Source organism: Malania oleifera, chromosome 11 (assembly GCF_029873635.1).
Source record: "Malania oleifera isolate guangnan ecotype guangnan chromosome 11, ASM2987363v1, whole genome shotgun sequence".
Classification (NCBI taxonomy): domain Eukaryota; kingdom Viridiplantae; phylum Streptophyta; class Magnoliopsida; order Santalales; family Ximeniaceae; genus Malania; species Malania oleifera.
In genome coordinates this window covers 71,785,575-71,857,663 of record NC_080427.1, presented here as the reverse complement: position 1 = coordinate 71,857,663, position 72,089 = coordinate 71,785,575, and the positions used below count along the sequence as shown (strand labels likewise).

At 37.3% G+C, this 72,089-nt stretch overlaps 1 protein-coding gene across 2 annotated transcripts; it reads right to left on the bottom strand.

Moving 5' to 3' along the window:
- Positions 1-12,277: 12,277 nt before the first annotated feature.
- LOC131168526 (protein N-terminal and lysine N-methyltransferase EFM7) lies at positions 12,278-63,535 on the bottom strand. 2 transcript variants are annotated; one of them, XR_009140321.1, is made up of 9 exons: positions 63,068-63,510; positions 62,910-62,971; positions 50,375-50,508; positions 15,655-15,800; positions 15,126-15,197; positions 13,840-13,935; positions 13,520-13,741; positions 12,857-12,951; positions 12,278-12,653 (listed from the first exon to the last, which is right to left on the bottom strand). XR_009140321.1 is itself a non-coding variant. In XM_058128027.1 (8 exons), exons 1-7 carry the CDS (start codon positions 63,126-63,128, stop codon positions 13,539-13,541), a joined length of 774 nt encoding a protein of 257 aa, XP_057984010.1. In that variant the 5' UTR covers positions 63,129-63,535; the 3' UTR covers positions 12,278-12,653; positions 13,520-13,538. The 2 variants fall into 2 exon arrangements, 1 of the variants encoding a protein (XP_057984010.1); XM_058128027.1 differs by lacking the exon at positions 12,857-12,951 and having other exon boundaries at positions 63,068-63,535.
- Between the last annotated feature and the right edge of the window lie 8,554 nt (positions 63,536-72,089).

Sequence of the window (72,089 nt, the reverse complement as noted above, 5' to 3'; positions counted from 1 at the left end):
CGTGTATTGTGATATATATATATATATATATATATATATATATATATATATATGGCTCATATATTATGTAGAACACCTGTACAAAGAAAATATGATGAGAAAAAACAAAGAAATTGGTTTGCAGAGGAAATCGTCGACAATTTTGCAGAGTTGCTTCGACGAAGTTAGGTTCAGAAAGAAATCGTCGACGGTTTTACAAAAAACATCGATGGTTACATCGATCGTTTGGTATCCAGAATAAACCGTCGATGGTATGTCTAAAACCGTCGAGGATTTTGTTCGGTTACTCAATGTTATATTTGAATTTTAAATTGGGAAGTTGTGCAGGTTGAGATTTCGGGGGGGAAACCTTAGGGGATTGAAGAGGGTTAGCATATATAGAATGTTATATGTTGTAACTCTAGTTTTTGACACGAGTGAAAATTACAATTGTTTGCGCCCATGGACGTAAGCATTGTCGATCCACGTAAATCCTGTGTCATTGTTTTATTACTTTCATATAACCTATGTGATTGTGTTTTCTTATTATTCATCGTTGGTTGCTACATCGTAAGATCCAAACAGTTTGTTTGTTTCCATTGCACATTGATTTGCACAACAAATTGGTTTCAGAGCAATTGGTTACAATGGCTGGGATTTCTTCTGCAAAGTTCGACATTGTCAAGTTCGATGGATCGGGAAATTTCATACTATGGTAGAGGGTTAAGGATCTATTAGGGCAACAGGGTATGGTGAAGGCATTATACGGAAGTCAATCCGAAGGCATGGATGAAACAAGTTGGAAGGAATTGAAAGCAAAGGTTGTGGCAACTATCAAGCTTTCTCTGACTGATGACGTGTTGTATCACGTCATGGATGAGGAATCTCTTATGGATGTTTGGCATAAATTGGAAAGCTAGTATATGTCCAGGACTTTGACGAACAAGTTGTATCTTAAGCAGAAATTGTATTGGCTTAAGATGGCAGAGGGTTCGGATTTGAATCAGCTCATCAACGTATTCAATCAGATCATCAGTGATTTAATGCGAGTTGATGTGAACTTCAAGGAAGAAGACAAGGCGTTGATGTTATTGAATTTCCTACCTGCGTCTCGTACGTATGAAAACTTGGTTACAATTCTGACGTGGGAAAAAGAAACCCTGAATTTGGAGGAGGTCACAAACGCTCTATTAGGTTTTTGATGTAGGCCGGTTCTAAGTAACCATAGTCCTACGATTGACCCTATTTGTAGCACACACACAATATCACAATCTATGGGGTCAATCATGAACATCACAAACATATTCTAATGATCACAAGTTGTTGAGATTTTGAAAATGTATATGATTTGTTTTGAAAACCCTTAGTTGATCATTTCATTCAAGTAATTAAGTCTACTTTAAAAGATGTTATATTAGAAGTCTTAGATTACAAGTCCTAGTGTACAAATCAAATATACCTAAGCATCGCACTAGATAGCATGTTCATGTTGAAAATCTAGGAAGATTCAAAGAGAATAAACAAGGTTTTTCAATCAAAGATTAGGGTAGAGTTTCAAGGCTCACAAGATACCTTTAGGGACTGTTTTTGATTGTCACAAACAAGGAATTAAAATGAGCTTACCAAAAGGTTTGGAGCGACAAACACCAAAACACACGAGTACTCGATCGCACCACAAACAAGCTTGTTGATCCTTAGAAATCTTAAGACAAAAATGAAGCTTGAGGTGGTTGTGGTTGTGAGTTATGAAAGAGGAGTGGATGTGTAGTGTTGATGATGACGTTGATGTTGTCGTGGTCACTCACAACCCAATCTCTAGGATTACGCAACGCAGCCTCACACTACTCACTCACAAGGAGAGGAACAAGATTCACAAGTTCAAAAAAAAGCTTTTTTTTTTTTTTTTTCTTTTAATTGATGTCTTTTACAATACAAGTGATGGCGTATTTATAGCCTTAGATGAGCATGCACATGACTTGCACATGGCTTCTTAATACATTAAAGAAAATACAAAAGTAAAATAAAAATTTAAAACATAGGTAATGAGGTTCCTAGGAAATAGTTTGTCATATGAAATAGGTGCCTAAGAACTAGAATAATTATTATAGTGGAGTCTAGGAACTTAAAATGAAATAAATGTTTCATGAAAAAAAAAAATAAGACCTTTTGACTTGTAAGTTATCATGCTTCTTGAAAAATCAAGACTCTTTGACGTGCAAGTTGTCATCCTCATTCCAAGCTAGCTTCCAAAAGAAGCTTCAATTGCTATAAATAATGTTCACATTCAATGGTGGATTTTAGGTGGTCCTCCACATCTCACAATATCCGCGAAAGGTACTCGAGGTGCATGTATCCCCATCAACTTTCATTAGAGAAAGAAAGTCAATGATGAGATTTGTCAAGGTGAAGGGCTTGTGGTAAAGGATAACCAGGAACGTGGGAGAAGCAAGTTCCAGAGTGGATCGAGTAATAATAAATCTCAATCTCAGTCCAGGAAGAAGAAGGACATATGATACTTTAAGTGTGAGTAAAAGGGGCACACAAAATCAGATTGTCTAGAAAGGAAGAAAGTGAATGCAAAAAATCAAAAGGGTTCATCAAAATCTACGAATGTAGCGAAAGAAGAAGACTCAGAGGGCAGTGATGGTGATATAGTTTTTGTTTCATCGAGTTCAGGTTGCCTTACAGATTCTTGGATCCTAGATTCGGCGTGATCTTATCACAAGACACCAAATAATGATTAGTTCAGCACCTACCGATTAATAAATTCTGGTTTTGTTCTTATGGGAAATGATGTTTTATGCGAAATTGTTGGAATAGGGAATATCATAATTAAAAATTTTTATGGTATTGTGAGAACATTATGTGATGTTAGGCATATACTGGATCTATGGAAGAATTTGATTTCATTTGACACTTTAGATTGTAAAGGGTTTAGTTACAAGTCTGAAAGTGGATTAATGAAAGTATGTAAAGGCATCTTAACGGTGATGAAAGGACAGAAATTAGTAAGAAATATTTTATGCATGCACTGTTGGGTACAACAGTTGTAGGTGGAACTGCAGCTGCAGAGTCTGAGTCAGACAATACTATCTTATGGCATATGCGGTTAGGGCATATAAGTGAGCGTGGGATGATGGAGCTTCATAAGATAAATCTTTTGAAGGGTGTCAAAATACGCAGGTTGAAATTCTGCAAGCATTGTCTTCTTAGGAAATAGAATAGGGTAGAGTTTAAAATAGTCACACACAAGACGGAAGGGATTCTCGACTATATTCATTTAGATGTTTGGGGGGGCGATAAGGGTAGCATCACGGGATAGACATATGTACTTCATGAGTTTTATTGATTACTCACGAAAAGTGTAATGACTCGGAAAATTATAATGATTAAAATAATTAGAAAAAATAAATAAATAATAATTATTAATCAAATAATTAATTAAGCATTATTAAATTAAAGTAATTAAATAAATGGTATGATAGATATATAAGTATACATATATATATATATATATATATATATATATATATATATATGATATTAGTATAATATTATTATATAGGTTAGTGGGCTTGGATGCTTCCTTTGTAAGCAATTCAAAAGAAGCAAATTGGAATTGGAATTGCAAATAGAAGTCTAAATTGAAATTGGAATTTGCTAACAGAAGCCTCATGCCTCCTATTACCACTTTCTCTCTCCTTAACTTCACTCTCTTAAAAAATTTTCGGCAAATATTCGGTCAATCATAAAATCGAAGATATCGCTGGGTTCCTATCTCCGCCACCGACATTTCTATCAGACCGCATTTGTCGTGAGAGCGGCGTAGGCACCACTCCTTAGAAAGGTAAACCTTCTCTTTTTACTCAATTTCTCCTTAGATCTTCAACTAAATCGACTATCGGGCACCACCACAGGGTTCTATTATCGATTGTCGTCATTTTGGCCGGAATAAATTTTCAATTTGGGTATCCTAGGCACCACTCCAAAGCGAGAGTTGGATTTGAAAAATTAAGCAAATTAGTTATATTTGAGAGTTTAATTGTTTATTTGGAATTTATAAACTTAGGAAATGTTAAAATAGTATTTTATTTAAGGTTAATTTAATGGAACTAGGATTTTTGATTCAAGGTTCGGGTGAATGCCGCAGGTATCTTTTCGAGGTCCCTGTAGGCGTAATTCAAGAACACATGTAAAGAGGAATATATATTAAACTAGGTTTTATGAATTAAACGGATAAATGGATTATGTTTTATATATATATATATATATATATAAATGTTTTCATATGGGTTTAAAATATCAACCGTTTAAATTATTATTTCTGAGCCTAAGACTGTTTTATTGGTTATGTATATATGAAAATGGACTGATGAAAGTGAAATATTTTTCAGGATAATTATGTAAGAAATTAAAGGTATATTTTCAATATATGAATGTTAAATGTAGGTTGGTTTATTTTATAGGGAATGTATGAATTTTACTACTAAATTGTGTGCCATGAGTAAAATGGAAATTCTGTGTAAATTATATTATATGTATAAGATACAGGTTATACAGGAAATGCATTGAGAATGAAAATATTATATGAATTATGTTGCATGTGATTATTAATGTAATTATGGAAACAATGAATAGCTGAAAGAAGTTGTAGACTAACTGATGACAGCTGAAAGGAGTTGTAGTAGCAGGCTAGTGCGTGTCTATGTAGACTAACTGATGTACAGCTGAAAGGAGTTGTAGTACGAATGCAGGAAATGAAATGGAAATGATAATGAAATGAAATATGTATGAAATGGGAATGAAATGTGCAATGTGAATAATGTAAAATGGGAAAGAGTCATGTAAAGTGAAATGTTATGAAATGTCAAAGTTGAAAATATGAACAAATGAGAAATACAGAATAAATGACAGATAGAGTAATGTATTATTGTACTATCAATATCCATGCTAGTATGATATGTATTTATATGGGCGGGGCAAACTCTTTGCTCGAGAGCTTGTTGAGAAAGGCGAGTGCCCTAATAGGTATCAGATGTAGCACTAGGCTGCATAACGTATTAGAGCAGAGGAAAATTACTTATATGGGCCAATAAATTTCCTTATTATAGGGAGTCTTTGATGGTAAACCTTTGTATGAACTGTGTGAGTATGAGATTACTTTTTCACCTGAGAATTTTCTGAGTAAGGTAAGTGTCCTGATGTGCTTCAACTGTGACCATTGGTTACCTAAGGTATCAGAGCAGAGGGATGCTATTTGTACGGACGGGTAATCATCCCAATCCTTAGGTATTCTCGTGGGTAAAATACCTTACATGTGTTTGATCAGACTCAGGAAAAGATTTTAGAAATTATGATAATGATTTGCAAATGATGAATACATATACATATGTTATTTACAAACCTCATGTTGGTCACACGCTGATTTAATATATTATTTCTTCCTTTACTGAGATGTGTCTTACTCGAATACAAATTTATCTTTTTCAGGACCTCCACGTGATTGAGTTTAGAGAGCTCGGAGGTTATTATAGCATTTTTGGATATAGAAAGAAAAATGGTATAAACTTTGATGATACTTTTGGGATTTATAAGTTTAATGTTTTATGTTTTATGTTTTAAGTCTTCTGACTTCTGAATACTAGAAGTTATAGATTATGTTTTTGGAGATATGTATATATATATATATATATGGATACAGGTGGATGAATGGTTTATTTTGGAATGTAGATAGATGTAGAAAATTCTGGTATTATATTGTTGGGGGATTATATTTATGTTTTCAGCTGCGTAAATGATAATAGAATGTTAGGTATCAGGTAAATGAATGGATGACATGGCACCCAGGTCCCGCCAGGCGGGTTCGGGGCGCCATGAAGCACAGTTTATTCAGGTATAACGCACTGGACCGGATTTTTGGGTTTGGGGTGTACTTCATGCAGCACAAGTTAGAGACGCTTTCCAGGTTCAAATTGTGGAAAATTGAGGTGGAAAACCAGACTAGGAGGAAGATTAAATGTCTCAAGTCAGACAATGGAACTAAGTACGCTGATTTGAGGTTCATGGAGTTGTGCGAGCAACATGACATAAGGAAACATTTCACAGTACGCAAGACACCACAATAGAATGGTGTGGCGGAAAGAATGAATCGAACTATAGCTGAAAGAGCTCGGTGTCTTAAGTTGAATGCAGGGTTTGCAAAGAACTTATGAACAAAGGCAGTGAGTATGACGTGTTTCTTGATTATCAGATCACCAAGGGTATTACTAAATTCGAAAGTTGCAGAGGAGGTGTGGAATGCAATGCGGTAGACTAGAAATATCCAGGTACTAGCAATGAAATTGGTGAAGTCCCATAGTTAGGGGTATATACTAGAAATGTCTGAGCTAGCATAAAGTCGAGGCGGGTGCATAGCCAATGCATCCCTTTGCTTCGAATAGTGGGATTCACAACATGTCTCCACGTCGAAGTAGCATAGATCAAATAGGCATCTACTTTGCCAACCATCTTACAGTATTCCCCTCTAAACTCTCCAAAACTACAGCTAAGTCCAACTTCTGATGACCAATTGTGTGATCGAGCAGTGGGTTTCTATCTCCCACAAAAGCACTTCGAAAGAGGTGGGGAGCTACATGACCAAGGAAAGCTCCTTTACCTTTCTCCCAATAGAAGTTGAGTGATGCAAGTGCCTCGGCAATGATGGTGTGAACCGAAGCTTGCCTTTTGTGCTCTATCTCTACAAAGACCATGGGAGCTCCATGATCAATAATATGAGCAACCAAGGGTAATAAAACTAACCCATATATTGATAAATCTCGCAGCTGAAGTCTAAACTTTGCATCTGGCCCATCTAAATAAGCCCTGAAAATCTTCTCACTATCATTCCAATGTCATCCTTAATGGTTTCACCCTTTTTTCATGTCTTCCCTGATAATTCTTTAGCTTTACCTCTCATAGATCGGATCAAGGCACAAAGTAGGTTAGTGTTGGAGTCAAAAAATAAAAACCTTACTATGAGCATTATTGAGAATTTGAAGCAATTCTTCGTATCCTTCAACAAGGGGAACTATATGAGTCGATCTGAATCTGAAGCGCCTAAAAATAGGGTCCTAATGTTAAATCAAAAGGTCTAAAAGTTTCCAATCTACATCCACTTTGAGGACATCCATAACATGACCATAAGAAAAATTAAAACTCCTTTAGTCTTCCTCTGATGGGCAATCCCAACAACCTGGGATTCTGTCCATATCTCGCTTCTTCACCACAAACTTATCTTATTCCATAAGGTACTTTGAAAGTCTTGTGGAATGGTATTTTTTCAATTGAAAACTCTTTTGTAGAATGGTATGCCTCTTCTATCACGATGATCAATCTCACCGACATGTTGTATACCTATGCAATTAAATTATATGATGAAAAATAAATCATTCAAGTGGTACGACATGTTAACATGTGTTTTAGGGGTTATGTCTATGACTCTATGTGTCCCAACATTTAAGCTCAGCACCATACACCAAGTAAAGTTTCAATCCTATGGTAGGGATAAAAGTAATCTAGTGCATAAGAATGAATATTATACAACCCTAACGGCTCCTAGATTTTCTTTGAATAGAACAAATCAAGTGATGGAATTTTCATAAGGCCTATATACGAGACAAAGCCACACAAAGTTTTGTACTACTTTCTTCTCCTATATCCTACAAGGTAGGGGGAGTTTGGGTATATGACTCGTGCAAGGTAGTGAGGCGTATGAATAGGGAATTATTATATTCAAATGCATGGACATGGCAAGGACATAACACATCTAGCATATAAACAATCAACACAACACCACATAAATAGTACACATAACATGGCATGGAAAGAGACAAACACATGCAAGAACACATACATAGAAACAACACACAAGAGGCGGCCAACTCTCTAATATCCCTAGCGGAGTCATCAAACTTGTTGACATTAGGTTTTGAGAACCTATTTGGGTTCACAGTGTTTAGTGACCGTTTAGAAACAAGTGTAGCCATTAGTCCTCTAATTTGTCCTTTTTTACTTTAGAACAATAGAGTCACCATTTTATTTTAATTTTTTGAAAAATAAAAATAATGAAAAACTTTTTAAAGATATTAGATTTGCGAGTACAATTGAGAATAGGGAAGGTAACACCTTAGATTTCATTTTTAAGAAAATTCAAAGGGTTAGCACCTTAAAACACCCATTCTATTGAATGGGTGTTGTGCTTACTTTTTGTATATACATTCCATCTTGAAATGATTTCTAAAAATAAACTTAAATTTTGGAAAAGGAACATGAAATGGATTTTTGAAAACCAAGCGGTCAACCGCTAGTAGAGACCAGTTAACTACCCTCTACAATTTCTCATCTTTTTGGTTTTATTTATTTAAAAAATATCTCACCCATAAACCTTTTTGAGAACATTTTTATAGGCTTATTCAGAGGACTTAACCTCATGAAAGTCTTACTAACTTTAATGCTTAATCAAAATCGACATACAAAGTACGCAAAAATACATACAAGCATGCAAACAAAGAGAAAATGAAAGAGAAATTTAAGTTTTATGTTTGGTATGACTAAATTTAAAAATATAGACTGCCTACATATCCTCAAAAGAGGAATTGAGCCATTTGTAGTTCAGAGGGTCAGCCAACCATGTGTAGCCCAATAGCTATGTTGACCTTATGGGTCATATCCTATTTTGATCATGACAAATACATTGGTATTTAATGTTTGTTGAGTTTGTATGCAGGATCAATTAGCAAAATCATATGGTGGCACATGATGACTCAAAGAAAAAATGAAGACTCAAAGTGTTTTAATTGTTACAATTTATATTCAATTCATTGGATCTGTAATAACTATTTTAAGGTCTGTAATAATTGATACATATCATGCATGTAGGGACTATAAGCTTAAAACCATAAATGGACCTTAGGAATCGATCGACCGACGCAAAATTTTTGGGGTTAGCTCAAAAAGTCCTTAAAAAAACCTTAGGACCTTGCACAAGCAGTTAGGTTAATCCCCACTATCACATATGTAATCAGGGGTAAACATAAGATTTAAGTCCTAAATTTGTAAAGGGCGACCGAACCTTGGTGTTGAAAACGCCTCAGTTTATCGAACCGTTGGGAAGTCAAAGTGTTGACTTGACTTCTGGCGATCAAACCAAAAAGACCTTAGCGTCTTCGATCAACTGAACTCATATTTTGACCTTTTCCAACAATTCAGGCGCCCGAACGTTTACGTTCAAAATACCCTCGGGCGACAGAAAGTATAAGTTCGGTAAACCAAACTTGAGACAAGGCGACCAAACCTCAAGTAAGTTGGAAAATTGCCTTGGTCAGCAAACCGAACAATTAATCAGGCACCCGAACATGAAAAGTTATTTTTTCTCATGTGTCTATTCGAGCGACTAAACCTATGGTTCGGTTGACTGAAACTCTCGGGTTGGCCTAATTTTTACCGAGGTTAATTGGGGTTAAACAGGGTTAATTTTTTTAAACTCTTTTAAAATAAATTTAATAATTCCCTATGTATCCCCAACAGTTATAATTTTGGCCAAATCTATAAATACAAGTTCATTTGCTCAATTAAAGAGTAATTAGCACTTTGATTAGCAAAAATATTCTCTATATTTTTTAGAGACCTTTTTCAAAACACAATTCTCATACACTCTCATACTATTATTCCTTTGCTAAATCAATCCTTGTGAGAGTACTTTGAGTGATTATACATTATTCTGATTTGCTAGAAACTCTCATTGTGCTCTTTGTTTGTTTTATTTTTGGATTGGGAGTTGAGTAAATATTTTTCCCCCGATTTTATTTAATAAATCATTGTGTGGGAAAAATCTTATAGTTAGTGAGTCTTTGCTTCATTATTGCAAAACTCATTGAGCTTGTGTTTTTGATTGTGCAAGTATTATTTTTCACAAGCTAATTTTTCGAATATCTCTTTTACTTGAATATTGAGAAAATATTTTTAGAGATATTTTGATTACACTTGGTGAAAATTCTTGAAATCCTAAATTGTGATTAAGATTTACATTTATACATTGATTCAAAGATTAGCTTGTTAATATACTCTTGTGCTTGATTGAATATAGACATTATATTAAGTGTTGATTGCACACATATAGCACTGAGCTTATAATTCTTATATTATTAATGTGCATTGATTGATACAGGTACAAATCTGCTTAGTTGAGAAGCATATACTTTGTATACATCTTGTATTGTGATTTGGTTGTACTCCAGGCATGATCCTGAAAAGAGAGACTTGTCCTATGAAAAGTCTCAGATTGACTTTGACACTGTTAGAAAAGCTAAGTGCGCCATCCTAGTAAGGTATTGCATACGGTGTCGCTCCACTCGTGAAGTGAGCCTTAATGGAATCCTTGTGCTTGTAAGCCAAGGCAAGGACATAGGCAGTATTGGCCAAACCCCGATAACATTTCTTGTACCTACTTTAAATTTCAACACCTAAATGTTTGCGTTTAATTGTTTAAATATTTTATTCAGATTGTATAGAAAGACCCTAGGTTATGAAATATTGCTAACATCTGGTTTAACTTAAGAATAAGTTTAAAATTTTAATTCACCCCCTTATTAGGAATACACCAAAGTCAACAAGCTACTTTTTCAAAAATGTGGAACCTAGTCGATCGCCTACACTATAATTTGGTATTTTCATGCCAATTTTGGCACTCTTCTCGCGCATGATTATACACATCTTAAAGATAAATAAATGCACTACAAAATGACATAAATAGCATCATAGAAACATGGAGACAACAAAGTAGATCATATGCAAATCCAAAAACATGTATCTAGAGTACATGCATGTTATACTTATGAAAATGAATGAAATCACATAGAATGAGGGATTAGGGACTGCCTTTAGAATGTCTTCTCACTCTGTAGGTAAAGTAAGGTCCTCTTTTTTTGCAAATCACTCACCAAATATCCCTTGGCAAACTTGAACGAATGAAGTTTTCCCTCCATCTTCTTTACTAAAACACCCTTCTTTGGCCCCTCTTCTTCACAAAAATCCTCACCTTACTCTCACTTGAACGTACCCTAATCTCTCCTCAAGAGGGTACTCTTATAGACCTCTTGAAAAGTGAAGGGACCCCACTTTGGAATTTGAATTTTCAAAATTCAAATTCCAAAATTAATCACCAACAACGACCAACCATCAACTGTCATTGTTGGCAGTTGACATATGACATCAAAGGGGCACGTGGCATCTACAACTCAAAATTTCAAATTTGGGGCAAACCAATCGACAACCTAGAGGGGTTGGTCAACGGCCTGTAGGATGGTGCCAAAGGCTAATTTTGGAGGCAAGGTCGATCAACCGCCTAGTGGGACCAATCAACCACCTCAAACAAGTGCTCTTCTTCCTCTTCTCATTTGTTTCCATTTTTGATATATTCAAAGAGACCTTTGTTTTGGGAGGTAAAAGACTATCAAGTGCTCTCTCTCTCTCTCTCTACCAAGTGCATAGAGGAGTTGGCACTTGGTAGTAATAGATACTCTATAGTAAATGTAACTTAGATAATTCAAGAGAAGAATAGGTGGTCTCTACTCTCACTCTCTTATCACAGGAAATATAGGTACTAGAAGGTATGTGCTTTCTGTCCTTACTGTCCAGCCTATTCCAAATAGCTAACCACATAATTACATCAAATATGAGAATTTAATCCTTAAACCAGAATACCAAAAGACAACCCTCTAGATCATATTTTCTTCCCCATATTCTTCTTTCTTTAATTTTCCATTTAACAATGCTGTTTTTATGGTAAGTTTGTAAACTTATGCCTAATGTTTCAAAATGATATAAAAAAATTATGTGCCGGAAAGATATAATTATAATGACCAATTTCTTCGCTCTGCATTCTTGTGTACAAAACAAATTATTAGTTTAAACTAAATTACCAAACAAGAGAATTTTGTATTCTCAAAAATCTTGTATCAAGAATAATACAATTTTCAAGAATCACAACACCAAAGGACATCGTAACTCCGTAAACAAATCAGCAAATAGTTGTTTCCATTCGCGCAATTAGTTCAAAGGACTTGTTAAACACAACCCCATGATCCATCAATAGCCTTTCAAAATGCTAAATATTTGCCATATTTTTATAACTTTGTTTTGTACAACCATTTTATGTTTGTTTTTAATGAAGGTTATAATTTGAAAGCTCTTATGGTACTCCACACCCCTCCCCCAAAATCTCCCGCTTTGCTTCCCACCTTTTTATTCGTGACTGAGACCATGAATATAATTGTTTAAATTATATCATAACATAAATTTATAGTTTACATATTTTTCAGATTGATAAATTTGTATTAAAAAGTATTAAGTCAGCTCCACTGAAATTATGAAAATAACAAATTCACTCAACAATGACCTCTCATGCATTCAATTGGGCATTAGCATATCTACCTCAAAAGTTTTAGGATATGTCACGTCATTGTGTGGTAGCAATTGATCCAGCCGAACTGATGGTCACCATGTGTTTGATGCTTGTCCTAAAAGAGCATGGAGGGCCCAGCTTGTGATGTGTGCCGTCAGCTGCGGGATTGCTACTTGCCGCGTTCATGCGATTTCTTTGAAGTTTCTTATTAGGTTGATGCCAGATCAATCATTCTCTGGGGCAATGCAGAAGAAGTTGGATCAATATAGGGATTTGAAAGAACTCGTGTGCAAAATGGTTAGTATGTTATAATAAAAAGTTTATGGGAATAAAAGAATAAAAATTGAAGGACAAACATGTAGCAATTGAATAGTTAGTTTCTTTCTATACCATTCCATACTTACGTACAAAATAAGGGTCGTATTTGCTAGCACGTACCCTGAATAGAGATGGTGAACCTTGTACCCATGCACGTCTTGGGTGTGAGAAAATAAGTGTCAAAACAATCCTAGGCCCTCGCAAACAATTTTATCCTGAGCTAAACAAATCAATAATTAGGCTGACACAAGGTAAGAAAGCCCCATTTGGTTGCATGAAAATTATTTTCCAAAATATTAGATTACATTTTGTTAAAAAAAATTGTTCCCCAAAAAATCCAAATAAGCCTTATGTCAACATTTTTCTACTCGATATTATAAGGATGAGGTGCATTTAAAAAAGATTGTTGTAATATCATCAATTTCTAATCTAAGTATTTAGAATCATAGACACAAACCTGGTCGTCTTCCGATAAACAATTAGAAGCCTAGATTTCATATAGAAATAATGTACTTTAAGCTGTATGGACGAACATGATTTTTGAGAATTACCAATTCTAAGAAAGAATGGTGAAATAATGGACTGCAATTCTTTTTTTCTTTTTCTTTTTCTTTTTCTTTTTTTTTTTTTTTTGCATGCGTATGTTGGAATTGACTTCTTCACAACGGACCTTAAAACACTTTTTTTTCCCTTTCTTGGTCCTATATATGTAATGGAGTCTGAAAATATCATGAGAAAATTGATGAAGTATATCTATAAAGCCACATCTTCTGTGAGAACTACCTCTGGAAGGCAACTGAAGTTAATGGAACGATTTCGCGTGACCGCTTGTTCCCCCTTCAAGAGTTGTTTTCCTAGGCTTGATGCAATACACACGAGATCCCAAATGCTGTACATCAAGACCAGCATTTTCACAGCCAGTGAAGAAAAGGGACTCATCCTCCTTTCCTATTCGACGTCTCCAACTCATTAAAAATGCTGGCCGAGGCAACCCTACAGTTGTTTCTGCAGTAGAATGTATAAAAGAATCAGACAACTGGTCTATTTCCAACTCCATGCAAAAAAAATTACGGAATTAACTTACATGATGCCACCATAATTACCTTCTTCCATCAGAGCCAGTGTGTTTTCATCCTTTGACTTGAAAGATTTTAGGAGAAAGGAGAGAGTTGTTATCAAGTTGGTGTACTGTTTCACATCTACAGCATCCATACAGAAGGAATAGGTCATAAAATTTCCATCTTGGGTTAAATGATTAGCAGGTTTTAACCAGGAAGCAAATGTCCCTGTTGGTAAAGAAATTAGTTTGTTAAACATCAAGCTAGACATGCAAGGCAGTGAGACAACCTTCTTCCAAAGATGGCCCAAGTTATTGGTGGTTTTTTGGTGATTCAATCAAACATTTTCCATTAATGATTAGCAAATGGTTCGCATGTGCTTTAAAAAAAAAAAAATGTCACAAGACAAGACATGAGTCAAAAATTGTCATGGAACTAGCATGTCTGAGGACCATCTGATTTTATCACGGAAGCATTGCCCGTATTGTATTCTTTAATTGAGAAAGAATGGGATCAGCTGGCTTGTTTGTGAACTATCAAAGGGGCAGTACCACAAACCTGGATCCAACCCTCCCCTCAATAAGGATGAAGGTGCCTAGTTCATTATCTTTGGGCCAAAACAAATAGATAAATAAACAAAACATTAAAAGTTGCAAAATACAGTGAGCAGAGAGGAGGAGTTGGATGTCTTCTTGAAAAAAGCAAGGAAATAATAAAGTAAAAATAGAAAGAAGAAAAAAAATATAGGAGCACGAAAAGATGGACCCCTCACCAAGGGGGAATAATCCTCAAAAGGGGTAGCAATCCTCTTGGCCAAGTAATCTGCCTACATCCTAAACATAGGAAACCCAATCAACATTCAAGAAAACCAAAACAAAGAGGAGGGAGGGGGGATGGAACCTTCCCTACAAAATATAAAATCACCAGGAACTCCTCTTCAATTCCCACCTCAGCTAAAGACATAGGAATTGCTACACACTGCAATGTGAATTTAAAAGTCACCTCAAATGGACAATGGACTCAGCATGAGACAACTCAATCATGCTCATCAAGCACGAAGGGAATATGCAATTGATTCCAAAAATTAAAATTGAATTTTGCAATCACTGCCGGCAAACCCTTTTCTCAACTCTTATTAGATAGTCTCAAGTGCCAAATTATCCCTTGTATCAAGGAATCTGGAATTCATTTGTCCTTCCATTTGGTGAATGCTGATCGACTTGATTAACTAAATCATGCAGTTCTTTTAAGAAAAATTACACTCTTTCAATTGAAAAGAACTCTCAAATTTCAAGAATTTTGAACGAGCTAATGTGAAGTGGGATGCTCACACAATAGAATATCACTAGCAATAACCAGGTCCCAGTCTGGCTCTGTTGTTGGAAATGTGTCTCCCCATGAATCTGGAAACATGAGAAGTTTTGTCATTCGTACAAACCTATTTGAAGAAATGAAAATAATAAATAATAATAAAAAAAAACAATTAAAAAGATAAAACATGCAGCTATCATTTGCACAGTAAACAAACAAAAGAGCCAAACTTTGGACAGGAGAAAGCAAAATATTTTCTCCTCCCTAGTGAACAGCCAAAATGGCATGCCTTATAATCCATGTCTAGGTACTAGGGAACCATCATAAGATTGATCCTGTTCACCAGATCATAGGGTCAAGATTATCCTGATCATAACCATCTGGACTCTGCAATTAGATCGAAAAAACTTTTCAACTGCTTATTTGGGGGATGGCAGTGGATAGGAGTCAACAGCATCAAATATTACAACAATCCATACCAAATTGACTCATCCTGTCTGCTTAGTTATAAACAATGAGCCATAGGACTGCACAGGAAAAGCCACTCACGCTTTATGTGAGGAAGGATTGGTGTTATCCCATTCATCGTGCAATTGTGAGCAATATTTTCTTCAATTTCTGGATCATTATAGTCTGAAGTAGTGATATCAAGTTGCAAAAGTTTCCGCAAAAAAATGGCCAAAGCTCCAGTTCCACTGCCATTTAATAGATAAGCAACTGTTAGAAAAGGACATAAAATAAAGCAGTCAAACTATCCTATTACCTTCCATCATCTAACACTGGATCAGATTGTAAACAGCTAAATCAAGGATAGTTTCTACAACATCTAGCTGGAATCTACATGAAGGAAATGATAGAGGAGCAATAAGCTTAAACAAAAAATTCGTAGTCATGGTGACTAGTCAGGTTCACAGTTCTTGAAATTTGAGTTATATGCTAAAGCGTGAAGTGAAGCACACTCACACTTCCAAATCACATCGTTTATACATGCAGTACATTGACTGACAATGGGTTCTCATGACAAATATAAAACAAGAATGTTTTACAATTATTTATTTATTTTAACTCATACTCCATTTACTATATTTAACTGACATAATAAAAATAAATAAAAAATAAAATCTTAAAACTCTGCATCACATTTGGTGTTTATCATAATGAATAACATAACAAAATAATAAAATGGCCAATTAAGTAACATCTCAAAAACATTTAAGGCATAAATTCAAGGCCATATGACTTCTATTGCTTATCTAGATTTGAAGTTTTAAGGGGGAAAAAAAATCCCTCCAATTTGTTTGTGTATTTTTGTCAATAAAAAAGTCAAAGAAACAGTTCGCACCAAAAAAAAAAGCTTCAGAATTGAATTTACCAACTGAGGTGCACTACAATGCATACCCGAGAAAATGACACGTCTCTCAATTTCCCACTACCCTTTTATCACTTGCACAGGGGTTTACAAAACTAAAGAACAAAGATTATTTTTTAAGTACATAAAGGAAATACAAGATTGCCACTTTCCCTATTGCAGCAGAGAGTCAAATAGATCCAATGAAATATCTCATGACCCAAATTCCAGCAGCACAGCCCTTCTCTCAACTCTCTTCTGTGCTTCTCATGCACATCATCCTGGAGAGAAATCTAAAATAAAGGAGTTTTTTAGAACAGATACAATCGAGATAGCATCAGATGTCGATCAGAGAAGCTCATCAAAGGGCGAGGAAGGTCGAGAGAGACCATCAAAGAAGCTGCTGCATGCGATTAACAATCAAGAGTGAAGGTGGGTATGAACAAATTTGAGTCAAAGGCAAAGAGAGATCAGTGAAGCTTAACTGGCAGCTTATCTCTTCACTTTCAGCTGCATAAAAAATCAATGGAGTCCTTTCGAGCCCAAATCCATTCTTTTTCTGATAAGAAAATATATAATAACTGTTGACATTATGTGTACGCCTTCTCTGGCAAGGTGTAAAATGCACACCTTTTTACTCGAGCGTGTGTCTACCAGAAGAAAAGCTTTCGCATTTTGGGACTTGCGCTTTTAGAAAATTACTTCGATGAGTTTAGGTTCCAAAATACCGAGGCATGCCTTGAAAATGCCTTTGCAGCAACAATTGTTAGTTGAGAAGAATGATACTTAGGAACACACTTTATCTAGAGTTATTCATTCTTGTTATCTACCCCACAAATTTTTTTTCATCAGCATTATATTGTATATATTAATATATATTATCCATTCATATTTTGGAAGAGTAATAATTTTTATACCAAAAGACCACCTCTGGCTCCAGATTTCAAAATCATGGCCAATGTTTGGGAAAGCAGCACCAAGTCCACACATACATGCACACGCATGCATAAAAAGACACGAACAATAAAGACAGCATCACAATCTATTTATAACAGTCCAATTGTCAAAGTTGCAAGTGCTACCTAAAGATATTTAGGTTACAATGCAGTGAGAATACTATGCCATACATTTCTTCCTATCATCTTATGGATGTGAATCGTTGATGTAGGATGCAATATGCAGATAAATCGAACATATATCTTGATTCTTGTCCATTTTATTTAATTTTCATAGCCTTACTATAGGGAATTGATTTGATGATTTTTTAAGTATTAAAGTTTTTTGGCTTAAATTTAGGGGATGTCTAGTTAGTGGAATCAAAAATATTCCCATGAAATGCCTTTCCTAGGAATCTCATTTCTGGAAATGGGATGCCTGCCTCATGGGATATTTTTGTTTAGTTCATGCTGTAAGATTCCCAATAATACACATACGATGCCCATGTCAGTGTTCGGTTCAAAACATGAATCCTAAGAAGCATTTTAAGAAGACTATTATACCTATCACCTGTATAAGCAATATTTGAAGAATAATTATATAGTCAACAGAAAAAGAAAAAAAACTATTAAAATTATGTACCTAATTAAGTCCGTCTTAAAAGTTTCAACTGTCAGAAACTAAAAAAATTCAACATTGAATAATCCAATTAATTAAAATAATTGGGGGAATATGATCTCCAAATTTTAACCATTATATTATGTTATTATAACATTATTATAATATTAATTCTATTTTCATTAATAATTTATTATTTTAGAATTAAATTAGAAGTGGGAAACCTCTCATTTTGCTCCCAGCGCACATTAGCAACTATGAGCAAATGTGTGCCTCCGAAACACACCCTCTAATCTCCAGAACCCCTCATCAAGATACCAGTTCCAGAGCCTAGCCACTCAATCATTGAAGACATCTGAAATTCTTGTCCTAAGCCAAGATTCATGCAGGTTTGGAAAACGGCCCTAGTTCATAGAAAATCATCCCCTTTTTCTATCCCAATTGGACCATTCAATTGAAAGCAACAGCATAAAGTTGGAAAAACTCCCCATTTGGGCGAGAAATACTACAACATCCCATAAGTCTACTGCACATCTTTGGGCCTCAGCTATACTGCCAGCTCAATAGGAAAGCACCAATTCCTCGACTGTTGACTAAGCAGATGAGAAACCTCACCTATGCTCGCATTTGCATTCAGATCAACATGGAGGAGGATCTGCCCTACTTTGGGGATCTCAAGCTTCCAATTGGGAACCTACTCACACGGAGCCAGTACAAAGCAAGAAACAAGAAAAGCCAAAAAATGGAAACACATGAAGAACCTGGGCAAGCCACCAAGTAGAGTCAACCCTGGAGGAACCCTGCTCTATAGCTTCTGGTAGCATAATAACCTCCAAAAAAATCACTGATAAGAAGAAAGCGGAAGGAAGGGAAATTGAAAAGCTCCCAAAACAGATTGCTGTGAACTCCCCATAAGCCAAAGGTAAGTCCCAACAAGAAACCAGGGGAAATCCCCTTGGCTGATCCAGCTGATAAACCATCTGGGGAAAGAAATGAAAAAAGAAGGGGGACCCCAAAAGTTCTGGTTAAACATGAGGAAAAACCCCAAACCCCACACCCCAAATGAATGCAATTTCATGCTGGAATATTAGAGGTCTAAATAACCCAATGAAACAAAAAGAAGTATAAGAGAACTTATCAAAACAATATTCAGATATTTGTCTGCTAGAACTGAAAATAAAACCCTTTGGCCTCTCCAGGGTGTCTTAAATCATTCAGAGAACTTGGGCCTTTCTCTAAAACTCTAGCAATTTTGGAATGGCAGGTATGGTTGAACTCAACCCCAATCTGTTCAACATAACAGAGATACAAAAATAAAGAAGGGGGACCCCAAAAGTTCTGGTTAAACATGAGGAAAAACCCCACACCCCAAATGAACGCAATTTCATGCTGGAATATTAGAGGTCTAAATTACCCAATGAAACAAAAAGAAGTATAAGAGAACTTATCAAAACAATATTCAGATATTTGTCTGCTAGAACTGAAAATAAAACCCTTCGGCCTCTCCAGGGTGTCTCAAATCATTCAGAGAACTTGGGCCTTTCTCTAAAAGTCTAGCAATTTTGGAATGGCAGGTATGGTTGAACTCAACCCCAACTGTTCAACATAACAGAGATACAAAAATCAACCCAGATATTTCCTATTTGCACCCCTATCTTATTTATTTTATTTTATTTTTTTAGTAAAAGAAGAATTTCATTAATAGTTTAAGAATATACAACCAGGAGAATAAGACATCTACACAGTGAAGTCTGAAAAACCCCATACAAAGAAACATAAGAAAAAAACGGAAAACTAAAAAAAGCGAGTAAAACCAGCGCAAACTAACAATCCAGCACACAGTGCCAATCAGGCTGAATATCAGAAAAGCTCACCCCTTTAATATTCCCAAACCACACAACAAAGAGAAGCCAAATAATGTATCTTTACCCACCAGCCAATGCAGCAACTTCTTCCCTAAAAAAATATGGGCATCATGCTCCATCCAGAACCCCCAAAATACTGCAAAGAAGGCACATTTCTAGAGTGCTGCCCATTCTTTTTCCAGCCAAAACCAACAAAAGGGAAACTGCCAAAAAGTCCTCCATTGCCTCTGAACTCACCCAACATTCGCTTAAAAAACCAAATAACTTGTTCTATATCCTCCAAGCATAATCACAATGTTAAAAAAGATGCAAAGCAGAGCCATAGACCCCAGTGAGAACACATAGAAAATTAAAATTATCATCCAGATTTTTAAACAAGCACGAGAAAGAGGAATTGATGGAATGATTGATCATCTCCACAACATTGAGATTCCACAAAATGAGGATGCCTCCTGTGTTGCCCACAGCACCAAGGGAGATCCAACCACAATTCTCCCATCCCCAAAGATTTCTGACTATTGATCCATATTTTCCACTTTAGTTTCCTGTAAGCAGACAATGTCACCTCTCCAAACTTTAAGAATTGATTAAACTCCTTTTATCTTTGTCATTCGATTCCCTCACATTCCAGGAAATGAGTTCCCTTAACATGATTTAGTAGTGCAAAACCAACTATTGCTTGCCTCCACCAAATCTGTGCATCCACCCAATTATTATAATTCACTGAACAATCCAGGCATTTCAGCTCCCTGTTTGTGTGCAGTTTCTTGTTACTGCCCATAGGTTTTTTGGAGCTAAGTTGTGCCCCCCCTTCTCTTTTTCGATCTCTTCAAACAATTTCAAAGCCCCGTCTTGAAAGCCATCGAAAGACATGCCAATGGCTTTACTGATCATTTTCATTTTCTGAAACACCAACTCAGAGACCTGCTCCTTAAAATGTGTGATTTCCAGGTCTATTCCATTCAGCAATTCAAAGTTGGTGGTGTCCTGGGTATCGGCTGGACTAGGACTGGTCTGAAGGCCTCTAGGTGGTCTGAAGGAGCTGGAGTTAAGGATAAATCAGCAGCATCAGCCTATGTAATTGGAGGCCCTGAATCTCGTTCCTTCTTGGCGTCACGAGAGGCAAAGACCTGAGAGTGGGGCTCAATCACAGGGTTAACCAGAAGATTGAAGTCTTCTCAGTTGACAAGGGCCTTGTAGAAAATAAAGGGACTGAAAAAAAATTGGTTCGGTTGTTGGGGAAGTTTTAGAAGCAGGGAGGCTAAGGGGAAGAGCCTCCTCAAACAGAGTGCCTTTGTCCACCGTCATTCTGTCCAAACTCAACGGAGGAAAAAAGTTTAGGTTTGCCCAGGCCTAGACTGTTCTTCTCAACAATGCTGAAAAAAGATTGGCCAAAACCAGATGACTTCCCCAACCCATGATTTTTTTGCAGCTGGTCAGCTTTCGAGATCAGTTGAAGGGGTTTTCCATAGCAAAGGCAAGTGAGGTGGGTACATGGCCGAGCTGTTGCTGGCTTCAAGAAGGTACCAGGGGCTAAAACAGAAGCTGAGGTCTTCAAAACCTCCCAGCTCGAGGAGGGGGGCAAGGGTCTGTGTTGCTGCCTGATTTTGGGCTTCCAACAAGAGTGCTGAAGCAGGCGTTGACCCAGTTCAGTTACAGATTTGCACCATCAGAGATTTTGTACCAGCCCTTCAAATCAAAACCCTCGGGAAGACCAAATGCCTCCAGCCTCCACTGTTGGTTTCAAAAAGAGAGATGAACCTCCCACCTTGGTCCAACTTCATGAGAAGCGACAGGGTTTTCTCCTTGTTCTGGATTCTGCAGAACCATGAGGTTGAGTGGGGGCCTCTTCTCGAGCTCCATAAGTCTTCTCAGGCTCAAAGGAACCAAGCAGGCTGCTCCAAATCCAAAAATATGGATGTGTGACAACCATTACGAAGCTCCGTGAGTCTCAGGATGTTTAATTCCTCCCCTTCAATGACCAAGTAGAAAATCTTCCTCTCAGTGCACACCAAAAACTTCACACCTGCCATGGAAGAAGGAAGGTGAGGGTGAGGGTGGGGGGGCCACAACAGTCGCAGGGAAGGAAGGACGAAGCTGCACAAGGGAAAGGGTGATGCAGGGGGTTTTGGGTTTTCAGCAAAGAGAGAAGGTAAAGGCAGGGGAAAGAAAGAGGATGGGAGAAGAGGTAAAGAGGATCTCTGATTTAGGGATATCTCCCATCATCACGAAATGGAAGAATCTATCATCACAAACCAGGGAGGAGGGGTTGGCAAGGGGGAGCAACAGGGAGGAGCATCTTCATGTAATCTTCAATGATGGGGTCCCACGCTGCCTTATCTTTGAACGAGAGGTACCTCAAGGTAGTCAATTGAGAAAGTTCCCATCTTGCATCCCAGAAGAGAAAGCCTATGTCCCTTATTCCGCTTGCAATTTTCTGGTGCATTTGGAAAGAGAGGAATATGAGTGTTTAAAAATTCAACCTCAGCACTCCAGATTAGCAAAGAGCTCTGCTTTATTTCAGTCAATATCTGGCATAGTGAGACTGTTGTTAATGACCATATTTTGATTTTTTTGACACCCTTCAGGGTGCTTAATTTATCATGGGATGGCATCCCCTTGATGCTTTTTCAATAAATTTTCCTATACTCAATAAAAAATAAAAAATAAAAAAGAACAAAGAACATAGATGTTTGGACATAGAGCCTTAAAGTTATTGGTATTAATTTTATCAAGAACAACCAACCAAATAAAAGCCTTGATTTTAGAAGGGCCTTTGGCCTTCCAATTGGAACTATAGAGAAATAAAAATTAAAAAAAAATGAGCAGAAAACACTAACGAATGACTTTTTGTATTATGTTGTGTATAATGTCATCACATACTGCTGCTTTTATAAATAAAGTCAGATGCCTATAATAGAAAGAAATCAACTCACACTCTAAACAATTAATTCTAGAAAATTATAGATAATAAGGCAAGTATATTTTAGGACACTAATTGTGATTCTCGGCACACGCTATATTTAGGTTGTCGAGAATAGTAGCTTTCCATATGCGGTAGATCTTCAACACTACCCCTCAAGCTGGCAAATAGATGTCAATCATCCCAAGCTTGTCTACTAGAGCTTCATAAGTGTATTATCTTTTAGTAAACAGATCTACCACTTGTTGATCTGTAGGGATATATGGCATACACACATCTCCAAACTCAATTTTCTCTCTAATGAAGTGTCTATCAATCTCAATATGTTTAGTTCTTTCATGTAGCACTGGATTGTGAGCTAATGAGATTGCTTACTTCATGTCATAGTAGCTTCATGATTCCATTGATGTTCATTCGCAGGTCCTTCAGGATTAGTTTAATCCACAATATCTCATCTAATCCTTTAGCTAGGGCTCGGAATTTTGCTTCTATACTGGATCTAGCAAGAACATTTTGCATCTTAATCTTCCATGTAACTAAGTTTCCCGCCATATACACACGGTATCCTATAGTGGATCTTCTATCATCCAAACATCCTGCCCAATCTGAGTCGATATAGACTTCTACATTCAATGTATCATGTTTTTTGTATAGAATACCCTTTCCTGAGCATGACGTCAAATACCTTAGGATTCGATTCACAGCTTCCATATGTTCTTTACCAAGACAGTGCATGAATCTGCTCATAGAACTTATAGAAAAAGCAATATCAGGTCTAGTATGTGCTAGGTAAATTAATCTACCAACTAACTACTGATATCTTCCCTTGTCAACTGCTTCACCCCCTTCATTCACTCTTAGCTTGGCATTTGCTTCAATTGGAGTTCCTACTGGTCTACTTCCTTCCATCCCAACCTATTTTAATAGATCAAGAACATATTTCCTTTGAGTGATAAAAATACCCCACCCCATTTAGATCTGGCAACTTATATTCCTAGAAAATACTTTAGATTTTCAAGGTCTTTGATCTCAAACTCTCAGGCCATCCTCAGTTGTAAATCTCCCAAACCATGTTCTATGTCACTACTTTAGTCCATACAAGGATTTCTAAAGGTGACACACTTTCCCCTTTACATCTTCTCCTATTAGCCCCGGTGGAATTTCCATGTAGACTTCTTCCTCAAGTTCTCCATGAAGAAATTCATTCTTAACATCATACTATTTCAGTTCTCAATCCAAATTTGCTACTAGAGACACTAGGATTCTAACTGTATTCATCTTAGCCATTTGGAGAAAATGTTTCAAAGTAATCAACACCTGGAGTTTGAGCATATCCTTTAGCTACTAGGCATGCTTTGAACCTTTCAACACTTCCATCTGGTTTATACTTTACTGCAAATACCCATCTGCAACCAACTGCCCTTTTTCCTTTTGGTAGTGTGCACAACTTCCACATCTGATTCTTTTCTAACACTCCCAACTCTTCTAATACTGCTTTCCACCAATTGTCCTAATGTCCTGTAGAAGTGCCTCTGTGACATTCTTTGGAATGTAAAGATTTGTTAGGCTAGTAGTGAAAGCTTTAAACACTGGTCCAAGTCTATGATAGGATACATAATTTGACAGTGGATGTTTACTGCACGTTCGAACCCCTTTCCTAATAGAAATAGGCATATCAAGTTCAATATAAATCTAAAGCTGAGTTTGTACCTTCAGACATACTTTCTCTATTGCATCCAAGGAATCTTGTGAGGAATAAATGGGTTCATTTGTGCCTGGTTCTTTGTCTGGTATTGTCTCCTTCTTTGGTATGTCAAAAACTCTGCTGTTTTTGGCAATTGAGAAGAGTTAGTCTGCTGCAGGATGTTTGTGGGTTTAGATTCAGGCTGCAAAGTGTCTGGTGATAGGAAGTCTCAAGGTGCAGGTTCACGTTGCAGGAAATCAGGCCGCATGTCAGCGTGTTCTGTGATGGTTTAATATTCCTACACATCAGTAGGCATAGTAATTGACATAGAGACTTGATCTAGACCTTGATTAGGACTCCAGAGCTGCTCGGGATTGACCCTATTCTCCCCATGCCAAGCAGTAGGGAGGTCAAATGGGAGCAACTCGTGGAAGGTGACATCTCTAATAATAAACAGCATACGAGTCTATGGACAATAACACATGTACCCTTTGTGAAACATCAAGTACCCAAGGAAAATACATTTTGTTGCATAAGGTTCTAACTTACTAATATTGCTTGACACATTCTGAACAAAGGCAACACACCCAAAAACACGTAATGGGAGATGAGGATAGAATTTAACTGTGGGATAAATAGCTTTGAGTTTGTCCAGTGGAGATTCAAAGTCTAAAACTCTAGAAGGTATCCTGTTCATAAGAAAGGTAGCAGTTAAGAGCGCATCACCTCAAAAATGCTTAGGAACATTATGATTAAAGAGTAAGCTACGAGTGACATCTAGAAGGTGCTGGTTTTTTCTTTCTGCCAGACCATTCTAGGAGAGGTGTGTGCACATAACATATGGTAAATAATGCCTTTTTCGGTAAAGAATGTTTTGAAGTCATTATTGACATATTCTCTACCTTGGTCACTATGAAGTATTCTGATTTTTGTGTCAAAGATATTGTGGATCATGTTGTAAAAAATAACAAACAGTGAAAAAACCTCAGATTTGTCACGCATCAGACACACCCACATATGTCTAGTGTGCTCATCTATGAATGTTAAAAACCAATGATGACCAAAGACAGAAGATATGCGACAAGATCCCCACACATACAAATGAATAACTGAAAAAGGAGTAGATGCTTTAGTAGTACTTTGAGGAATAAGACACTCTATGATGTTTAGCTAATTCACAAGTAGAACAATGAAACTCGGGTACATCAAAGGGCTTTATTGGGCTTGGAAACATTTTACTAAGAACAAGAAAAGATGAATGACCAAGTCTCATATGCCACAGCCAAGCTTCAAGAGGATCACCAAGTCGTTGTATTTCATGAAAACTTGTGGATTGTATCTGCTGTTGGTGCCCATTGTGCATCTTCACCAAGTACAACCCATTTTCTTCCTCACCCGCACCACTCTTCTGCATTGAGGTCAGATCCTGAAGAAAACAACCAGATTCAGAAAAACACAGTTAACAGTTAAGTTGCCTACATAACTTTTGAACAAAGATTAGGTTTGCTGATAGTCGAGGCACATGCAAAACATTAAATAATGTCAGTTTCCCTCCAAGATGAATTGTTCCTTTTCCTGCAACTACTGATGCTGAACCATCAGCAATTTCAGCTTTATGGTTATCAGGGCTAGGTTTATATGAGATAAAAACAGAGTTATTTCCTGTTATATGGTCTGAAGCACCTGAATCAACAATCCATATGTTACAGTTATTTGAGGTAGTAGAGAGAGCATAGTAAGTTTTACCACCTCCTGTGGAGTTAGCAGTCTCAGCAAGGATTTCTAGCAACTTCATTAGTTCTGCAAGTTGCTTGTTGGTAAAAGTTGACAAAATCTCCTCCTGTTGTTACGCACCTTCGACAATATATGCTTTACTCACCTTTTTACCCTTATTAGCTCCTGGTCTTCCATGTATCTCCCAACAAGTGTCAATAGTATGCCTCCATTTATGGCATCGGCAACACCAAAGATTGTCCTTGTCATCCCTTTCTCTCTCTTCCTCTTATTTGGAGGTCTACGATCTCTGTTGACTGCCATAGCCACAGAATCTCCACTCCGATCCTTAGTCATCGCCTTTCTTCTGCTCTCTTCACTTCATACCATCAAGAAAGCTTCACTGAGGGAAGGAAAAGGAGTTATACTAATCACCACGGAGAACACATTATCGAATTCAGATCATAAACCAGCAAAGAATTTATACGTCCTACCCTTCTCCATAAGGCGAATAACTCTAATTGGCACATGAGCATTCTCAAGTTCTAAATTTTGATAATAATCCAATTCCATCCATAATCCCTTTTAGAGTACTGAAATAGGAGTTAACATTGGAATCACCTTGTTTAGTATCTCGGATCTGATTCTCCAGCTCATACATTGAACCATCATTACCTCCACTTGAGAAAATTCATTTTTAACAGCTGCCCATAGATCGCTTGCCTTCTCCATGAATAGGTAGTTACGCCCAATGTTTGGCTGCATAGTGTTGATCAGCCAAGCCAACACCTGTGAGCTCTCATCTTCCCATCTCTCTGCTGCAAGCCTGCAGCTTCATCTTCTTCTGGCCGCTTTTTAGGGCCATCTAGATATCCCAACTTGCTCTTCCCTCTGATGGTCATCTTGACTGACTGTGCCCAATTGACATAATTGGTGGAATTCAGCTTCTCAAAGACCATCGGGAGGTTGGATTGACATGGTGATTTGTAAGGTTTCTGGTTGCAGGTGGGTAGGGACGTGTGGCAGCTAGGGTTTTGCTTGATAAGGGGGTGGCGGCTGAACTTCTTTCTCAACCTAAGAGGGTGGCAGCTGAACTTGTGGCTGGACTTCTTTCTCAGCCTAATAGGGTGGTAGTTGAACCACTTTCTCGGCCAGAGTCTGTGTGCTCAAGAAGCAAATGGTAACTAGGGTTTTCCCAACAATGGAATGTGCGGCTAGGGTTTTTTCAAGACTGTGAGGCTAGGGTATTAAGAATCTTAGGCTCTGACACCAAGTAGAAAAAACTAACGAATGACTTTTTGTATTATGTTGTGTATAATGTCATCATATACTGCTGCTTTTATACATAAAGTCAAGTGCCTATAAATAGAAAGAAATCAACTCACACTTTATACATATAATTCTAGGAAATTATAGCTAAGAAGGCAAGTCTAATTTAGGACACACTAATTGTGATTCTCGGCACACTCTATATTTAGAGTTTCTGAGAATGGTAGCTTTCCATATGCAGCAGATCTTCAACAAGATGAATTAGATCTAGTCAGAAAATCACAAAGACATCTACAAGAATAAACCCACAAAGGATCCAAAGACCAAGATCGAGCATCGTTCTCCAAAGAAAATCGACAGTTATTGAGCAAGACTAGCAAAAAGGATAGCTTTACCAACACCCTATTATTCAACAACCGACGAAAATGAAAATCCCAAGTCAAATGACCACCTGGATCAACAAGAAAAGATGAAACAAAGAGGGGATAACTCTAAGAGATCGCTTTCCATAGACTCCCTGAAAAACATCTAAATCTCAAATTAGTATCCCGCCCATTCTCGTTTAATCCATACTTTATGCCGAAAGGAAGAATTCTCTAGCAGAAACCGTCAAAGCCATTTAGCTAGAAGAGTTGTGTTTCTAGACACCAAGTTTCCAATACCCAAACCACCCTCCGGTTTAGACCTACCAACCACTTCCCAACAAACCAAATGATCCCTCAAGCCACCTATCCCTGACCACAAGAAGTCCCTCGTTATCTTCTTGATCTTGCTAGCTACCTACACAAAAATCTTAAAATAGAAAGAAAGTGTAAAGGAATGCAAGAAAGACAAGCCTAGATGAGTGTAACTCTACCACCATAGAAAAAAAGCACTTTTCAATCTATCTAATCTCTTGGAAACCCTTTCCACAACCGGATCCCAAACACGGGCATATCTAGCATTACCCCCCAAAGGAACCCCCAGATAGGACAGCGGCCAACTAAAAACACTACCACCCACCTCCACAGACAACTCCCAACACTCTCATCAAGCATTTTGCTAGTTGTGACACCGCACTTCCCTATATTGATTTTTAAGCACAGAAACCTTCTCAAAAACATGGAGGAGACCCAAAAAAAAAAAAGTTATGATCCTCTGAAAAGAAGAAATTATCATCAGCAAGCTAAACGTGCAAAACTCTGACCCCCTCTCTCCCCACCTCCAACCCTTTCACTAAACTAAAATAAATACAATCCTACTTACAACAACAATAACAAAACCAAGTCTTAAGTCTCACTAGGTGGAATCGGCTACAAGAATCCTTTTCCGCCAATTTATGCGATCATGGACAATTTATTTCGACAAATTCAGGACTATTAAATCCTTACTCACTATCTCATTCCAAGTTATTTTAGATCTACTCCTACCCCTTCTACTACTCCTTACAACAACTAACTCACTCTTCCTCACTAGTGCACTATGTAGCCTATGTTGCAAGGGCCAAACCATTTGACTCGTCCCTCCCTTATCTTATCTTCTACAAGAGCTATGCCTAACTTACTAAGAATATGTTTATTTTTTAATTTATCTTTCATTGTTATACCATTCATCCATCTAAGCATTCTCATCTCAACAACTTTCATTTTTTGGTATGTTGTTTCTTAGTTGCCAAACATTTTTATCCATATAGCATAACTAGTCTTATAGTCGTCCTATAAAACTTCCCTTTTAATTTTAAGGGTATTCTACAATCACAAAACACACTTGAAGCACTTCCACATTTTACCCAACCTGTTTTAACTCTATGCATTACATCCTCTACGATTTCTCCTTCAGCGTGCATAATAGATCCAAGGTATCGAAATCTACAAGTGCTATTTATTAACATCATCAAGCAAGTTTAACTTTGTCTCCAATATTCCTCCTACTATTATTGAACTTATATTTCATATATTTTATCTTATTTCTACTTATCCTAAAGCCTCTAGATTATAAAGCTTCTCTCCATAATTCTAACTTAGCCCCTATTCCACCCCTAGTTTCATCAATCAATACAATATCATCTGCAAACAACATACACCATGGACTAGTCAGTTGATCCATTCACCAAAGCAAAAAAATAAAGGCTCAAAGCAAATCCTTGATGTACACATATTGTGATTGGAAATTCTCTAGTCTCTCTACCTATAGTCCTTACACTAGCCATTACACCATCGTACTTATCTTATTTAAAAGATTCTCAGTTCCTAAAATAACAATGAGCAAAGTAAGGTCAAAGCTTTCCAAACAAATAAAATGAACAAAAAATCCTACCAACCTTATTTACAACATTTTAACTTTCCTAAAATCACACTGAACAAAATAAAGTCAAAGCCTTCCAAATAAAATAAAAACATTTCAACTTACCTTCTTCAAAAGATTTCAAATTTACTAAATAAGAAAGAAACAAAAGCAAAATCAAAATTTTATGTACAAAAAGGAAACATTTTCTTCTTAGTTTTTTTTTCCTTTTATTTTCTATGGAAAATAGAAAACCGTCGTCTATAAACACGCACAAGGAAAATCTAGAACATATACATCAACCATAGATTTATTTTTTTATTTTTATTTTTTTTGGAATTTTTCAATTTTTTTATTTTTTCTGATTTTTGATGAAAAATTAAGCCTCTAAAAAAATCATAAAACAATCATCATAATAATAATAATAACAGAAATTAAATTTTTCATTGATTTGTGAATTTTTAAAAATTATTTTTTATGTTTAAAAAGAATTATAAACTAACAGAAAAAGAAAAATAAGTAAAAATTAATTTGTTAATAAAAAATATGTCTGGGTTGGGTTTGTTCCCCTTCACTCTTGCTGTGATTTTCTAATAGTCCTCCAAAACTTTAACATCAACCACATAGTTCCACCAAGACAACTTTAACCTCAACCCAAGCATGTAGAAACTGTAGATTTGAAAGAAAATTTCTACTTTCATATGGACATAGAGCCCCAATTACAATTTTAACAAAAACAATGAGATAAAGATTGTAATTTTTAACACTAGAATAGCATAGATCAATATTTTTAACACACAAAATAACGATTGCAATTTTAACAATCACATGGAAGAAATATTCCAACTTTAGCATCAATTTAAAAAAACATGCATCAACCTTCAAGCATACTTCATGCTCGCACCTTAATCTTCATTTAATCACATCTAACATCATGCTAAGGAACATGAAGGAGAGAATCAAAAGCATTGCCTTGTTTTCCTTTCTTCCAAGAACTAGAATACCAAAAGAAATCTCAAGTTATCAACAAGAACCAAAGAATCATAAACTTTCTTCTTCCCTTGAATATGCACTCTTCCCAAGTTCTCCCCTAAACATGAATGTGTTTCCCTCCCAAGTTCTTGAACGTGGGCCTTTCCTCCCAATATTCAACGTGTGTTTCTCAAGCTTGAGGTGTGTCCCCTCATTTTCAATGTGTGTATTCTCTCCAAGATGCAACATGTGTCCCCAAGCTTAAGCCTCTTCAATTCCACGTGTGCCTCCTTTGGTGAACATATTCTCCAAGCAATTGAGTCTCCTTTTCAACATGTCTACTCATATTCATTGTCTCCCTCCTTTCAAAGGGAGCCCTAGCTTTCCTTTTTATAGAGAAAAGGAAAACAAGGTGTTGCCCTAATCCACTCTTTCCAAAAACACAGGAAATCCTTTCCTTATCCCACAAGATTGCTCGACACAAGCTCACTCTAATCAAAAGAGTAAATCCTTATCCAAGTTAGGGATAGCCCCCTATTAAATGAGAAAAAGTCAATTAAATATAAAATTGGAGGCCACAACCTAACCCGAAATTAAATTGCAATAACAAGGTCTCAGAGAAAGGTGGAGAAATCACAATTAAATGTTTTCTAGCCAATAATTGTCCACTATTCTCCAATTATTTGAGAAATTCCAATGTTTAATAAAATCAACCTTGGAAAAAATTGGGTGTCTACAACAACTATTGCCCATATAGAGCACTGGCCTCATCCATGGACCAACCCTGAGATCTGCAAAGAGGGCAAAGTACTTTGGTCCCCGTTAAAGAAACTTTGTTTTTCTTCAGCTTATACATAATCATGTCAAACAAAGTACCTATCATTTGGTCAACCATTTTTTCTGGTCTAAAAATAGCATCCCAAAACACTCATTTGTCACTTGATCGACAATTCAAAGGAGACTGCCCATCCTTGATAAACGTGTAGCATGGGGGAAAACAACCACAAACCCTTTCAAACTCTATGGTGCATGCCCTAAATCCATAAACCACATATACTTCAGTTGCACCGCTACCCATCTCATGTACATTAGAACTATAGAAGCCTTGAAGATAAGAAAGAGCCTCTTAGCTAGGGTACCGATCATCGCTACCTCAATGGGCTCAAAAACTCCTCAATTGAAGAGAAAAACAAACTGGCATGAACCTCTTCCATCTATAATATATGAAGAGCTAGAAACTCCTTGATTTATGAAACTCCCTAGTGAATAAAATAAAAGTTAAAAAGCCACAATGCAAGTCAGAATACATGTTCCAATATTGCTAGTTTGGATATGTATTGCTGAAACGTAGCTACTATTAATAGCAATCTAGGTAGTTCGCTATGTACTATATTATCCCATTTGGTGTTAAATAAAAGTTTTCTTATTCAATGACCCAAAAAAAAAAATTTATTATTTTAAATATAGTAATTGTGTATAAAAATACTGTATATTATGGGGGCATTGATCCACAGCCAAAAGAGTGAGGGTAATTTGGTCCCAAAAAAAGGATTCGCATGAAACTCACAGGGTATGAATGGGATGGTCATGTTATATCAAAATCCTTGGTAGACACCCATTTTGTCCGAGATGGAAATTTCCCAATCAATTAGAGGATAAAGGATAATATTTGATCATGATGCCATTAATAGTGATTTTCCCACCTTTCTCTAAACCCTTGCTAGTACAATTTAACTTTAGGCTAGGTTACGGCCTCCAATTTTATATTTGATTGACTTTTTTCTCATCCAATAGAGAGCTATCCATAACTTGGATAGGGATTTACCCTTTCGATTGGAATGAGCTTGTGTCCAAGAAATCTTGTAAGACAAGGAAAGATTTTCCTTAATCCTCAAGGGTGTTTTTGGAAAGGGTGGATAAAGGCGCACCTATCATCATTTTCTTTATAAAAAGGAAGCTATGGCTCCCTTTGAAAAGGGGGAGAAACGTTGAAAAGGAAGCTACACACACCAAATTGCTTGGAGAATACGTTCACCAAAGGAAGCACACATCGAATTGAAGAGACTCAACCTTGGGGACACATTGCATCTTGGAGAGAAGACACACATTGAAGATTAAGGGGACACACCTCAAGCTTGAGAAACACACAACGAATATTGGAAGGAGTGCCTCACGTTCAAGAACTTGAGGGGAAAAGACATTCACGTTCAAAGGAGAACTTGGGAAGAGTGTGCACGTTCAGAGGAGGAAGAAAGATTATGATTTTTTGGTTCTTCTTGATATTCTTGGGATTTTTCTTTTGGTATTCTAGTTCTTGGAAGAAAGGAAAACATGGTATGACTCTTGATTCTCTCCTTTATGTTCCTTAGCATGATGTTAGATGTGATTAGATGAAGATTAAGGTACAAGCATGAAGTATGCTTGAAGGTTGATGCATGTTGCCTTCAACTTGAAGCTGAAGTTGGGATCTTCCTTTCATGTGATTGTTAAAATTGCAATTGTTATTCCATGTTTGTGTTAAAAATTTTGATCTGTGATATTGTAGTGTTAAAATTACAATCTTTATCTCATTTTTGTGCAAAAATTGTAATTGGGACTCTATGTTCATATGGAAGAAGAAATTTTTCTTTCAAATCTTACAATCTCTACATGCTTGGGTTGAGGTTAAAGTTGTTCTAGTGGAACTACGTGGTTGATGTTAATGTTTTCTAGAACTATTAAAAAATCACAGCAAGAGTGAAGGGGAACAAACCTAACCAAGATATATTTATTAAAAAAAAAAATTTTGTTTTTATTTGTCTATTAGTTTATAAATCTTTTAAAACATAAACTATTGACTCACTCAAAAAATGAGCAGCTCGGAAGCTATCCCAAGTATAGGAGTTATGTCATGTAATATTAAGCCCAAGGGCTAGATCGTCTCCTCAGGGAATGCGTTTTAATTTCAATTTCACGTTCTTCCAATCAAAATTAAATTGCACTGAACTTGGTTCATATTCGGGATTTCAAGATTGTTTGATTTCATTCTTAACAAATTAAATAACATGCACATTAAACCCTAAAAACTAGCATTCATTACATTAAAAAGCAAAAATGGAAACCCTAGCCGACTTAAGGAAATACCGGAATACACACTAATTAAAGATGGTAACTTTGGACACGAAATTAAAACACGTAGGAATGGAAACTTAATTAGACACAAACATGCACTAGAAATCGAAACTTTAACAAAAATCAATAACTCAAACCAAAATAATAAAAAAAACACAAACAAAAAACCTAAATTTAAATGCTATCGAAACACAATAAAAATGCAAACCTTGATAAATCTGACCCTAATTAAGCTGAGCTTCAAAAAGAACCAAAAATTAACTACTGCTAGCTAAATATACCACTAATTTTTGTCTAGGAAAATAAATGAATACTACCATAATAAAAGCACTTTAATTAACATTCGCAATTCAAAATTTCAAATAACCCAAAAAAAATTAATACTTAATAGTTATCCGACTAACACAGTATTCAAATTCAAAACTTTAAATAATCTTCAAAAGATAACATTTAACACTTATTCAACTAACCAAAAATTATATAAAAAGAAAGAAAAGATGAGAGAGAGAGAGAGAGAGAGAGAGAGAGAAATAGAGGGTGGTGGCTAGCTGGTTGTTGCAGAGGAGGATCTCCGGCTGGGTGTCTACTGGCTACTCTGTGCAGTGGCTCGTGGCTGTCCGGGGGTTGCTGTGGAGACTGGGTTGGAGCAAAGCCGAGGCTGGTGTGCTTCTCTAATGTGAGTTTTCGGAGGAAGGTGGTTGCTATTGTAGCAGGGGGTCTCGGCTGCTGGAGACGTTGAAGAGGACTGCTGGTGGCGAAGGAGTTGGCTCGGCGAGTCTGGAATGTAGAGCTGTAGAGAGTTGCTGTAGGCTGGAGTGGGCGGAGAATGGATGGTGGAGAAGTGGCCGAGAGGCCTGCTTTTGCTAGAGACTGGCCAGAGCTGCCACGGCTGCTGCTCTGGCCGAGAGTGGTCTAGTTGATCTGCTGCTGGTCTGATGGGCTGTCGAGGGTGACCGAAGGAGGGAGCAGAGGGGCTGGAAGAACAGAGGTTGAGAGAGAAGAGTAGGGAGAGGAATAGAGAGAAGACGAGAGCTTAGAGAGAGGGAGAAGAAGAGGAATAGGGGAAGAAGGAAGAAGAGAGGGCTCGGGAAAGAGGAAGAGAGAAATATCAAGGAAGAGAAGAGAATGAGAGAGGGAGCAAAGGGTGATAGAGAAGGAGGGCATAGAGTTAAGGGAAGGGAAGGACAAAGGAGAGAGGGAGAGAATGAGAAGGAGCAAGGGAGAGAGTTTTTTTTTTTTGAGAGCAGTCGTGCGCAGGGAATAAGAAGGGATTTTAAAGGGTAGGGGGCAGTGCCCTAGGACCCAAGACCCGGTAGGAGCTGACCCGGATCCAACCAACCCAGCAACTTGACCCAATTGAAGTTGACCCGAATTGTTATATTTTTTTTTTCATTTTTTTTTTCATTCTCTGTTCATCGCAAATCTGACTCTTCTGGAGCCCAAATCTCACAAAACTCAAAACACGAAAATTGTAGATAATCCTTTCTTTTTTCTCCAGAAATTTAAATCGTCTCGATCAGAGCTTGGACAGAAAAGTTATGCATAAAATACGAACAGGTGTCGGTTTTGGTTCCCGGGAATTTTCCTACGACAAAAATTATCAAGACTTCATAAATAGTGTAATAAAGTTCAAGAATGATGATTTTGGCACTTTATTAAAATATTGGACAATTTTGGACATTTAATTAAAAATATAAACTGTAAAGCCCGGGTTAAGATGCCCAATTACGCAGTTTTGACGCGTAATCAACTATTGTAAAAAAAAAATCAGAAAATTGATTAAAAATTTTTTTTTTCTATATTATTATTATTATTGTTTTTATAGTTTTTTTAGTGGTTTAATTTTTCATCAAAAATTAAAAAAAAAAAAAATCAAAATTTGAAGAAAATTCCTAAAACATTCAATGGTTGACTTATAGGTCCTAGGTTTTCCTTGTGTTTAAGGTTTTCTATTTGGCAAAATAAAATTTAAAATAAAAGGAAAGTTTGCTTTTTGTACATAAAATTTTGATTCTGCTTTATTTTCTTCCTTATTTTGGAAAGTTGAAATCTTTTGAATAATGCAAGTTGGATTGTCTTTATTTTATTCGGAAAGCTTTGGCTTTACTTTGTTCATTGTGATAAATAAGGTAGGTAGGATTTTTTTTCCCCTCTTTTTTTTGAAGTGGGGGGGGGGGGGGGGAGCTTTGACTGTACTTCGCTCATTTTATTATAGGAAAGTGGAATCCTTTAAAATAAGGTAAGTAGGATTGTATTTATTTTTGTTTAGAAAGATTTAATCTTACTTTGCTTGCTCTTATTTTAGAGAAATACGGATTTTACAATTTAGGAAAGCCCTTTTTAAATCTATTTGAAAGCTCTTCCCTAGTGTAGCACATAAGATTCTAAACATCGTTATTATAGGGATTGCTGTAATTGGTTTTCTTAGCCATGACTTTTCTCTTGGTTATTGTGGGTTTGAGTTACCTTTCTTGCGTTGGCCTGATAGAATACATTCTTCTATTGCTCATCTAGGTTCATGGTATGATGTGTTAGGCTATGATATTGATTCTTTGAAATTATGTTTATCTATGCATGGTGAAATCAACCTAAAAATACTAAAATAACTAATCAAGTTATGGATGTCAAAGGCGGATGCAATAGCACCCTCCGTCGTTTTTCTTGAAGTGAGAGAAGTCTTGCACTCCACATCAGAAAACAGCGAGGAATGCAAGGTGGAACAATATTAAATGGAGAGGTAATGCAAATAAAAACAAAGGGCAATGAATGTGGATTGGTGATTATACTCAGCTTAGTAGCAGGGTGTACATAAATTACTGAAAATCATACCAAAACTGAATCATTTGAAATTTTAGTTCAATTTCTCGGTTACAATTTTCGGTTTGGGTTTGTCAAAATTTAAAAATTGGTTCTCAATTTAGGTTTCAATTTTACTAGTAAACCAAAAACGGAAATATAAATGGATTAGTTAAATTTCAAATATTATGTTCTATATTAGAACAATAATACTTAATTATTTTTGTTAGTTCGGAACATTATTCACTAAAATAGTTTATTTTTTGCATTAGTATTATTAATATAATTAACCTTATTGAACAAATTTTAAATTTTGAAAGGAGTATTTAACTATTTATAGATGGGGATGAGGGCCATTTCTTCTAATAAACGATGTGGGACAAGTGGTTCCATACTTCCTATTTCCCTTTCCCATTCTAGTGTGTCTTCAATCTTCATATAGCACAACTCACAAGGCAGAGTAGGCTGTGCATTGCAGCAATCGTCTTTGCCTCACATCAACTGAATATAAAAGTTGAGAGCATGCTTCTTGTTATAAGAGGAAAGCTTGGACTCCTTTCCTTTCATCTGCACAGGTTTGGGCTGGGCTAGCAATATCAGCTGCGCCCTGGACCTACTTTTAAAGGGAATTTTAGAATTCCCCTTCAAGCCCACACTAGTATATATTTTATTTGAGTTCAAAAGAATTTTTTAATTGGATGCAAAACCAAATAAGACTGGTAAACCAGGATAACCATATAAGTGAACCGTGGTTATTGGCATCAGTTTGGAAATTATAGAACAGATAATTTTAGTTTGGTTATTGATTTGGGGTATAACTGAACCGGTGAGAACTGATTACAACCCGACTTATTAGGTATCATTTGTAGAGTAGGCGTGCAGCGGATGCTAGTACCTTCCTCTTACATAAATGTACTCCCGAACTTGACTTGGGAAACAGACTTTTAACTATTGGTCCCTTGGACTCTGTGCAGCTAGTTGACCAATTAATCAATAGTGATTAATTCAATATTATAGCCTAACCTAGGATAAAGTAGGTTAGTGGCGACTCCGTCGGTATACAATTTTAACCCATATCTCAACCCCATTCAAAATTTCTCATTTTCAGTTCACCATCCATGTCAAGATGGTTTGGAGATTCACCCCGGTTGAGGTGACCCTTTGCACGTGTTGACATCCTTCATTCCCATGTTAGGATTCCTATGTCGTCAAATTCATGTGCCAAACAAACGCAGGAATGAGATGTTTTAGCTCCTATTGGTGAGAAGAAGCATGTATTTGCTATACTTTATTGATTATAAGTGAAGTTTTAATTAAGTAATCATAAATATAAAGAAACACAAAATATAGAATGCCACCTTCTAAACTTATTTAGTGTTTAATGGAATTTATGTTATCCAAAAAATAGATATAGAGTGTTCATATGCTAAACAAGAAGCAAAAGAATGCATTTCTTTTTTTCTCCAAATTCAGTGTCAAAAAAACATGGAAAATAAAATAAAATAAATTTGAAAAAACTTAGAATACAAATGTTTGATTACCACTTTACCTAAAAGCTTAGGCTGTTAGGTTGTGGTCTAACAAAGTATGCCAAGCTTTAACGCTGCCCGGCACATGCAGCTTGATTGCACGTGCAGAGATAAACAAACAATAAATAAATAACACCCATACAGGAAATAACTAGTAAGATAACTTTTAACCACCACACAATAATGTAGGCAACAAGACTAGAACCTAAGACCTCCTAGCAACAAGGGCTCTAATACCATGTTAGATTACACTTAGCCTAAAAGCTTTAAGTTGTTAGGTTGTGGTCCAATAATGTATATCAAGCTTTAACAATTAACATATGTAATTTAGTGAGAGAAAAATTGGGTTTATTTAAGTGCCTATTCTATTTTTTAAAAAAAATGCATATAAGATGCCAACAAAAATAACTCAAAAATGATTTTTTTATCAAAAAAATTACTAACTAAAATAAACCAACTTTAAATTGAGTTTCTACAACAACAACAACAACAAGCCTTTAAGTCCACTACATGGGGTTAGCTACATGAATCCTTTTTCGTAAATTCACTTGATCGAGAGCATTTTCCTCCTTTACCAGGTGAATAAAAACTATATGCAAGTCTCTCTTCTTTTCCCTAAACTTTTCCCTTCATCTTCTTAAAAGATAAGTAGGTTTTGTAGTTAATCTCCTAGGCATAAAACCAAATAAATTATTTGAAACTCTCATTTCTAGTCTTATTCTTTGTTCAATTATCCTTTCCCATAGTTTCATCATATGACTCATAATCTAGTTATTACAATTTTGAATATCAACTTTATTTTTGCATAAAGGTATTAATAGGTTTTCCCTCCATTCCTCTAGCATTTTTCTTGGCTTTTATAGTACTGTTGAATAGATTAGTTAACCATCTATTTCCTTTATCCCCTAAAAATTTCCGAACTTCAATTGGTATGTTATTAGGTGCTATAGATTTCCCACTATTCATCTTTTTTTAAAGCCATTTTAATTTCAAGGACTCTATTTTGCAAACAAATCTCCTTTTTTTAGTTTTTTCCTCGTTTGCCACTTCCAAGCTCGAACTTTCAATTTGATTTTCATTAAACAACTTAATAAAGTATCTCCACCACTTCTCTTTTACGTCGTCTTCTTTGATTAAGACATTACCGTTCTCATCCTTTATACATTTTATATTACCTGAATTTTTTATTTTCTTTCTCCAGTTCTAGCTAGTTTATAAATGTATCTTTCTCCTTCTTTTGTAGCTCGTCTAAGTATATAAACTATCATAAGCTCTATGTTTAGCTTCACCAATAGCCCTTTTTGCATTTTTTCTAACCTTTTTATACTTTTCAAGATTTTCTATATTTATACAAATACGTTTTATACCAGTTTCTTTTTGTCTTTACTGTTTTTTGGACATCTTGATCCCACCACCAACTTTCATTACTATTGAGTATCTTCCTCTAGATTCACTAAAAACCTCTTTTTCTATCCTTATGATAGAGTTAGTCATTCTATTCCACATAGTGTTCACATCTACCTTATCCCATATTGTCCAATCGCTCTTTTAATCATTTTATCTTTGAATTTAACTATATATTCTCCCTTTTACATTGATTTATGTTGTTCTTTCTCTTTTTTAGTATATATATATCGAATACTAGAACTCTATGTGGTCTAGTCAAACTTTCACCTAGAATCACTTCACAATCTTTACATGATAAACGATCCCTCTTCCTAGTTAAGAAGAATTCTATTTGACTTCTATCTTGCTCACTCTTGAAAGTTATTAAATGTTCTCTTTTTATAAAGCAGGTATTCAATATAACGAAATCATAGGACATGGCAAAATCTAAAATTGTATCACCGGCCTCATTTTTCATCTTTGATAGATTACCATTTCATCTAAAAGCTTAAGTTATTAGGTTGTGGGCCAAGAATATATATCAAGCTTTAGCACTCCCCTGCATGTGCAGCCCGATATCACATGGAAAGATAAACACACGATAATAGCACCCATAATAAGGAATACAATATTTTTTTTTTAAACACCACCAATAAATGCAAGCGACAAGACTAGAGCCCAGGACATCCCAGTAATCAGTTTTGAATCTTCTGATACCATGTTAGGTTACTACTTTACCCAAAATCTTTAGTTGTTAGGTTGTGGGACAACAATGTATATCAAGCTTTAACAATCTCCATATCCAAGGCCTCCATGTATCCTCTCATAACGTATATTGTCTATCAACGTGTCCATTCAAATAAGCTCCTATAAATGTCTTTTCAAACATTGGTATCCCTTGAATAATACTATCCATATATTTCCAAATTTGTCCTCCAATATTTTCTACTAAGCCTACTCAAGAAGTATATGCACTAACAACATTTACTATCTTTAGGCCTAGAGATATCTTGATTTTAAATTGAGTTTCTAAGCTTCAATAAATGGAAAATAGGAGAAAATGCAAAAAAGGGACTCAATAACCTATTGGTGTCATTCACAGCTAGTATGGTACCATAATGGCCCATAACGGTCTATAACAGCCATTACATTGTGAATTAGAGGACCTCCAAAACATCACCTTGAGTCATAGGATGAACACTTCACACCTTGTGAAGGATTGTGCGGCACTAGCTAAAGCACATTTTTTTAACTAGTTAGCCTAAGATTATACTATAATGGCCCTTAACAGTCTATAATAGCCATTACGTTGTGAATTAGAGGACCTCCAAGACATCACCTTGAGTCATAGGATGAACACTTCACACCTTGTGAAGGATTGGGCGGCACTAGCTAAAGCATGTTTTTTTAACTAGTTAGCCAAAGATTATCGCAGTTTAACACAAAACACATTCACAGCAGTTAAATGAAAAGTAATCGGAAGCAGTAAACAATTCAGAAAGCAAATGGAAAGTAAGTGGTAATTATTGAAGCAATGTGATTCATTAACATCTCCATAAGCAATGTGTGTTTAGCAAGGGATGCAAGTAGGCCAAACACGTTTAAAAATTTCTAGTGAGTTTTACAAGACTAATGAAAACTCACTTTACATGAAGAGCTTTCTATGTTGTTTTAGCTCAGGCAAAATGTCCGAGCAATCATACTCCCACTTTACATTAAAGCCTACACATACTCGAAGCATAAAATCCATACTACTTTTTACATGATGCTGACCCATCCATGCACACAAGGCAAGTAGTCACAAGCAAGCATAATACCTTGAACAAGCTCGGCTCATGACATTCTCCCCCCAACCTATATGGTCGACATCCTCATAGACTTTGACACTAGGTACTCTTCAACTTTGTCACAAACAAAGTCTTCTGCTGAAATCCAGCTAATTTCTTCATCTCCAAGGTCTTTCCACTTCACTAAGAACTCGTGTCACTTCTTCCTTGATGATGTGAACTCTGTCTACAAGGATGACTTCCTTCAATTTCTCTTCTATCAGATTGTGTTGTCTTTAGTGGTGCTCTAGATGACTAACTTTTTCTTGGATCTTCAATATTGGTGTTAAATAGCTCGAGGCAATTGATATGAAACACAGGATACACTTTCATCCAAGCTAGAGGATCAACCTGGTAAGAGACCTCGACTTTAGCCAAGATGGAGATTGGTCCTTCATATTTGCAAAGTAGTCTCCTTTCTCGACCTTTTCATGATGGTGCTTAACAAGCAAAGTCACCCATGTTGAGGTGCAACAGTCTTCTCCCTTGATCTACTCACTTCTTCATCCGCTTGGAAGGAAGCTTGCTCCAAGCAAACTCGGGCAATCCCTGCATTTTGTCTCCAAACTTTGGTAAAAATGTATGCTTTTGGACTCTTTCCTCTATACAACTCGTTCACTGTGTGAGGTAATGATTGCTTCTAGCCTATAACAAGCTTAAAACATTTATTGGTGGTTGAGCTCGTTTGGGCATTAAAACAAAACTAAGCCACATAAAGTAACTACACCTAGTTCTTCTTATGCCCGTTGAATATTTATGTCCATCCATCTATCTACGGATGGTAACTCAAAGATATATCAAGTTATGAACTAAGGATTCTAAAAAGTTATGTCCAAGAGTTGCCCATGACTCTTGAGTCTCAGTCACTAATAATATCTTGGGGCGCACCTCAATACTTCACAATGTATTTGAAAAACAATTAAGTTGTCTCATCTTTCGAATAGTACTTTGGTGGGGATATGAAAGTGTCATACTTCGAAAACCTATCTACCCACAAGTATAGACCTTGTATCTCCCACTTTGGGCAAGTTGGTGATGAAGTTAAGTGGGACACTCTCCCACAGTCTCTTTGGTGCTTGAAGAAGCTTCAACAACTCCGCAATCTTCTTCCGCTCCACCTTGTCTTACTAATAGGTGAAACAAGTTCAATTATACTCGACCACATCATCACACATGTGTAGTCAGTAATACCTCTGCTTCAGCAATGCCAAAGTGCGATGTCATCTTAGATGACCTGCCCACTTAAAGTCATGACACACTCTCAATAGTATGATGCAGGTCAAGAAGCACGACATTGGGAGGATCCTTGCTGGAGAATAATTAAGAAGAGCAGTTTATTATGTGTGTTTAGTATTAATTAGTATAGGATTATGTGTATTTAGGGGTTGTTTGTGATATTTGTGTAAAGTAGAGGTATGTTTCTAATGTAATGTAGTTTTAGGGGTTTATCTGTAATTTATGTAAAGAAGCTTTCTTATAAATAGTGTGTGAAAGCCATGATGTAGGCATTTGTTGATGAATTTGAATTGAATTGCTCATGAGTTTCCCCCCTGGTATCTCCTCTCTCCTCCCTTCCCCTTCCTTCATCTCTTCTAATTTCTCCACGGCTGCAGAACCTTGATGCTGCCCCTGCATCATTTGGTATCAGAGCCCACTCACTATCTCCATTCTTCCATTTCAGTCCACTCATTCTCCCTCACTCTTCTCCTCTTCGCTTTCACTTCTTCTTTCTTCTCTGTTTCTGATCTCCTGTTCTGTCCATAATTCCCTGCTGCCCAGCAGCAGTCTGCCCTCTTCTTCTTGTCTGTTTCTCTTCTCCTTCTCTTCCTCTTTCCTCCTCCTCTGTTCTGTAACCTCTCCCTCCCTCTCTGCTGCTGCTTCTTCTTTCCTTCTCTGTTACTCTAATCTCTTTGTTTCCATTCTGAAATTTCAGTATTAAAAAAATATAAAAAATAAAAAATAGTTCTGCAGTTTCAAAATTTTCATAAAATTCCAGTCGTGTCCCCATTTCTTTAAACACCACCTTCCAGCCAGCATCCTGCAACACCACGCATACCACCAAAAACAGACACCCCCACCCCCCCCCCCCCCCCCCCCCCCCCCCCCCCGCGCGGGAAACCTTTCCTCTCAAAATTCCATCACCAACCGACCAGCTGTGAAGCCCCACTCGCCACCCGAAATTCTCCAGCCGCCGCCCCCTTCAAAATCCACCATTGCCAGAGTTCTTATGATATACAGCGACCACCACTGCATTCCCCACCCCCTGATCTACCCTCACCTAAAAAGTCATCACCCACCATTGCCGGCGGCCCACACACCCCACGCATCAGCAACTGTGAGTGAGAGTGTCTGCTAGCATCTCCCGTTTCCAGTCTCACGAGGAATTGCCCAGGCAAAATATTTTGGATTTTCTCTGCGATATTTTGAGCTGCAAGAAGATATTTTGATTGTAAACATAATATATTGCAAGCATATGCCATAATTTTTGGCATGGAACTCTAGAAACTGTCACTCCAGCACTAAAAGTCAGGTTTTGTTGCTGTAATTTGTGAGTTCTTTGTGAATTTGTTTCATTTTAGCAGGACAATCAATATCAAGGTGAAGTGAAGATAGTTTTTGAGATATTGGGAGTAAGGCTTGTGGAAAATTGTGTTGGAGGGTTGTTGGTGATATCTATGTTGCAGCATATATATCCAAAAATTTAGCCAAAATGGTGACAAATTATAGGAAAAAAGAATGTCATTTATCATACCTTCGTCATAATTTCAAGCTCTTCAACACCTTTCTCAAATGTGGAGAAAAGGTTTGCAAAATCATTATTGATGGAAGATGTCCAATGAATTTGGTTTCCATAAATGGAGTCACTCAAATGCAGCTTCATCCGGAACCTCAACCAGAGCCTTATGAAATATTTTGGGTTGATAACTCTATTGTACATGTTTATGAAAGATGTTTGGTTCCCATCCAAATGGATGAATATTTGGCTAATTTTTGGTGTGATATCCTACCTATGAAGATTGGCCATGTACTCATTGGTTCTCCATGGTTGCATGATTTAGGTGCAACTCAAGGACATGAGAACACATGTCTTTCACTATAATAGAAAGAAAATCATTTTGAAGTCCACTCTACCAGTGAACCAGGGCAAAGAATCTAAGATTATTGATCAAGTCAAAGTTACTCAACCTAAAGACACTACAAGCAAGGCAATGAATGTGTTAGAAAACATCCAAAGTCCTTCAGACACTACAATTGTTCAGTTTGTCGTTCATGATGTGCTTATTGATGCCAACTCTCAATTCAAGTCTATGATGCTGCCAAAAGATCATGGTTTCTTTTATCACTCAAGTGTTGGCTTCCAAAGAATCCAAGTTTGCTTCTCCCTTTTGATCCTCCAACATTTCAAAATTTGAGGCTGAATTTTTTCTAACTAGGGGAGAGTTGATGTAGGACAAAATGCAAGACCTTAAGGAATTGTAAGATTAAGTTAGTAGTTTATTATGTGTGTTTAGTATTAATTAGTATAGGATTATGTGTATTTGGGGGTTGTTTGTGATATTTGTGTAGAGTCATGTTTCTAATGTAATGTAGTTTTAGGAGTTTATGTGTAAGTCATGTAAAGAGGCTTTCTTATAAAATAGTGTGTAAAAGCCATGATGTAGGTAGTTGTTGATGAATTTGAATTGAATTGAACGTGAGTTAACCCCCCCCCCCCCACCCTGGTATCTCCTCTCTCCTCCCTTCCCCTTCCTTCATCTCTTCTAATTTCTCAATGGCTATAGAACCTTGATGGTGCTCCTGCATCACAGTGTCTTCCTCAAATCTCCAAATCAAGGGACAAAGATTCAGTTACCATGTGTCATTAGCAATTTTTTCTTCTAACAAGAACTAGAGCGCATTGCCCTCTTTATGATGTTTACAAAAACTATATCTTTGGAAGGTTCTCCTCCACTCCCGCATTGTCGTGGTACCCTAACTTATTGTCAGGTGAGCTATCATCTGCAAGGCCGCAAGCTCAACCTTCTTGCTCAATGCATCTGTGACTTAATTCATCCACCCACCTTGTGCTCAAATAAAAAATCAAACTCCGCCATGAATTCTTGCCAACAAGCCTGCTCAGGGGATAATTTTGGTTGTGCAGAGAAGTGACTAACAGCCAAGTTATTTGATTTCACCACAAATTTTAACCTATGCCACGCATGCAAAGGCAATGTATCCCCGCTAGCATCCCCTTCTCTTGGGTTGTGTACTTCCGCTTTGTTTCAATAAGCTTATGGTTCTCATACGCAACAGGATGATCATCCTATAACAAGACTCCACCAAAGGCATAGTCTGAAGCATTTGTATATACCTCGAAGGTTTCATGATGTCTAAAAGACTAAGTACCAGATCTCGCATCATGAAAAAAAAAAAAAAGGGCAGCTTGGTGCACAAAGCTCCCGTGTATGCGGGGTCCAGGGAAGGGGCGGACCACAATGGATCTATCGCATCATGACTTCCTTTAATTTATCAAAGGCTCCCTAGCACTTCTCTGTCCAATTCCATTGATTACCTTTCCGTAGTAGTTTTATCAAAGGAGCAGTTCTCTTTGAGTACCCCTCCATGAATTTTCATTAATAGTTGGAAAGTCTAAGAAAGATATGCAGCTCCTTCACTATTGTTGGGATCTTCCAATCTTGAATAGCTCTCACCTTCTATCTATCCAAAAATAACCTTGCTTGATCACATGACCAAGGAATTTGATGCTCCGCTAAGCGAAACATCACTTCTCTCTTCACATAGAGATTGTTCTCCTTCAATGTATCGAACACCTTCTGCAAATGCTCTTTATGTTACTCCAAAGTGAAACTATAGACAACAATATCATTCAAGTATTCCACAACAAACTTGTTAAGGTACTCATGAAATACCCGGTTCATCAAGATGCAGAATGTTGCTAGCACATTCATCACCCCGAAGAGCATTACCAAAAATTTGTATGCCCCATCGTTTCACACAGGTCGTCTTAAGTACATCCTCAACTACTATACTCACATAATAGTAGCGTGGCAGTCAAGCTTGGTGAAGCACTTTGCACGACTTAGCTGATCAAACAAATTAGCAATCAACGGAATGGGACACTTGTTGCACACAGTCACCTTGTTAAGCGTGCGCTAGTCCACACACATCCGCATGCTCCCATCATGTTTCCAATGAAACAACACCAATGCTCTGAATGGTGCTTTGGAAGGGCGTATATAGCCCGTTTCTAATAGTTCATCAAGTTGTCTCCTTAACTCTGTTAACTCTAAAGATGCCATTCAATGTGGCCTTTTAGTAGGTGGCTTCACTTCTATTAACAACTCGATTTCATGCTCCACACTTGTGAAGGCAAGTTGCAAAGTATCTTGTTTGGCATCACAACTTTACACTCATCCAACACAACTTGGATAATAGTAGGCACCTACTCTTGACCTACGTCTTCATTTACCACCAATGTGGCAAGGTATGTCTGGTCACCCCTCCTTAAACCCTTCTTCAGTTGCATGGCAAAGAGAAACTTCTCATCATCCCCTTTCTTCACAATAACTTGCACCATGCAAGGGTGGTCTCCCATAAAACAAAAAGAACCAACAAGCAGCTTTAGTACCGCCCTAGTCTACCTTAAGAATTACATTCCAAGAATCACCTAGAAATCATCCAACACACGACTGTGAATTTCACATGTCCCGCCACTATCCAAGCTTCACAGTGACTTGCTTGGCTACTCCCAACGAAGGTTGAGTTGTAGAGTTAACCGCTTTGATGCGTCCTAATCCTTCTCTATGGTCAACATAAGTCTCAGCACTTCTACCCATGAGACAGAGTTATGGGTAGCCCCAGTATCCACATAGCACGGGTACTCTTCCCATTGATTCGTAAAACCACAAACATTAGCCCTTTAGCTTGGGTAAATTTTTGTCTCTTTTGTCTATATCTCAAACACGCTAAGTAACTGCATTGCACCCATGTTAGGGTTTCCTCTTCATCCTCGTTATCTTCTAGTGTCCTCTCCGTAATGGAAGCTAGTAAGGCATTGGTGATGATTTGTGCGGGCAATTAGCAACTCTATGAGGGCCTAGACATAAGAAACATGTCATCTTACCCTTATCATTAGTGTTTTGAATGATTGAGATGATGAAGCTTCCCTAGAAGTTGATGCCTTGGTGTCGGCTCCCCCACTATTGGATTTTCCATTTTTGAAAGACTTTCCTATGTCTCCACCCACGCCACTCTCTTTGGACATTGTGGAAAACTCTCCAACATCAAATCTTGAACTCTTTGTCAATGAAGTTCTTCCCTTGCCCACAATTTCAACCCCTCAAGAAAACAGAACAACTTGTCTTTCTTTGACATGTCCCAAGTATCCAACATCAAAGCAGAGAATTGTTTTATGTACTACCTCATTGAACCAATGTGCTTAAGATCTCACTGTGTCCATCGAGCATTGTACTTAACATTCTTAGGAAAGAATTTGGCTGTGTGCTTTCTTCAAGCTTGCCCAACAATCAACTCCACAACTTATAAAGTTTCTATCGTCATCGAAGGTCCTCTGACACCTACATCATTGAACCTTGTTAATGCTTTTATGATCCCTCCAATGCATCAACACATTCGGCAAGCTTGGCCACCTCCATGACCACATTGTTGGTTGTATCAGCTTGTGCCTCTAGCACTTCAATTCTCTCAATATTGGTCGGCATGTTCACTCACCAATGCGGCAATGCTTCATCCAATAACACTATGAAGGCAACCGAAGTCACATATGTCACAAGTCGAACACTTCACACCTTGTTAAGGGTTGTGCAACACTAGCTAAAGCTCTCTTGCTTAACTAGTCAGCCAAAGATTACTGCAATTTACAAAACACATACATAACATCTAAAAGAAGAGTAATTGAGAGTAGTAAGCAATTCATGAAAGCAAATGGCAAGCAAGCGATAACATTGAAGCAACCTAATTCATTAGCACCTCCGTACGCAACGTGTGTTTAGCAAGGGAAGCAGGTAAGCTAAACACATTTAAAAAATGCTAGTGATTTTTACAAGATTAATGAACACTCGCCCTCCCTTGAAGAGCTTTCTATACTTTTTAGCTCTAACACTAAGAAACATAAAAATGTCCGAGGAGTTATACTCCCACTCTATACTAAGACCTACACATACTCAAAGTAGAAAACATATATTACTATTTACAATTTACATGATGGTATTCATTCCATGCACACAAGGCAAGCAATTACAAGCAAGCATAATGCCCTAAACAAGCTTGGCTCATGACACCCTATAACAGTATAAACCATTATAGTCGCGACTCAGAGGACCTACAAGATATCACCCTGTAATGGTCTCAATAAAGACCTTAGGAAGCCATTATTACTGTTACATAAGCACAATTATGCATCGATTTTTTTAAAACCATTTGAAAGATGCCGCAAACCAAACAACCCCTTAGGATTTTGACAACTATAAATAGCCTTGTAAATCATTGGTCATTAAAAAGTTCAGTTTTCCTCCTATCCCTGATCATAGGTAACCCTAGAATTGATCCAAGACAAGATTAACTACTCCAAAGTTAAAATCTCAAACACCCTATGCTTCAGTTTTGCATCATTGGAATCAAAGCAACTGAGCAGGCTTAATGATGGATGAAGCAGCAACTCAACTCTTATAAAAGTCAAGCTCATGGAGATTGCGCAGCAAAATGAGCAAACGATGCAAAATCTACAAGCTACAATACAAAGGCTTCCAATCAGTCCTCAGAACACCCACAAAAGCTATGCAGCATGCTCACATGAGTGTTGAGGGACCAATAAGACAAGCCAAGCCCAAACCTCAAGCCTCCATGGTGAAGGGTTGTGGTTAATGATGATTCAAATGAGGATGTGGAGTGAACCTCTAAGAAAGATTCAATTGCACAAGAAGTTGAAGTTCAACATTACCATACTTCTCCATGGTTGAATGTGGGCAATCATCATCTTGATGCTTCTCCTAGAGAAATTATTTTACAAGTGATTGAAGAAAATCCTGAAATTCAAGATGAAATGACTATTGAGAAACTGATGAAGGATTCAATTAAGGTCGCACATGGAGATGAGCCAATAACCTACAAATTTCAAGGTCTTTTAGAATACTCAACAATTGAGTGTGTTGGTTTCATTGGAGTTGAAGCATTTAATTTGAAAAGTGTAGAGCATTTCAAGGACCCTGCAAATTAGTTGAAGATTTATTGGAAGGAAATTTGGAATGTGCAAATATTGGAAAAACAAAATGTAAAAATCAAGACCTTTAAAATATTCTAAATATCTTTTTCAGTGGAGCAAAAAATTGTAGACTCAACTAAGAAATTGGAGGATAAAAATTCATCAAGCGGAAAGGTCTGATGTAGGACACAACATATGGACAATCAAACATATATCTTGCTTCTCATTGATTTTATTTAATTTCGTAGCCATTAATCACAAGGATTTGATTTGATAATTTTTAGGTATTTTAAGTCTCTAATAGCCAAAACAACACCTTAGCAGGTTACCATATATGTTAGGAGTAATTTTAGGCCTAATTCCAGGGTTTTGAGTGCTATAAATAGCCATGCAAGGCCACTGTCATACACATTATTTTTTGATTAATAAAAAGTTCTGTTTTTTTTCCATCCCAGCTTGCAGAAAACCTAGAATATATTTAGGACAGTATTTACTGCTCCGGCACGAATACCTCAAACCCCTCACACTTCCATTCTTGGTCAATTATGAAACAAGGTACCACCTTGGTGGGATCCATAAAAACCTGACAGATTTATCATCCATTAGGCACCAGATGAAAGCTTTCACACAAAAATGTGTACAAAAAGGTGTTAGGAAAAGCAACAAGCACAAAAGAAGGTAAGCTTCGGATCAAATACGATAATTGTCAAGATTATTTAGAAGGAAAAAAAAAGTAATAAAACTAAAATAGTGTATTCATGTCTTCATGATGTGATATAAGATCTTAAACTACAACCAACAGGGTCATGCCTGCCTAATTCAATGCAGTGTCGTCCTTCTATCCATGACTGGTGTTGAATTAACCATTCCGCAAATGCAAATGTTCCTGGCCAGAGTAAATTAGCATTCAGCTTGTGAAAGGAAAATTCGCGGATGAGCAACTCCTGCAGGCAAACCAAAACATAAAAAAACATAAAACATATAAAGAAATGTAAAATGTATAATCTTACATAATACCAAACAAATAAGAAAATAAGAACCTCAACCTGCTTTTAAAATATTAAAACAGAAAATGATACTCTAAACTTAAAATAACATCCTTGTAATAATCGCAAGTTGTTGTAAAAAAAGGTTTTTGCCAAATTAAACCCAAATGCAGGACATCAACACCTCTAATAGCTAAAGAACTGGTAAATGCTATCTTTTCCAATTCTCTAATTGTTGTGTATGTCTAACTAATTACAGAATTCATGGTTACTTTTCCCAAATTTAACATGGAGCACAGGGTAGCTCCACATCAATAAGGAAAACTACTTTTTCAACATGAAGTTGTCAAGCCTCAAGAGGATAATTCACAAATCACATGGTTAATTATGTTAGGAAAAAAAATCAAAAAAGACCCCATTTTTTAATGAGATCTGTGTCCACTATGTGACCATAATGCTTGTACATCATTCCTATCAAAAGATGCCCAAGATAAATCCCTATGTGGGGATCGCTGCCAACCCTTTCTAGTTTGGATGTCCCATATATGTTTGGAGTGATCCACATGGCACTTGGATCTATTGACCAATGCCCACATGGAAGATAACATCTATATGGTGGTAGCCTACTTGGTTGGAAGGTCATGTTATGGAATTGGATTAACATGGTTATAATTTGCTTTGGAAGATAAGAAGTCATCTTCAGAAAATTATTAAATTACCACTTTATCAAAAAGCTTAAGCTATTATATTGTGGGCCAACAATGTATATCAAGCTTAACGCTCCCCCACACGTGCAGTCCAACAGCATTTGGACCAATAAACAAACGATAAACAACACCCATTACCAGGAATACAATAATTTTTAAACACCACACAATAAGTGCAGGCAACAAGATTAGAACCCTTGACATCCTGGTAACCAGCTCTGGTAGCATGTTAGATTACCACTTTACCTAAAAGCTAAAGCTGTTAGATTGTAGGCCGAAAATGTATGTTAAGCTTTAACAAGGATAAAAGTCTATTCTTTGGGAAGCAAATGCTCACTAGCAGCTTTGGTTTGTGCATGCCTTGGTACAGCCAAGAAGACAGTGAGAGTGAGAGTGAGCAAAAAAAGTTAGCTGAAGTTACAGTTTGAAGAGACCCATGCACTCAGCTTGCTCTTCTCTAAAGGATGGTGAACTCTGGTCTGATTGAGTTACAATTGACAGCACATTTGTGCCCTGCCCCTCTATGTTGTGGGCTCTGTTATTATTATCTGAAGTTCTCTAGAGCTGGTTTTCATTTCTGAGACAGCAGCCTCTATTTTTGGGAGACTTAAGCCATATGTTTTTTTCCTTTCACACCAAAAGGTTTTCTGTGTAAACTTTGGTGCCTTTTTTATGTGTGTGTGGCTGATTTTGTGTTTTTTATTTCATTGTTGCTCACTAGTGATATATGGTAATTGATTGTTCCACTCAATGTTGATTCGAGGGGAAGGATTATCTTAGGCTATTGCATTCTAGCCATCACCTCCTACCACCCTTCCCTCACAATGGTATCAGAGCTTGATTAGTTTGTGGCCATAAAGGTGAACACTAGTAGAATGATTAGTCTGAATTAGAGTAATTATAATATTTAGAAAGTAAAAGTAGACTACTCCTTTATTGCAAGACTATCATGCTCCTATTCTTGGTGAGTCAACCAAACCTAGTGATTTTTTTAATAACAAAAGAAGATGAATTCATGAGACAGGGAAGAACGTACAAAAAGGAGAATATGAAACCCTCCAAAACCAAAAATAAATAAATAAAAAAGAGAAAAAAAAAAAAAAAGGGAAAAAACAACAATCGAACTAACAAAGTAAGCCAATCCATCTGGATGTCAAAGAACCTCTTTAAAGAAACCAGCGCCGGCACACCAAAGCAACGCTAAATAATGAATCATGCACCATAACAAAGAGATATTGAGCTCTTTCCCTGTAAATATATGCACATTATGTTGCAGACATAATCCCCACATCGCAGAAAAAAAACTCATATCTCCATACAGCAATTGCATTTTGTTTTTACCAAAACTAGAAAAGCAAAATGACCAACAAATCCTACACCTTAACTGGACAAACCCAACTTTCTCCCAATAAATCAAAAGCTTATTCAACATCTTCCAAGAAAAATCAGGAGAAACTGCATTTGAAGGTCTCATGCTCTACAACAAATAATTGTTGTTAGCTCTTTGAAGGTCTCATGCTCTACAACAAGTAATTGTTGTTAACTCTATGAAGAACAACCAACAAGATAAAAGCCTTAATTTTTTAGGGAATTTGGACCTTACAAATTATTTATGGAGAAGAAAAGAGATATTAGCACAAGTCAAAAAAAAAAGAAAGATTTACAAGAACAAACCTCCAGAGGATCTAAGGATCAAGAAGCTCAAAAAGAAGGACAACAATTTTCCAACATCATCAACAAAGAAGAAGAAATCCACTACCACCCTATGATTTAGAGATCTACAAAAGTCGAAGTCCCAAGAAGGCATATGGTCATTAAAAATCCCACCCAAAAAAAAGTGACAAAGACTAGAATGAAATGCCCATTGGTCAAGGGAATATCCGTAAGCCCACAATCCCAAATGAAATCAAACTCCCTCATGCTACTAGTCACCGCAGAGTCGCAGACCCACCCAACTTATAACTAGAAGCCTTGATAACATTCACATCCCCACACCCCCCCCCCCCCCCCCCGGGGCCCCGAATGCAGATAATTGCAAAGACCAAAAAGGCTAGCCAACTCTTTAGAGAGGAAAAAAAAAATCCTGCCTAGAAGATTGACCCATAAACAAACTTAAACCACCACACTTCAAAACCCCTCACGTCTACCAGCACTAACAACAAAAAGGACCCTACCAAACACTCTCTAAGCCAAGTCACCCTCATATCCTAAGCCACAACCTGATCATCAAAAGTTCCTAACTTCCTGAAGACACCAATCTTTAAACCTAACATCCCAAAAGCTCTTAGAGATGGACATATAAGTCCAGTACAGTTAACTCTCAGATGGAAACAACACTTCCCTTTTCTCAAAATAGGTTTAATGCTCTATTGCGAGAAAGGGACTCACAACACAAGGGGATTGGTAGAGTGATCCAGCAGGGCAACCACCAACTAGGGCTAGTGGCAACTCAGTTAGTATTGGGAACTCAACTGGTGATCATGTGCTTGAGAGGGTTGCTGCCAGGATGAGGTTTGATCAAGATGTTGCCCTCAATGTTAGTTGAGGAAGCAGCTTGCACTAAGGTTCACAAATGTAGTTTGGATAACATACAGAGGTTGGCTGCTCATGATGAGAACAATTCTTCAGCTAAGGGAAGCAATTTCGAGAAGGTTTATGTTCACCTGATGGACAAGCAAGATATTTCTAGGAATTCTGGGGAAAATCTAATCAACAATTCTGGAAGTTCTTTATATGTTTTGAATTCCCAGAATCTTCAAAAGAGATACAAATGAAAGAGTAATATGGGTAAGGAAAAGAAAAAATGGGATGATGCGTCGGATAATGTCATGATGATATTAGTGAATTTTCTGGATGAGGGTACTTTTGGATGAGATTCGAGATCAGTGTGAATATGTTTCTGAATCATCTGATTTAGTTGGGAATTTGTCATATGTGAGACCATCTCAGGCTTAGAGGGCACTTTTATAATTGAGGAGGAAGGTTTGGTAAAGCAGCGAGAATGTAAGGAAGGGATTTTGCCCACTCCAGATGGGGTTGCAGTTTTCCAGTCCTAGACCTAATGAAGTTCACAAGGCAACGACATTCACGTAGATGGAGAGAGGAAGAAATTGATGAAGGGGCATCACAAATTAGCTAACTTGAAGTGTTCGATAAACTATGAGGACAAGAGCTTAAAGAGGGGGTTTGCTTATGTGACTTGTTAGTTAGGTGATGCAAGGGCAGCATCAATGAACCGCAGCCATGAGAGATAGAAGGGAGGAAAGGAGAGGAAGGAAGAGGCAAGAGCGCAGAGCAGACTCACGAGATACAAGGGAGAAAAACATTTTCACTTTCACAATTCAAATTCAACAACCAACATCTACATGGCTTTCACACACTATTTATAAGAAAGCTTCTGCACCTGAAATTACACATATTCCCTTAAAACAACATGAAATTACAAACATACCCTAATACACAAATATTCAAAACAAGCCCCCAAACACACATAATTTATACAAATCAAACTAAGCATGCATTTAATTACAAACAAAACCCAACAAATCCTTGACCCAACTTTTCTTGATTATTCTCCAACAAGGATCTTCCCAAAGTCTTGCTTCTTGTCCTACATCATTAGGTCTTTTATTTTTTATTTTTTATTTTTCATTTTATTTATTTTATTTTTTAAGGGGGGATTGCTTGTCCTCTTTTTAATTGTAATCTCCTTTCCTCTTTTAATATATCTTCTTTTTCCATTAAAAAGAATAATAACAAAGCTCCAATATAAGAAAGCATCCACATCCTCTGACTTGGATTATGGTAAAAGTGAAGTGTGCGGGCTAACCCTCTAGACTAACTCCTTAAACCAATCTCTATTTACCTATATCCCCTAATCTTCACACATTCCACAAAAGGATCCTCATTTAATCCCACTAATAACACTCAAACTCCTATCACCTTTATTATAGTTCACAATAAGGGTGTAAGTAAATCAAGCCTACTCACAAGCTACTCAAACTCAAATCGCTCTCTAACTTGACATGGCTTGATTTTACTCAAGTATCTTCACAAGTCAAGTTCAAGCTTTGTAATACTACGAGTTTAATCGAGCTTTTCAATTTTGTTATTTCTATTTTATATAAGTCATACAATATATATTACACATATATTTAACATTAGATATGCATTGTATATTTTATACATGTGTTTAATATTAATGTAAAATCAAATCGAGCTTAATTGAGCGAGATCAAGTTTTAAGAACTTGCAACCAAAACAAGCTCAATTTAACAATTTTGAGATCAATCGAGCTCGAGTCTTTCAAGCTTAACAATGATATGCTAGTCATTATCTATAATGTGTCTTAGATTGATACATTGAACAAGTTGAGCAAGTCATTTGAGATGAAAGACTTGCGGCGAGCGAAAAGTCGTTGACATGACAATCACCCATGATAGGAAAGCCAAGCAATTTTGGTTATCACAAGAGAAATACATTGAGAAAGTCCTTGAAAGGATCAACATAATAAGTCCAAGGAATTAGCTCTCCTCTTGTAATCACTTCAAGTTGAGTTCCAAGCAATGTCCTTCCATTAAAAAAAAGAATAAAGAGAGGAGAAAAGTTCCACATTCTCATGCAACTGGAAGTTTGATGCATGCGATGGTTTGCACAAGGCTAGACATCACTTTTATGCCATGGGTGTTCGCAAAATCCTTTCCAATATTGGTTGAGGTCATTTGATTGTCCTAAAATGCATACTCTAAGGTACATCCATGTTATGTAAGTCTTGTGGATGAAAAGATTTCTACTAGGGCTTAAGTTCAAAAAAAAAAAAAAAAAAAAGTAAGTGTTGCATCACGATAATCAGAATGCTATTCATCTTAATAATAATCATAGTTCCATTCTTAATCAAAACACGTTATTGTGAAACACCATCGAACTAGAGATGAATTGGAAACTAAAACTACTACTTTATACTTGCTTTGGGATAGAGTAGTTTTTTCTCTTTTTTTGGGTGCTCTTTTGAGAGTTTTTGGAGGATTTCATAGTTTGACCTTGTTGAATAATTGGATGAAATGGAAGACCTACACACAATGATACGTATCTCCGTTTATTTATAATATATACAATGACCATAATGCCCTTACAAACTCTTACTTGTTAACATAACACTCACACACTAACAATGCAAATGACTAAGATAACCATAAACACACCCCCTCAAGCTAGAACATGTATATATCATATGCTCCTAGCTTGTTACAAATGAACTTAACACAAGCATCCCCCAAGGCTTTAGTAAATAAATCAGCAAGCTGCAAATCAAACTTCACGTAAGTGGTGGTAATGAGCTTCTGCACAAGTTTCTCATGAACAAAAAGGCAATCAACTTCAATGTGTATTGTCCGCTCATGGGAGACCGGATTGGAAGCAGTATGAATGGCAGCTTGATTATCACATATCAGCTCCACAGATTGAGAATGTGGAAAACCTAGTTCTTCCAGCATGTTCTTCAACCAAACAAGTTCACATATAGTGTGAGCCATGGCCCTATACTCTGACTCAGCACTTAACCTGGCCACTACAATTTGTTTCTTACTCCTCCAAAAACCAAATTTCCACCAAGGACACAATACCCAATTGTAGATCTTCTATCAGAGGTGACTCGGCCCAATCTACATTAGTATATCCCTAAATATGAGTGTGACCTCGATCATGATATAAGAGACCTCTCCCAAGTTTACTTTTGAGATATCTCAAGATGCGAATTACTACATCCCAATGACTTGTTCTCGAAGAATCAAGAAACTGACTCACCACACTTGTTGCGAAAGATATATCCGGTCGAGTGACTGTGAGATAATTCAAATTTCCAACAAGTCTCCGATATCGTCCTAGGTTGGACAACAAATCACCCATATCTGGCAATAGCTTACTGTTAGAATCCATAGGTGTATCAACGAGTTTGATCTCAACAATCCAATCTCATCTAAAAGATCAAGAACACACTTCCTCTATGACAAGATGATTCTGGTATGAGATCTTTATACTTCTATATCCAAGAAGTACTTCAATGGTCCCAAATCCTTTGTCTGAAACTTAGCCTGCTGTAAATGCTTTAGGCTCTAAACACCTTGATCATCATCGCCAATAATCACAATATTATTTATGTACACAATAAGCAGAATCCTTCCAGATGGAGTATGATGATAAACTACAGAATAATCTATTACACAATGTTGAATGCCTAAGTCAAGTACTACAGCACTGAAGTGACCAAACCATGCCCTCGGAGACTATTTTGAATCATATAGTGACTTCTTGAGCTGACACACTAAACCTAACTCCCCCTGAGCAACAAACCCAGCCGTTTGCTCCTTATAGACCTCCTCCAAAAGATCACCATGTAGGAAAGCATTCTTTACACCTAACTGGTGTAGAGGCCAGTGATAGGTGGTAGCTAAGGAGATGAACAAACATACTAAGGCAAGTTTGGCTATAAGGGAGAACGAGTCTGAATAGTCTAGGCCATACACCCAAGTATATCCCTTAGCAACAAGGTGGGCCTTCAATTGAACTAGGGAACCATCTGGATTAACCTTCACAGTATATACCCAACAACAACCAACCACAAACTTAATAGGAAGAAAACGTATCAAGTCCCAAGTATCATTATCCTATAGAGCATGCATCTCTTCTATCATTGCATTCCTCCACCCAAAATGGGATAGGGTTTTAGAAATAGACTTAGGAAGAGCAATAGAAGATACAATACTAACAAAGTAGTATAAGGATGATAAGAAATCATAAGAAACAAAATTAAAGATTGGATGTTGGGTACAACTGCTTTTACCTTTTCAAACAACGATAAGTGGATCAGCCACTAGGGGAAGAGGATCATTTGACGAGGAAACTGGAGGCATAGAAGTGGAAGCTGGAGCAGGCTCTCCTGCCTTGAGTCATTGTGTGTACACTTGCAAATTGGGATGATGCAAGCCATGAAAAGGACTCAAACTGGAAAAAGATGCACTAGACAAAGGAAATAAGTTAGGATTAGGAAGGCTAGGCACAGGAAGAGACCCATCAAGGTCGACGGAACTCAAGGAATCAGAACAGTACAGTGTAGACTCAAAAAAGGTGACATCAGCAGAGACAAAGAATCGATGTAAAGTGGGACTGTAACATCGATATCCTTTTCAAGTATAGGAATAACCCAGAAAAATGCATTTGATAGCACAAGGATCCAGTTTATCCCTTCCTGGATTTAACTGATGAACGAAGGACACACAACCAAATATACGAGGAGGAAGGGAGAACAAAGGATCCTTAGGGAAGATAATTGAATATGGGATTTTACCACTAAGGACAGAAAATGGCATTTTATTGATAAGAGAGCAAGCAATGAGTACAACATCACTCCAAAAAACTTTGGGGACATTCATTTGACACAAAAAGGTTCGAGTGACTTCAAGAATATGCATATTTTTCCTCTTTGTAACTCCATTTTATTGTGGAGTGTGGGCACAAGATGACTAATGGATCATGCCAATGTTTGTTTTATAAGTAATGAATTAAGTACTAATGTACTCTTTAGCATTATCACTACAAAGTACTCAGACTAGCATATCAAACTAAGTTCTTATTTGAGAAAGAAGGCAGAAAAGATATTAAACAACTCAGAGTGATCTTTCATCAAATACAACCAAGTCATTCCAAAATAGTCTTCGGCAAAAGTGACAAAGTATCGAAATTCCAACTTTGACATGACATAACTAGGACCCCAAACACCAGAATGTACTAACATAAAAGGGTTAATGACTATTTTATTAGCTCGGGAGGCAAAGGGAACATGATGATGCTTTCCTAATTGAAAAGACTCACAATCAAGGGTAGACACAAAACTCAAAGTAGGAACTAGCTATTTTAACTTGTCTAATGATGGATAACCAAGGTGACAATGTGGTGTGACAGCAACACTTTAGATCTTGAATAAGAACAGAATTAGGAAAGAAGGTTATAGAGCAATTTAGTGACTTCGTAATTAAAGGTAGATTAGGAATGTAGAGAATACAAGAAATAAAGATGAAGGGAGTAGGATTTATTGTTCCTATCCCCTTAGCAGCAGTAGTGGACCCATCAGTAAGGGTAACTTTGGGTAGATTTGTAGAATCCTTGAGAGTAGAAAAGAAATTGGTGACACCTGTCATATGGTTAGTAGCAACAAAGTCGATAACCTAGGGACTAGTGGGAGAGGTATCGGATGACATATAGATGGTATGGTTACTTTTCTGAGCAACAAACGCAATGTGATGAGATGTTTGTTGGGATGCCAAATACGGAAAGAACTTTAAATACTCTTCCTCTGAAACACTTATAGTACGTTGTTCACTTGAACAAGTAACTGACAAGGGAGACACACTTTTGGGATTTTGGAACTCCATCTTAACACAAATACGACCTCGATAGAGCAGCAAATCAAAAACATACAGCAGGCACCATGTTTTTCAAATTCACCAACTCATCCCAACATAAACAACCTTCAACAACTTATGCAAACCACAAGCCCACAACATACCAATCAAAAAACACAGCAAATACCACTTTCAGACTCAATAAACATTGATAAAGAGCTTTGAGAATCACCAAACAACCATTTCTCGGATGTTGAAAATGAGCAACTAAAAGAGGTAAGATCTTTGAACAAAAAACATCACAAAAAACTTCAGTAATATGGTTATAGAAGGATTCGAGCCCTACTGGAAGAATTCAGATCAATAACATGCCTGAAATTTGCTTCATGCACCGGCGCATGAGCTCGGCCCTGGCAGCCTTCGACTGGGGCATGATGGCCCGTGGGGAAGCTACTAGAGATGAGATTTCAGTAGGGGCATATTGGCAGTGTCTGTGGGTGACCATGGTGTTGTTTTTGCAAAATCTATTTTAGATTTTGTGTTCCTCAACTGACAGCATGGCCACAAATTTTCCTGCAATTTCTCTGGCTTCCGGCAGCTGCTGGCTATTTTTTTAAGGGATAAAATGTTGCTGGAAATTCTTCTACAATGGTAGACATGCAGTAGATTTAGGGTTTTGGGCTTCCATTTGATGGTGGCTGTGACAATTAGGGTTTAGGTCTCAGAATCTTGCTCTGATACCATGCAGAATAATTGGGTGAAAAAGAAGACCTACACACAATGATAGGTCTCTCCCTTTATTTATAATACATGTCAAAGTACATAAAATGACCATAATGCCCTTACTAACTCTTACTTGTTAACATGACATTCACACACTAACAATGCTAATGACTAAGATAACCATCAACAGATCTCAAAAGAGGCAGAGGCTAAAGAGCCACACTTTTGTAATCTTTTTCAGCTCAAGTGGACGTCTTGTCCTCTAAAGCCTGTTTTCTTGTTTTTCTTTTTCTAGTGAATAGCTTTTCTTATCAAAAATAAAAACAATAAGAAGATCCATGCTAATGAAAACGGTTGAAACATGGTGACAAAATACCATAGGCGAAACAAGAAACGTGAAGTAAGATTTCCAAAAGTCTCCACATAGTCAAGAGGGGGAGATTTGTTGGGTTTCCCTCCTATGTTGAGGATGACCCACATATATTTGGAGTGGTCCACCTAGATAACTTGGTCCCTTCCAAAGTGGCAAATGATATGCATTTGGTGGGAAGCCACTTCGTTAAAAAATCATGAAATGGAATTTGATTTAATAGCATGGTTATAATTTGCTTTGGAAGATGAGTAGTCATCTTTGTCGAAGCAAAGTTGATCTTCGGGAAGCAAATGCATGCCAGCAACTTTGGTTTTATGCATGCCTTGGGATTGCCAAGAAGGGAGTGAGAGTGAGTGAGAAGGAGAAAGTTTGTAGAAAATTTTTGGTTGAAGGGGCTTGCATACCTTTCTCATTATGATTGAATGGGGACTTCTAGTCTGCCTAAGTTGAAATCTTGACATCGAATTCATGACTCATCCATGACAATTTTGGAGCTCTTTAGAGCTGGTTTTTGTTGCTAGGACAGCAGCCACTGTTTTTGGGTGAGACCTCTCCACATTTTTTTTTTTTTATTTCCACCTTGTTGGTGATGACATATGTTGTCTTAGGTGCCAAGTATTTGTTGTTCTTGATGATTAATGTTCATATATGCCTCTAGTTTAAACCAAAAAGGACTCATTGTATTTTGCCATAGCATAATTGGAAATTATTACAGAAGATTGGAAATGGACTTAGGACCTAATTTTTTTTTTTTTTTTTTTTTATTGGATAACAAAACAGATATACTAATGAAAGAAATAATTATGACGTACGGAGGATAAAGGATCCTCCCAAAAAAAAAAAAAGAGAACTAGCAAACTTAAAACACAATTACATCATAGATGCCTTCCAATATCTTTGGATGTCAAACAATGTTAGACCGTCAAAATCCCCAAAAGAATGTGCCCAAAAAGAAGCATAAAAGGTAACTTTCGCCCAAAGCAAAAATGGAGAAGTCTTTAGATCTTTGAAAATTCAAACATTCCTTTCAAACCAGAGAACCCACAGCACTGTAAAAATCTCAGTCCCAAAAATTCCTTCCCATTTTATTCTTCCCAAAACCTCAAAACTTCACCATCAAAAAATCATGAATAGATTCTAGAGCAACCCAATCCTCTCCAAAACATGAAAATTGATTGTTCCACATGTATCTTGCAATCTCACAATGAAGGAAAATATGGCAAGAAGTCTTATTTGATTAGATGCACAAAATGCAAATGTTTGGACTAAGAGCTTTGTATGGATTCCATATATGTAACACATTGTTCATATTGAGCTTATTGACAGTATGCCGGGATTTTAAATGTAACGTTTGCTTTTCCAAACAACTTTGTTTGAAAGGAAGGGACTAGTGTTTGTGAATTTTGTAAGATTAGAGAAGAAATACTTTGAAGAGAATGACCTCAAAGTGTCCATGATCCAAATAGCTCCAACAAAGACTCACCGACCCAAATATCATGCAAAAACAAATTTCATTCCCAATCCCCACTTTGAAGCGTGTGAAGGGGGAGGGAAGGAGATCAACAACAACAACTTGTGAAACAAACTTCCAAGGACTTGCATGAGTTGCATCGCCACTCCCTTTAGGTCCTAGGTTTTTCCCTTCACACTAATGGCATTTTTGGTTTGCAGAAAAAAAATGGGATAAGAATAGAATGAAAATTTGTATGGAGAATATGACCAAATCAAATGATAAATTTTATTCCATTCCCCTGGATTCTATTCCATTCCTTCGCACCAAACGTGCAGTAAAAGGTTTTCCAATGTTCCACCTAAATCGTGTTGTCTAATTCATGTGTGTACCTGATTTTGTGGTGTTGATTTCATTGTTGCCCACTCGTCATATTTGAGTATTGGCCATTCTACTTGATTTGAATTCCCTCCCCTTCCCCACCAAAGAAAAACTATACACAAAGTATAAAAAAATCTAATGAAAGGGAGTAACTAAAAGACAAAAGCCATTTGAGATTACATAAAAAGTAATCACCAATATTTATTTTTATTTTTTTTTTCTAAAAAAATGGATAACTTTAGACATTAATCACGGGAAAACGAAATTATATTATTCAATTATTTTGAAATGAATACTAGTAATTATTTACTGCGGGTGTGGGTGCTTACCATTCCAGGAAATTGATGCCTTCTTTCCATGTATCTTTGATGGGTGCCTGTCGCTTCCTCATCTGCAGACAATACCCACATGATATTTAATATCAATCAGGTGAGAGAGAGAGAGAGAGAGAGAGAGAGAGAGAGAGAGAGAGAGAGAGAGAGCACACCACTAGAGCAAGCATCAGCGTCGGCGAAAAGCGAGGATGGAGAGAAGAGAGCAATGTCCATTTCTTCTTCTGCTCACAAGCGACCAACCCAAAGTCCCAGTGAAGTTTTGGCGGACCTAGAATGTTTTCTTCTGTATTCGACTACGTGTGCTGAATCTGCTGACCCAAGTCACCCAACCATGGTACCTCCGTTGGACTAGGACCCTAAGAGCTAAAACGGGTAAAGACAACAGGCCTCATGTGGCCTGGAAAGAGGCTCGTCTCCCCCAAAGATGAAGGTGGCCTAGGTGTGCTTCATATCAAAGTTTGGAACGAAGAATTTTTTTTAAGAAAGTCCAAGCGCAACAAGCCCACCATTTCCACGAATTTTACGACTTAGCTCCCCAAAGTTCCGACCATCTCTTTCTATACCAAAAAATTGGAATCGCCTACTTGATACGCCTCTTCTCGCATAACACACATTCCTACTCAGAAGAGCACACCTCGAATTCGAATATAGCACGCCACCCTAATCCCTCACTAAAACCTTATGGAACATTCATTCAAAGAAATACAAGTTTTTTTCCTTTTTAAATTTATTTTTTAATAACATATTAAATAATAGTTTGATTAAGAAAAATTTTCATATTTTAATACTTACGTAATCTCGCTGTTCGGTCTAGCGAGATTTGTACCAAGTGTCATGGGCCGACTATTTTCACACATTTGTCAAGGGTTGTGCAGCGCTAGCTAAAACACTCTTGTCAGCCTATCGTTTACCAATATTCATTCACGAAATACTTTTATTAGCATTCATTCAATTGGTAGCGGAAACAGTAATCAATTCATGAAAGTCGTGGCAAGCAAGCAGTAAACATTGATGTAATAACCCCAAAAATGGTTGTACAAGATTAGTGAGTGATTTCAAAAAATTAATTAATTAATTAATAATAATTAAAATATTTTTTATTTTTATTTTTATTTTTATTAATAAAATATATTATTATTATTATTATTATTATTATTATTATTATTATTATTATATATGTAATGATCCGAAAAAATAATGGTATTTAAATATTAAAGAGAAAAGAAAATGGAAATAGTACAAGAGGGCGGTAGCAGACTTCAACGAGGTACGCTTCGTCGACAAGAAGATACCGAAAGGATGTTTTTGAAAATTCTGAATTTCATCAACGAGAGGTGAGTTCGTCGACGAATTACCTTCTTGGCCTCGTCGACGAAATGACGTGGCTCGTAGACGATGTCCAGTGTATAAATAGGCCTAAAACTCATTTTTGGTCAGAAAAGTTTGCGAGAACTCCTCTCTCTCTCTCTCTCTCTCTCTCTCTCTCTCTCTCTCTCTCTCTCTCTCTCTCTCTCTTCTCACTTTGTCCCTCCTCCCTTCTCTCTAAGTTTCTAGGCCGGATTTACACTGGTTCGACGATCTAAAGCCACCACGACACTTTTGAGAAAGTTTTCTACGTATTTGCTGGAGTGGATCGTCGGTGGGGCTAGTTTGAAATTCATCCCTGATTCAAGGTAAGGTTATTTATTCAAAATTTGATCTTCCCATAGTTATAAGAAATGTTATTCACAAAAAAATACTGAAATTTGGTTCTACGAGTTGTCGTTTTCAGGGTGTTAAACGGGGAACCCTACGAGTGCAGGACTAGTGAATTTTAGGGGGATTTCTTTTCAGTAATTAGGTAAGAGAATAAACTAAAACAGTCATTTTCCATACATTATTATTATTTATTAGCAAATTAATTTTCAGGAAGCATGTATTATATATATATATATATATATATGAGTAGATTGGTAAAAATGCATCTATGGGAAAATACTACTATTATGTTGAAATGTATATATATATTATGAAATGCTAGAAAATATGATTTTAGAATAGAATGTATGGTTTTATTCAGCATTGTATGGCATGAATATTATTTTACATGAAAAGTATTATGTTATGGCAATTTTATGAATAAGGTATGTTTTCACAGATTATGAAATAAAACAGTACATTATGATTTCAAAATACATAATAAATGAATTATTTATTCAAAATGATAAGTATGAAATGTTCGGCGCAAGGTCGTGATTGAAAGTCAACACAAGGCCATGTATTATGTATGATTTCGACACAAGGTCGTATTTATGAATGTTCGGCACAAGGCCGCAGATATAAAAGAATTCGGCACAAGGTCGTATGTATGTATGTATGTTATTACAAAAAATGTTATCAATCTATTTATGTTAGACAAGTATATTGTCATGTATTATATGTTATCAAAAGTCGGATGATAGTTCAGTTCAGTTTCAGGAACACGGTACCATAGCTATACAGATCAGATTATTATGTTCAAACTTGTGCTAACTGCCTTTGTAAAGGGGGTGGGAGATGGATAGTCGATGTGGCTTTTAGTGTAGAGTTGTAGACGTCCACCTGGCAGTCTGAACCAGGGTGTGGTGGGCTCATCGTACTTACAGACATTTTTTACTCGGCAGTGATTGGCCAGCCATTGTCAGGTCCCGCCTTCAGGCTACACAACTCGTTATGGGGGGTAATACATGTAATAACCCAAGAAAAATAAACAGAGCCTCGTCGACGAACACAGGGGATTCGTCGACGAGGGTACATGAGGGTCTCGTCGACAAGAAGATACCGAGAGGGGGTTTGGAACAATCCGAAAATTCGTCAACGAGGGGTGAAGGTTCGTTGATGAACTTCTTCAGAGACTCGTCGACAAGATGACGTGTCTCTTCGACGAACCCACGACTATAAATAGCTAAAACTCGAATTTTTCATCAAAAATTGGCTCAAAACCCTCCCTCTCTCTCTCTAAACATCTCCCTCTCCTTCTCTTTTCAATCCCAGCTCCGTTTCTCGCGCGGATTGATGATTGGAGACCACCACGACACTCCTAAGAAAGTTCTCTACAAGTCTGCCGGAGCGGATCGTTGCTTGGAGTGATTCGAATTCCATCCCAATTTCAGGATAAGACATTTTATTCAGAATTTGTCTTTCCTATAGTTATATAAAATGTTGTACATAGGAAAATAATGATATTTTAATCTAGGAGATATTGTTTTCAGGGTATTGAGTGGGGAACCCTACGCCCTACGGGAGCAAGACCAAACACACTAGGGGGCATTTTGCAGAAATTAGGTAAGGGAAATATGTTATGCTAGGAGTTTTAAAATGTTAATAGAGATTTCATTGATACATATATACCAGTATATTATATAGTTTTTACAAAATAAGAGTTTTCAATGTTTATGTGGCCTGAGTAGGTATTTATCTAATATAGAACTTATAAAACTTTTTCTAGCATATTATGTTATACAGTATATATACAAATGATTATTCATATCAGTATGCATATACAGATGTTTTATTCAGAATTAGTATACTATAGTTTTTATACAGATCAATATATGCAGTATTTACAGAATACCATGTTTTCCTAATGCCATAACACTTAGATTATACATACAGATTATACAGATAGTTTATATAGACATATTATATAGACAGTTTATACAGACAGATTATACAATTATAGCATCAAGATTCTACAGTTATGTGACTTAGATATTACAGTATTTACAGTACAAAATTATAGTGTTATGGTTATTTTGGAAACATGATGAAAACAGTATAAAGTTTAGAGTATTATATATATGATATCAGATCCCTATGAAAAGATTATAGACAGATACAGATTATAGAGCACAGTACCGTTGCTAATACAGATAGAGTGCAACCACATATCTCAGATAGTGTGTGGGAATCGTCAAACCGTGCTCGGAGAGGTTGCAGCTCCCTAATTCGCTGGGTGGAGGGGGTTGGTTTAACGAGGTAGCAGTCCAGTTCCATGCCAAGGAGTGGATGCAGTTTGGCCGGGCTGAGATAGTGTAGAGTATAGTGTGATAACCCGAGGAATTTTTCAGCTCCTCGTCGACGAACGCACGGGATTCGTCGATGAGGATATAAGAGGAACTTGTCAATGAGGACATGATTGGTCAATGAGAAAATACCGAGCAAGGGTTTAAGGGATTCTGAATTTCATCGATAAGGAGAGAGTTCGTCGACAAGTCTTCTTCATGACCTAATCGACGAGATGACGTGGCTCATCGACGAAGGCCAGTGTATAAGTAGGGGTAAAATTCATTTTTGGCCGAAAATCTATGCAAATATTCCTCATTTTCTTTCCTCTACGCCCCTCCTCCCTTCTCTCTAAGTTTTTGGGCCGGATTTCTGCCAGATCGATGATTTGAGTCCACTACGACGCTCTTGGGAAAGTTCTCTGCAAGTCTACAGAAGCGGATCGTCGTTGTGACTGAGTTGGAAACCATCCCAAATCCAGGGTAAGGCTTTCTACTTAGTATTTACCTATTTGACAGTTGTAGAAAGCGTAGTACGTGTAGTAATACTACACTTTAGTTCTAGAAAATATCGTTTTCAGGGTGTTGAATGGGAAACCCTGTGGGTGCAGGGCTGTTTGTTTTAGGGGCTTTTCAAGATTCAGGTAAGGGGATAAATTAAGTTAATAATTTTATGAAAAATATGAATATTGTTACATCATTTGATTTCAGGAAAATAAATATATTTATATATGATTTATATTTGGGAAATACTGCTGAAAATGATGGTATGTTAGATATATGAAAAACCTATTTCGTGTGATATGAGTAGAAATTATAATAAAAAACTGTTTTCTAGGAATGTCTCAATGATACGGATTTTTATAAAGGAAAATTGGCGTATGGGCCGAGATTTTGATATATTTGCCGGCGTAAGGGCCGAGCTATGTGTATGATTTGCCGACGTACGGGCCGAATCATGTGTATGATTTTTTGGCGTACGGGTCGTGCTATGTATATGATTTGCCGACGTACGAACCGAGCTATGGATATGATTTGCCAGCGTACGGGCTGAGCTATGGATATGATTTGTTGGTTTGGTCTAGGCTAGCAGTTGCACGGTATCGATGCTATGTGTTCATGATTTATCATGATATTTGTGTTAACGCAGCTGTACGAAGTAGTGTGAGATTGGATGGGTGATGTGGTTTTAAGAAGTGTGAGAGTGCCCCTAGTGTACAGACCAGGTCTGGCAGACCCATCGGACTTACAGATTGTACTCTTGACTTGGTAGTGGTCGGTCAACCATTGTCAAGTCCCGCCTTCGGGCCACACAACTCAGTCATATAGGGGTAATAGGTGACAATAGCCAGCTAACCTTCCAGGGATATTTGTTTTTGTATTATTATTTATATGAGATGAATTATGCTATGGAAACCATTATATTTAGCCATGTTTTGGTTATACATGTTTTTCCCATAAATGATATATATACAATTTTACTATTTATGTTTATAATTATATGTATACCACAGAAATGCTCATGTTGCCACACACTAGTGTTAGTTTATTTCCCTTACTAAGAGGTGTCTCACCCCGAATTTCATAAACATTTCAAGAGCCCCTGATAGGAGAGCAGGTAAAGCTCCGCTGTTATAGTTCTGTTGATTTACCCTCTCTGAAGGGTAAGTTTTGGCGGGAACGGTTGGATTTTTGTGAAAATGTCCCTAGGTTTTTTTCTTTTTAGGATGTATAAACTTAAATACAACAGATGTAGCAACTTTGGTATTGTGATGGATGGTTTGTGTTTATGATATATTGATTTTATGTTTCCTGTTGCTTAGGCTTCCATTCTGTGTTTTGATGTATCCCTGGTACCCACAGGTCCAGGTGGATTATGATCTGCCGAGCTTTGTTATATTGTATTATATTATAAAAAAAAATGTGAAAATTAAGCAAGTTGTCATAGTTTGGTATTAGAGCCTAGGTTGCTAGGTTCTGTAGACTTTAGAATGTAGCGGGAACAATACCAGAGTATAAAAAATGATTTAAGGTTTTGTTCTACAGTCTGGAGATAGGACTTCCATGGTAGTTTTTGTGTTTTTACTAGGGTGACGATTTCAGGAAAATCATAGTAAGCTATTGTCAGGTTATGTTCCTAGAAGGTAGAACTGGGGATTAGAAATAAGTTGGAAATGTTAAGATAAGTGGTGAGGTTAGGTGGGTAAATTATAAAGATAGAATTTCTAAGTTGCGTTGTTGTTTTCAGGAAGGATTCAAGAGGAAGTAGTGCCCATGCGAATGGCAGTGATGGAGCATGGCCATCAGGTGCAGCTGGGACCAACTCTGACGCGATATTACATAGCATGGCTCAGTAGGTTATGGTTGAGATCGCTAGGAGCTCGAGGGAGCAGGGTGGTCCGTTAGTTGGCCATGGGTGCACTATCGAGAAGTTCACGAAAATGAATCCTCCGGCCTTTTCGAGAGGAGTCTATTATGTAGCCGCTGAGAACTGGATGCAGGAAACTGAGAAAGTCATGGTTGTGTTTCAGTGTACTTAAGAGTAGAGGGTCCTTTTCGCCACCTATAGACTGATAGGAAGGCCAAGAGATGGTGGACTGCTGTGAGGATTTTGGAGCAGCAGAGGACTACGCCGATAGTCATGACTTGGGATCGGTTCAAAAAATTCTTCTTCGATAGATATTTTCCATCTATTGTCAGGGAGGCTAAAGTAGAAGAGTTCTTGAGTCTGAAGCAGGGATAGTTATCTGTCTAGCAGTTTGCGGCACGTTTCATTGAGCTCTTTTGTTTCGCCTCGTACATTTTTCCTAATGAGGTTAAGAAAGCGAGGCAGTTTGAGAGAGGCTTGAGGCGGAGTATATTCAAGAAGGTGGTGGTGCTGCGGATCTAGGACTTTGCTGAGTTAGTCGATAGAGCAGCCTTGGCAGAGATTGGTGAGTGTTTGGATACAGAGGACCAGAGGAAGAGATCTACATCTACAGGTTATTAGCAAGGTCATAGACCGAGTTAGTGGAGAAGAGGAAACCATGGCAGAGGGTTGAGGCAGGATACCGAAGGTCGTGAGGTTCAGGCAGTGCAGGGTCCTCTAGTCTATCAGACTTGTGGTAAGAGGCACTAAGGAGAGTGTCGAGCTGGTGGGGTGGTATGCTATCGTTGCGGTAAACCAGGATATATGGTGCGAGACTGCCCTACACCACGAGATGCAGCTTCAGCTCCCAAACCATATCGGGGAGGTTATTAGGCACCATAGGGGCCTAGCAGAGGAATACAGCTCCAACTAGAGTGTTTGCGCTGACGCTAAGTGACGCTGAGACAGCAGTGACGTTGTCACAGGTATGGTTGTTATGCTTTCTTTTAATGTTATTGCATTGTTTGATTCAGATGCCACACACTCATTTGTGTCTTCGGGGTGCACTAGACTATGTGGGGTAGAAACATAGTTGTTAGACATTGAGTCGTTGGTATCTACACCAACTGGGTTAGCAGTGAGATGTAATAGGGTGTTCCAAGGTTGTCTAGTTGATATCCAAGGGAAGACTTTGTCTGCTGATTTAATAGTACTATACATGCACGAGTTTGATGTTATATCTGGCATGAATTGACTAGCAACTAATTTTGCCAACATAGATTGCTGAGCATAAGAAGTGATATTCAGACCTCTAGGGAAAGTAAAATTTAGGTTTGTAAGATCGTAGGTGCAATCCCCGTCTCAACTAGTTTCAACTATCTAGACTGGGAGACTACTGTTGAGTGGTTGTCAGGGGTTTGTGGCAGTTGTGAAGGAGATGTCAGAGAATGAATTGAAACTTGCTAGCATGCCTGTAGTAAAGGAATTTACAGATGTTTTCCCATATGACTTACCAGGCTTGCCACCTTATCATGAGGTAGATTTTTTTATTGATCTACTTCCAGGTGTAGCGCCAATTTCCAAAGTACCTTACTGAATGGCACCAGCAGAATTAGTAGAATTGAAGGATTAGTTGCAAGATCTGCATGATAAGGGCTTCATACGACCTAGTATATCTCCGTGGGGAGCTCCAGTTTTATTTGTGAAAAAGAAATACGGGTCTATGAGGATGTGTATAGACTGTAGGGAGATTAATAAAGTGACAATCAAAAACAAGTATCCTCTACCCCATATCGACGATTTGTTTAACCAGCTCCAGGGTACATGGGTGTATTCGAAGATTGACCTCAGATCTGGTTATCATCAGGTGAAAGTGAAAGTAGAAGACATCTCGAAGACGGCTTTCAGAACTAGGTACGGGCATAATGAGTTTCTTATTATGCAGTTTGGTTTAACGAATGCTCCCGCGGTATTTATGGACTTGATGAACAGAGTCTTCCACCAATAACTAGACTAGTTTGTTGTTGTTTTTATTGATGATGTACTGGTCTATTCGAGGAGCTATTAAGAGCATGAGATGCATTTGAGGCAGGTTCTGCAAATGTTACGGGAAAAGAAGTTGTATGCTAAGTTTAGTAAATGTGAATTCTGGATTATGAAGGTCATGTTCTTGGGGCATGTTGTATCTGGAGACGGTATTTCTGTGGATCCTAGTAAGGTTGAGGCCGTAGTGAATTGGGTTAGACCGAGGAATGTCCAGGAGATCAGGAGTTGCTTGGGGCTAGCTGGTTATTACCATTGTTTTGTAGAGGGATTCTTAGCGCTACTGGGGCCTTTGACACGATTGACTAAGAAGAATGTTAGATTTGAGTGGAACGATAGCTACGAGCAGAGTTTTCAAGAGTTGATGCAAAGGCTAGTCACAGCGCCGGTACTGATCATCCCGTCAGGGGGTGAGGGTTATACTATCTACAGTGATGCGTCCTTGAGGGGACTTGACTGCGTATTGATGCAGCATGGTAGGGTGGTGGCGTATGCGTCCAGACAGTTGAAAGAATATGAAAATAACTACCCTACCCATGATCTTGAATTGGCTACAGTAGTACACGCATTGAAGATTTGGAGGCATTATCTATATGGCGAGCAGTGTGAAATCTTTTCCGACCACAAGAGTTTGAAGTACTTTTTCACGCAGAAGGAATTAAATATAAGGCAGAGAAGATGGTCTGAACTTATTAAAGACTTTCAATGCACTATCAGTTATCACCCAGGGAAAGCAAACGTGGTAGCTGGTGCGTTGAGTAG

Bases quoted from the DNA above. Each gene is read 5' to 3' on its own strand.
- LOC131168526 (XM_058128027.1), bottom strand. From the start codon at position 63,128: ATGGACATTGCTCTCTTCTCTCCATCCTCGCTTTTCGCCGACGCTGAT. The intron at 15,801-50,374 runs GCATGACCCTGT...ATTAAATGGCAG, and splicing joins CACTGCATTGAATTAGGCAG to TGGAACTGGAGCTTTGGCCA. The intron at 13,936-15,125 runs GTGAGCATCCCA...TGGATGCTGTAG, and splicing joins TGCTAGTGATATTCTATTGT to ATGTGAAACAGTACACCAAC.